This window comes from Mobula hypostoma, chromosome 27 (genome assembly GCF_963921235.1).
Source record: "Mobula hypostoma chromosome 27, sMobHyp1.1, whole genome shotgun sequence".
Classification (NCBI taxonomy): Eukaryota; Metazoa; Chordata; class Chondrichthyes; order Myliobatiformes; family Myliobatidae; genus Mobula; species Mobula hypostoma.
The window spans coordinates 20,902,975-20,975,063 of NC_086123.1; the positions used below are offsets into that span (position 1 = coordinate 20,902,975).

The following is a 72,089-nucleotide window of genomic DNA, read 5'->3' on the forward strand; positions in this document are numbered from 1 at the left end:
TACCAGTTACTAGGTTAATTGGTCTTTGTAAATTGTCCGATGATTAGGTGAGGACCAATCTGAAGGTTGCTGGGCAGTATGGCTCGAAGGGCTGGAAGGGCCTATTCCATGATGTATCGCAACAAACAAACAAACTATTTTTAATTTTTAATATTTTTATTATTTAATATTTGTAATCCAGGGAGTGGGAAGTGCAGAATCAAATATCGCTGTGATGATTGTACGTTCTAGTATCAATTGTTCGGCGACAATAACGTATAAAGTATAAATAAATAGATAGACAGCTGGATAAACAAATAGATGAATGAATGAATAAATAGATAAATGGATGAATAAATGAACAGATAGATGGATAGATAAAAGAATGAATAAATAAATAGATGAATGAATGAAGCACCACCTGTGTAAGATAATCTATCATTAAATTTTCATGCGACAGGAACCTTCCATGTCACAAATGTCACTTATCAAATCAATCTTCAGTCCTGCGGTAGATAAAACCAGTGGAAGAAGTCACTTTGTCTCAAGAAAGCTTTTCACTGCTCTTCTCATGAAAACACAAGTCAAAATGCACATCACGGTTACTGAGCAATAAGCTTCCCAGGAGGGCTGGGTTTCTTTTGGTGGTGTAACATACAACTATCATATTCACAAGTAAGAAAGAAGTCTTTTGTTGCTTTAACGCCCAGTTTGTATCAATCCAGTAATGGACTGCTGGAGTTCAGTATTAATGTTGCAGTTTTGTACCTGTAGATCACTTTGAATCAGAAGGTCCATATCCAGAGATTTGGGACAGCACCTAAGGAAACAACTTAAGAAAAGGTACACTCAGAAGTGCTGTCCTTCAGATGGGATTTTAGCAGAAGCTGCTAGTGCACATTCAGGTGAATGTGAAAACTATGGTCGGGATCCCACAAGTCAGGTCGGCAAATGTTGTGAACAAAGGCCAGTGAGGACGATGGCTGCCCACAACCCCCTCCCAGGTCAGCGAGTCCCTCATGGGGTCACTGAGATTGGAGACATGAGGGCCAGTGACCCCAGTGAGTCGTTGAATCCAGAGTTCAAAACCTGGAGTTTGGGGGCCCTGTCATTGGGGAGTGCAGAATTTGAGGCCTGGAGTTCAAGGTGTAGTCATCAGCGAGTCCAGAGTTCGAGGCCTGAAGCTCGGGATCCAAGTACATGGTTCGTATTCTGCATGGGGGACGGTGACCAGTGGTGTTCTGCCAGGATCTATTCTGGGACCCCTCCTCTTTGTGACTTTTATAAGTGATCTGGGTGGGGAAGTAGAAGGATGGGTTGTAAGTTTGCTGATGACCCAAAAGTTGGGGGTGTTGTGGATAGTCTGGAGGGTTGTCAGAGGTTACAGCGGGGCATCGATAGGATGCAGAACTGGGCTGAGAAGTGGCAGATGGAGTTCAACCCAGAGAAGTCCAGAGTAGTTAGTGGAGAGGTTGTGGGGGCGGATATTGGTAAGGCCTCAGACAAAGTTAGGAATCAAAAGGTTGAACATAGTGTCCTGAGCTGTCTATATTTCAATGCAATAAGTATCATAGGAAAGACGGATAATAGTGCTGGAAATGAGGTAGTTGGTTTACAAACAGAGGCAATATATAGTGAGGAGAGGCTGTTGATGGGGCAAAATTCCAGTCAACAGGATGAGTTGCAATGTAAAAGGTGGACAAAATCAAAAAGGGTGAATACAGGACTGAAGGTGTTATATTTTAATGCGCACAGTAAGTGGAATAAGGCAAATGAACTTGCAGCACAGTTGCAGGTTGGCAGGTATGATGTAGACATCACTGAATCGTGGCTGAAAGAAGATTAGAGCTGGGAGCTTAATGTCCAAGGATACACATTGTATCGAAAGGACAGGCAGGGAGGCAGAGGGAGACATTTCTCCGTTGCTAAAAACAAAATCAAATCATGAGAAAGAGGTGACATAGGGTCAGAAGGCATGGAATCATTGTGGATAGAGCTAAGGAACTGCAAGGGTAAAAAGACCCTGATAGGAGTTATATACAGACCCCCAAACAGTAGTAAGGATGTGGCCTACAAATTACAACGGGAGACAGAAAATGCAGACAAAAGAGCATTGTTACAATAGTGATGGACTTTAATATGCAGGTAGATTGGGTAAATCAGGTTGATGCTTGATTCCAGGAGGGGTAATTTCTACTCTGCCTACGAGATGGCTTTTTAGAGTGGCTTGTGGTTGAGCCCACAGGGGATCAACTATTCTGGGTTGGGTGTTGTGCAATGAACCAGGAGCTTAAGGTGAAAGAACCCTCAGGGGAAAATGATTGTAATATGATCGAAGTCATCTGAAATTTGAGAAGGAGAAGCTAAAGTCAGGTGTATTGGTATTATAGTGGAGTAAAGGGAATTACAGAGGCATGAGAGAGGAGTTGGTCAGAATTGATTGGAAAAGAACACTGGCAGGGATGATGGCAGAGCAACAATGGCTGGAATTTCTGGAAGCAATTCAGAAGGTACAGGATACATACATCCCAAAGAGAAAGAGGTATTCTGAAGGAAAGATGACACAACCGTGGCTAACAAGAGAAGACAAAGCCAACATAAAAGCCAAAGAGAGAGAGCATACAATAGGGCAAAAATTAGTGGGAAATTAGAGGATTGAGAAGCTTTTACAAACCAACAGGAGGCAACTAAAAAAGTAATTGAGAAGGTAAAGATGGAATATGAAAGTAAGCTAGCCAATAATGTTGAAGAGGATACCAAAAGTTTCTTCAGATACATACACTGTAAAAGAGAGGCAAGAGCGGATATTGGACCACTCGAAAACTAATGCTGGAGAGGTAGTAATGGGGGACAACAAAGTAGTGGACAAGCTGAATAAGTGTTTTGCATCAGTCTTTACTGTGGAAGACACCAGCAGTATGGTGGAGGTTCCAGGTGTCGGGGGTCATGAAGTGTGTGAAGTTACCGTAACTAGAGAGAAGGGAAAATGAAAGGTCTGAAGGAAGGTAAGTCACCTGGACCAGATAGTGTACACCCCAGGTTTCTGAAAGAAGAGGCTGAAGAAATCGTGGAGGCATTAGTAATTATCTTTCAAGAAACACTAGATTTTGGAATGGTTTCGGAAGACTGAAAAATTGCAAATGTCATTCCACTCTTCAAGAAGGGAGAGAGGCAGAAGAAAGGAAACTATAGGCCTGTCCTCAGTGGTTGGGAAGATGTTGGAATTGATTATTAAGGATGAGATCTCAGGGTACTTGGAAGCACAAGATAAAATAGGCTATAGTCAGCATGGTTTCCTGAAGGAAAATTCTTGCCTGACAAATCTGTTGGAATTCTTTGAAGAAATAACCAGCAGGATAGACTACGGAGAATCAGTTTATGTTGTGTACTTTGATTTCCAGAAGGCTTTTGACAAGTTGCTTTAATAAGCTACAAGCTCATGATATTACAGGAAAGATTCTAGCATGGATAAAGTAGTGGCTGATTGGCAGAGATGAATAGTGGGAATAAAAGGAGACTTTTCTGGTTGGTGTTCCTCAGGAGTCCGTGTTGGGACTGATTCTTTTTACGTTACATATCAATGATTTGGATAATGGAATTGATGGCTTTGTTGCTAAGTTTGCAGACGATATGAAGATAGGTGGAGGAGCAGGTGGTTTTGAGGAAGTAGAGAGGCTACAGAAGGTCTTAGACAAATTAGGAGAATGGACAAAGAAATGGCAGATGGAATACAGTATCAGGAAGTGTATGGTCATGCACTTTGGCAGAAGACATGAAAGTGTTGACTATTTTCTAAATGGAGAGAAATACAATTGAAATGCAAATGGACTTGGGGTGCTTGAGTAGGATTCCCTAAAGGTTAATTTGCAGGTTGAGTCTGTGGTGGGGAAGGCAGATGCAATGTTAACATCTATTTCAAGAGGAGTAGAATATAAATGCAAGGATGCAATGTTGAGCCTTTATAAAGCACTGGTGAGGCCTCACTTGGAGTATTGTGATCAGTTTTGAGACCCTTATCTTAGAAAGGATGTGCTGAAATTGGAGAGGGTTCAAAGGAGGTTCACAAAAATGATTCCAGGATTAAATGGCTTGTCCTATGAAGAGCGTTTGATGGCTCTGGGCCAGTGTTCACTAGAATTCAGAAGAATGAGGGGTGATCTCATTGAAACCTATTGAAAGGCCTTGATAGAGTGGATGTGGAGAGGATGTTTCCTGTGGTGGGAAAGTCTAAGACCGGAGGACACAGCCTCAGAATAGAGGGGTGTTCTTTTAGAATGGAGATGAGGAGGAATTTCTTTAGCCAGAGAGTGGTGAATCTGTGGAATTCTTTGCCACAGGCAGCTCTGGAGGCCGTCTTTATGTTATTTTAAGGCAGAGGTTAATAGATTCTTGATTGGTCAGGGCATGAAGGGATATGGGGGGGGGGAAGGCAGGAGACTGAGGCTGAGAGGAAAATTGGATCAGCCATGATAAAATAGAGGAGCAACTTGATGGGCCAAATGGCTTTATTCTGCTCCTATATCTTATGGTCTTATATCACTGGGTTTCTTTGTGGACACACCCTGCTCCCTGAAAAGTCAGAAATTTCCATCAGCATGAGAGTAATCAAAGTTGTGACAGGAGGGCAGGAAGAATGTACATCTCTGCAGTTCTGGGAAGGATCTAATAAATACTGCGAAAGGCCAGTACATGCAAAAAGAGAGAGGCAGCAATTACAGTAAAACGGGGCTAACAGAAAAATAGAATTGTGAGTCACCTTAAAAAGCAGCAAAAAAAGATGTCTAGGTTTCTTTGGACGCCATGTTAGAGTCCAGTGATTAATTACATCATATTCCCTTTCTTGTGCACATTTGTACTGCTGAACTCTTAACCGGTCATGGACTTTCAACTAATTTCTTATTTCCTATTTCACAACTGTGATTACTCTTCTGATGTACTTCAATTGGCTGTCAACAGCTCTGAGACGTTCCGACCAAGAAATAAATGTTGGCATACAAATGCAGGTCTTTCCTTCCTCACTGCTTCTTTCTCTGCAGCATCATTATGAAGTTCAAAGAGAAGGCACACAGTGCATGCACTTCTTAGAAGTAAAAATGTGATGTGGTGCAATGTAATTTCCAAGTATGTTGTCAGAATTTTTGCCAAAGTCCATGACTTGTAAACTCTCTTTAAAAGTAACTATTTGCAGCTTGCAGTAAAATTTAATTTGTCCAGTCATAAAACTGTTATTTAGAGATACAGCATAGTAACAGGCCCTTCTGCCCAACAGGCCAGTGCTGTCCAATTACACCCATGTGACCAATTAACAAACTAACCCAGTGATTCCCAACGAGGGGGCCGGTTACGTGCCCTATGGGGGCATTAGAGGAAATAGAAGTCGTCGGGGAGTGGTAAGCGGCAACCTAACTTGACGCACGAGACCTGACTGACCGTTAGTAGAGCAGGTGCTTCCAAAGAAAAAGGATAAGGCACTGGAGCACAAGAAGAACCATAGCTCTGCAGGCAGTGAGCATCCGTTGTCACAACGCATCTGAAACTCAGCAATCTCATCCGACCTTACCGACCAAACAGACATTATTGGGGATGCAACCAGGGTGCCCAACAGCTCTCCCTGACTCACAGCATGGAACAAGTTCATGCAATTTAACAGTTGGTAAGTTAAGTACAACCTCTCAGCTTTCTCTACAAATCTACGGAAAACAGGTCGCGCAGCGATACAGCACTGGCCAGAACCAAATGGTGACATAGTGAACCTGCCAACCCTGAGGATTCCTGAGGTGATCAAAGCGACCTCGGCTTCATATGTGCAGTCAAGAACTATCTTTGGAGGTTATGAGACCTTACGTGTCAACGGGGCATTGCTAACGGCATATGCATGGTTTATGAAAAATGGAAAAGTTTATGAAGAGATTCTCTTTTGTAAAAAGTTAAAAACAACTATCAATGGAGAATCAATCTATGACGAGCTCATAATGTATATTGAGGAAAAAAAATTCTAATTCAAAACATGATTTATTGTGCATTGGCCGCTGCTTAAAACGTCTCTCTGATCTTTTTGACATCTTTGATCTTGTGGATGAATTTTTACTCAAAGTCAACAAGAGCTTGGGAAACAAGATTAAATTTCTATGTGGAGATGTGGCATACCTAGCCGTTCTGTATGACAAAATTAACATTCTAAATATGAAACTGCAGAGTGAGAATTTCAATTTAATCCAGGCAAAAAGTGAAGTGTCTACTTTTATCCAAAAATTGAAAACATATAAGCAAAGCATTGGGAGAAGAAGTTTCCCTGCATGGAAAGTATGGCACTCTCTTTCACAGTGATTTGCAAGAGTACTGCTTATACCTGCAGCCACTAAAGAATAATTTTCAGAATCGATTCAAGGATTTGAACAACCTGGAAATTCTGGACTGGGTAATTAAGCCATTTCTTTGCAAGGTGGAAGAACAGGAAGAGAGCTTGCGAGTAGAAATTAATTTAGAATGATGAAGAAGCAAAAATGCTTTTCAAAAATGTCATCTTTTGTGGTATGTGGCTACACTGTCATATGAAGATTGCTGGTCTTTGGAGAAGAGCCAAATTGCTCTTCATTGCATTTCCATCCTCCTACCTTGTTGAAAGGGGCTTCAGTGCTATGAATCACATACTCACAAAAAACAGAAACCACTTGGACATTGTTACATATGGGGACTTAAGGCTTTTGCTGTCACAACTTGAACCAGACATTTCAACTCTTGCTAAAAACTATAAAGCTCAAAGATCACATTGATATCAAAACTGCTGTATACTGCACATGTACTGTGAAAGCTGGGATTAAGGGCAAATAAAAATTTAAAGCAGTATCATTTTTCTCATGTTAGCAAATGGTAGACATGTCTTTACACTATGGGGGTGCCGGGAAGTATATTGTTGATGAGTGAAAAAAGTTGCATTTACACAACAGCATCTATGACATCGCAGAGCAACTCGTAGAATCAACGAAATGCAATCATTGTTATCAGAGGATGCACAGAGGTGGGAGCGTTCCCTACTGATCCCCAGCTGGCACTATCAAAATATTAAGCTAAAATAACTAGTCTGGCCACCACAAGGTAGGATTTGTCCGACAACAGATCAGATATGTTAAAGTGATGGTGCTGGGTGGGCTGCAGTGGCAAAATTCTGTCATGCACAGAGCCCAATGATCATGCCTGATAGTTGTGCCTTGTACCTTTTTGTATTTGGACGTTGCATGTGTCAGGGCATATTCTGGAGTTATGGTAAAATACGAATATTACTTTCAACAGCAATCAGTCTTCAGATCTGAATATGGATTGTAGATTGTGTTTAAAATGCAGCTCAGAACTATGGTGTTCTTGGAGTTGAAGGCTGGGATTGATGGCAAACCAAGAAACACTCATTGACCTGAAATGTCTGCATATGCATGAATGCAGCTCAGAGACAGTGGTGATTAGCATTCATTTTAGGTGTCTGGAGCATCGGTGTGAAGATGTAGATGTTTGAAAACTATATGAAATTCAAGGGAAGCATTGTAGATACATTGTAACTATAGAATTGTCTTGCCATTGCCTTTGATCTTTAGCATATAAAAATGTCATGTAGTATTGGGTCAGGGAGCTTCGTCTTCCAAGAAGTCTGCACGTGTGTACATGATGCAGATGGAGATCCAGAACACACTCTGGAAGCACCCAGTATTCAGGTACTCACTGTGTCTTTAGCTCACAGCTGCATGTGGGGACTATATTCAATCCTAATTGAATAGCAAATAAAATTGTGGCCATAAACCGTAGAATTTCAAGGCCTACATTTATTTCCAACTTGCTCATTAGAAGTTTTCCAAATGCTTTATAAATACAACTTTATTTTGCAGAATTCCTGTTGTTTGCGTTTTTTATTTTCTTTTGCTATTTTAGAAGTTCATTGATTATATGGTTTTTCAGTGAAATTTTATTCCTGTCTTTAATTGCACAAATTACAATGTTTTGTCACAAAATTCCTCTCAAACCTGAACAAATATAAAGGTTGAGATATTGCATTTCAAGTAGTGATGACAATAGGATTTTTTTTATGAGTGTGCTTATAAAGTGAATGGTTAAGTATGATTTTTACTTAAATTCCCTGGCGGAGGAACAGGCTGCTTTTTCAACCATCTAACTTTTCAACCATATTTGAAGATAATCTCAGTTCTTCCGATTTCTGTGTCTTGGATTTTCTACGTTTTCTACGTGTGCTTTCAAAAGACATAAGAAGGCATGAAGTATAACAAAGAGGCTGTTTATTCAAAGAGAAAAGAAAACAAGAAAGGTGTAGAAGAACATGACAAAGACAAAGGAAGTTTCTTTATTCCTGGTCTTTCTCTTCTCCATGGGTAATGATATGTACCAGGTTCTTGTAGTCCAGGTTACCAGATGCATCCGGTGGAAAAGCTGCAAACATCTGATCAATCTGAAAAAGGATATCACGTTTACTGAAGTATAAAGATTATGTGAGCAAAATATCTCAAAGCTTATTTGACTCTCATTACTTCAGATGCATAACTGTTGAAGTACCTCACTCAGGCATCTCTGTACTTGAAGAGGAGAAAATTCCTCAAGGAAATTTCTTCAAGTAAGGATTTTGAGAAAATGGATTAATTGGGAGAAGCGGGTACTTAGGACATGATTAATGTGCTTTATATTTCAGTGACTGTGGAAGAGCTCTCAGCCAAAGTGTGTTCCCCCTCTGTTTGAAACCACAAGATGTATTAAGGGAGTATGTAGCTAGTATGTATATACTTTAGTAACTTGCTCATCCCTGGAGAAATTACCTCTGAGTTAGAAAATCAAAATGTTAACTTCTATGAGAGGGCAGAACTAAAAAGGCTGGACTTCTAATAGTTATTTTAGATCGCTAGTGCGTGGACTGAGTGCTATGTAGTAGAGTCACTTGGGATATTGCAGAGGCCTACGGAACTGCTCCTTTCACATGAGTAATGGAAGTCGATTGTGGGGAGAACAGAATGAAATTTAATGAAGAAACATGATCTGAAAATGGCCAATTTCTGCCGAAGCATTTATTTACTTATATGCTAAGGAAAAGTCAATACTATAACTTGAGTAAGGACCTGCAATTTTTCTTCCAGGTTAATTCAGTGGTTGCAAGAACATACCTCATCCTGAGAGAATCGTTCAGCCTGAGTCATCAACATTTCCTGAATGCTGTAAAAATGGGTAAAAATGTTTAAATAAAAGCAAAATACTGTAAGATCTTTTTAAAAATGTTTAGATGTCAGACACAAACAATAGGGCCATAAATTGACAAATATGCACTTACTAATCTTTCCTTAAAATGCCTTTGCCTTCAGGATCAAATATTTTGAATGCATTTAAGATCGACTCCTCTGGATCTGTACCTGTAATTATGCAAACAGAGACATTTTCTTACTCTGGTTTGACGACATAGGCTTACAAAACTGCAGACAGATTACAACATAATTGTGTTGTGGTGAAGAATATTAGTATTCGATTTGATTTAATTTGCTCTGCCTTGTAATAACACTGGAAAGATCAGAAAGGTGCATTCAAACTCTTGCTAAATATTCACTCTTCCCCCTTCCTTCTCAGTCCTGAAGAAGGGCCTCGGCCTGAATCGTCGACTGTTCATTCGTTTCCATAGATGCTGCGTTCCTCCAGCACTTTGAGTGTGGTGCTATGGATTTCCATCATCTGCAGAGTTTCAGTGCTTATGGCTTGCAGTGACAATGCAGGATAGTTTCATAGTCACCAGCAGCTATATTTCTTCAGATCTGAATATGGATTGTAGATTGGGTTTAAAATGCAGCATACGCAGGCTTCCCCGTGTTTATGATTCACTAGTAGATGCTTGGTCATTGTTCCCACTATTTTAAGACCATAAGACATAGGAGCAGACGTAGGCCATTCAGCCCATTGAGTTTGCCCTGCCATCCCACATTGGCTTTTGCTTCCTTATTTTGGGTTGAGTCAATCACAGTGAAGGTTCTCAGTCTAGAGGAGTTGGCCAGTACTGATCAGGTTGACCACTGTCTTCCATTCAGGAAGCAGATGAGTCAACTTATTCCTGAACTTCCTTTTCATAAATTGCTTGTTCAGGGGATATGGCATTGCTGGAAAGGTCAGAATTTGCTGCCCCTCTCGAAATGTCTCAAAGAAGCTGATGTGGTTAGTAAAACTCCTGAATAGTGTTTGTAGTTGGTTTGGGAGTTCCAGGATTTTGACCAAAAAATGATGGGCAGGATGTTTCCAAATCATGTCTGGTGCATCCTATCGAGCTGCTATATGCTGGTCACCCTTACATGCTTTGCAAGGCTTCACAATATTGGGAGCTTCAACAGGAACTGAAATACAATGCAATCATCTGTGAAACTCTCCACTCCTGATGAAGAGAAGGTCACTGATAAAACACCTGAAAGTGATTGGGCCTAGGTTGCTACCCCGAAGGACTCCTGCAGCATTCTCCTGGGGTTTAGATTATTGATCTGCCAGGCTCAATCACGTTGCCTCCATGTGATGAGAATCAGTGGAGAGCTTTGTCAAACATAACTCCCAACTGACTTGGAAGGATGCAATTTACAAAATTGGATCCGTTTTTCCTTTTATGGGTAGGACACAGTCAGACCATTTTCCATATATTTGCCAAAGCTGAACTTCACGAATATGTAAATATTCATAGATCCTACTTAACCGATCACTTGTCTCGTTTGTTCACTATTATTCCTGGCCAGCTCTGGTTAAACTGAAGAGCTGTGATGTGGTCAATAGGTTCAAAGTTCAAAAGTTCAAAGTGTTATTATCAAAGTGCAGATGAGGGGTGATTGATAAGTTCGTGGCCTTAGGTAGAAGGAGTCAATTTTAGAAAACCTAGCACATTTATTTTTCAACATATTTCCCTCCTACATTTACACACTTAGTCCAGTGGTCGTGGAGCATACGGATCTTGGACCTTCAGAAAGTGCCCAAAGCAGGGGTGATTGATAAGTTTGTGGCCTAAGGTAGAAGGAGATGAGTTATACAGCTCTCGTTACATGCACGTGCAGTTCAACTCTTTGAGTGAAAATGCAGACAGTTTGAAGTTAATAACTCATCAGTGGTGATTGATAAGTTCATGGCCTAGGGCAGAAGGAGATGAATTATTAACTTCAAACTTTCTGCATTTTCACTCAAAGAGTTGAACTGCACGTGCATGTAACGAGAGCTGTGTAACTCATCTCCTTCTACCTTAGGTCACGAACTTATCAGTCACCCCTCATATATGTTACCATATACAACCCTGCAATTCATTTCCTGTAGGCATACTCAGCAGATCTATAGAATAGTAACTATAACAGGATCGATGGAAGATCAACCAGAGTGCAGAAGGCAACGAACTGGGCAAATGCAAATATAAATAAATAGCAATAAATAATGAGAACTTGAGATTAATGAGATAAAGAGTCCTTAAAGTGAGATCATTGGTTGTGGGAACAACTCAATAGATGAACAAGTGAGTGTAGTTATCCCCTTTCATTAAAGAGCCCAATGGTTGTGGCGTAGTAACAGTTCTTGAACCTGGTGGTGTGAGTCCTGAGGCTCTTGTCCCTTCTACCTGATGGCAGTGGTGAGAAGAGAGCACGGCCTGGGTGGTGGTGGTCCCTGATGCAGTCTGCTGCTTTCCTATGACAGGGTTTCATGTAGATGTGCTCAATGGTTGGGAGGGCTTTACCCGTGATGTACTGGGCCAAATACACTACCTTCTGTAGGATATTCTGTTCAAAGGCATCGGTGTTCCCATACCGGGCCATGATGCAGCCAGTCAATATACTCTCCACCACACATCTATAGAAGTTTGTCAAAGTTTCAGGCGTCATTTTGAATCTCCACAGACTCCTGAGGAAGTAGAGGCACTGCCACGTTTTAACTTTGACTGTGGTGTTGACCCACCATTTGTCATGACCCCAAGGCTGAGAGCTCATTTTTATGTATTTCAAATGCCACCCCAGCTTCAATTGTTTAATGTAACAAACAATAATGTAACAAGAGGACCACAGCCTTGTCGTTCGGTTTGGAGGCTTGCGTGCCTCAAAGACCCGGAGAGCTATGTTGGCTGGAGTCCAAGGCATTATGCTTTGGCTCTTGGTCAAAGAGTAGAGGCCAGAATAAGACTGAGATTTCAGCTCAGTGCTAACAACCCTGACTGGTGAAACAAAATCATTATGGAAACAGCAATGAATAATCCTTCTACATCTGAGTGTGACAGTATTCCTTAGTCTCTACCTGGGACTTGCATGGCTGACATTAGGGAAATCTGAGAGAAAGCTACTGACGTGATGAAGGAAGCCCTGAACACCAGTGGTGTAAGGGGCCGTAAGCAAAATGAAGACAAACTATCTGGTGGAGAAGCTCAACATGTTGAGCAGTAGTTGTGAGGGAAAAGAAATTGTTGGTGTTTTGGTTTGAAACATTTCAGTCATTTATGTCTCTCTCATCTGCTTGAACTCCTTAATGAACCAGAAACAGTGTCTTCATTTGACAGCAATGATAGATTGAGGGATATGTTGGACCAAGAGAATATTGGGTTAGTTCTGCTCTAAATATGTCCCACTCGCTGGGTGTTATATGAGAATATTCGAGTATGAAGGTGGACCCTCATCGCCACAAGGACTCTGTGGTGGTTGCAGCTGCATCTGGGACAGATAGATTGGCGAGGAAAAGATCATGTGGGCTTTTCGTTCATTTTAGTTTTCTCACCATCCACTACAGAATCAGCGTGGCAGCAGGACAAGTAATCCAGAGTATAATCCCTGTGCTGTGAGCCCTTTGGGCCTGTGGGGGGCTAACTGTAGAGCATTGGGGTCCGAGGTTTCTAGAAACCTGTATTTGTTAATTATTGTCTGAACTAGATTCATTAAGCCCTTGTGATCTCTGTTTAGTCTTGTCAAGCTTATTTTGATTGGCACGGGTTTTCTGTGTTCTATGATTACTCAAAGTGGATGCCCTATTAGCGCTTATCACGGGGTCCTTGTTTTGAGAATGAATCATCTCGCTGTGTCACTCAGTCGACGTTCCGTTGGAATGCCCAAGTATAAACCCTTGTTTCTGCCTCTACATGGGATTCTGTCATTCCTCCATACTTGGGTTCAATTGTCACCAGCAAACTGTGGTGCCATGTTTATCACGATGGACAGAGGCCACTTAACCCAGACCTAGACCAGGTCTTGGAACAACCCCATTCATCCTGTTCTTCCCTCCCACTTACTTGCCTCTCACACACCATCAACTCTTCCCTAGTTCTCCTGCCACCCCCACACACTGGGTAATTCACCTTCCATTCTGCACATCAGTGCCAAATGGTTTGCCTGGTTTTATTCTTCCTTGTGCCGTGTCTTAATCTGGTAAATCTGAACGGTTTGTAGGAACAAAAGTACATAGGAAACAGGATTCTTTTAGACCTGTTCCACTTTTTGTTAAGATCATCATCATCATTATGTGCCGTGTCGATGACATCATCATTCTGTGCCATGTTCCATGACGTAGCCGATCATGATCTCCATGACCATGATTGTTTTTGGCAAATATTTCTACAGAAGTGGTTTGCTATTGCCTTCTTCTGGGCAGTGTCTTTGCAAGCCAATATCAATGCTCTTCAGAGATAGTCTGCCTGGCGTCAGTGGTCTCGTAACCAGGACTTGTGATGTGCACCAGCTGCTCATACGACCATCCACCACCGGCTCCCATGGCTTCACATAATCCTGATCTGGAGGTGGGGGGGGGGTAAGCAGGTGCTACACCTTTCCCAAGGGTGACCTGCAGGCTAGTGGAGGGAAGGAGCACCTTGGACCTCCTTTGGTAGAGACGTATCTCCACCCCACCACCCCTTAAGATCCTGGCTGATCCAAAATTGGCCTGAGCACCACTCTCCTGGTCTTTCCCCACGGTCTTTCTAATCCCTTCAAGCTCTGTCTCTGCTGGCTTTCGTGTCCAGTCCATGGGAGATGTCAAGAACAGTGGCGAATCCTGCCCCAGCTTTTCTCAGGAGTCTGAGTGGAGGTCGGAGCTGTTCTGTACCGAAGGGAATGATAACCTACTTTTCCTTGGGTGACGAGCATTGGTGACAACACAACAGTGTGACGCAGACTGGAAAATGTGACGTAGATCAGTTACACCAACCTCTTGGACTAGTTAGGAGGATAACTTCAGGGTGAGAGGGACCTTCACCTCCCACAGACAGCAGTGTAGGCACCAGCAAATGGCCAAAGCTCTTCCTTGCAGAAAGTGACAGGGCGGCCTTCGGAAACCTCATGTGGGGAGGTCAGCGGTTGGGAAGCAAGTGTGAAACCGTGGATTCAGAGGTTCTGAACCAAGCTGCTAATATCATTAATAGCATCTATTTCACCATCTCCTTGTTGTGTAAATGTTCTACATTTATTTTAATTATTTAGTCAATGAAATAATCATGTATCATGCTCCCTTATTTCCCGTGAGACAGAATTCTTATTGCATAATCATATGATCCAATTTAAAATCAACAATAAGGGGAACGAGGAAGCACCTTTGTTTTGAAGGAACCTATCAATATCTGAATCCCTGCCTACAATTTTCTCATAATGGTTCAAATTCTCTAAATCTATCCACACCACGAACTAATTGCACAAATCAGCACCAACGCTGACTTTGTAACTGTTTGTTTCCCATTGTTAGTTAAAATGTTTCCAATAATCTGTAACTTGTTTTGACGAATAGTTCATTAATATCACTTTATTTCACTCACCCTTAAGCTTCTCACCAAACATGGTAAGAAAAACTGTGAAGTTAATTGGCCCAGAAGACTCTTTAATCATTTCTTCCAGCTCTTCGTTTTTTACATTTAGCCGGCCTGTAGAATAGATTACGAATCATTAATAACATTTTTTTTTCCACCTCAGCAGTAGAAATCCATTTGTAATCGTAAAACTAACCCAGAGCGGCAAATGTGTCCCTAAGGTCCTCCTTATCAATGAATCCATCCCTGTTCTGATCCATTATTGTGAAAGCCTGGTATCAAGGCAAAATCAATACAGTATTAAAAACTGGTATCTTTGATTATACCTTATGGTTCAGGTTCAGCAGAGACACATTTAATATAGTGCATCAGTGCCCTACGCCATACATCATTCCTTGTCTAACCGAGCAGGAGACAACAGTCTCCTTGTTTTCTTCGCCAGTGTTAATCATTAGCATTTAATTGAAGACCACAGTTCTGTAGCAGTGTCTAATTTAAGGTCTGCTCAGTGGTACCGTAGCCCGCTGCACCACAGAGTGATGGCAATTGGGTCTACGAGTGTAAATCTCCCCCCCCCCTTTGGGAAGTAACTCTCCCCCCAAATTGTAAGTACCGTAGCCCCCTGCATCGCAGTGTGAGAGTGAAATGGTCCACAAGTGTAACTCTCCCCCACGTTGTCAGTAACTCTCCCCTGTTTTGTCAGGAAAAGAAAGAATGGGGATAATGTTGAGTGTGCAAGTGCACCGGTAATTTATCTGCATCTCAGAATCCTGGTTGACTTCCCTCAATCTACGCGACATGAACTCGAAAGGTCCTCTGAAACTTCACTACTGTTGTATAACTTGTACCTCGTCCATCACCTTTCTACCCGCTTCTTTCCATTGGTGAAGCAATGCTTTGAATTTACACTTAGTCATAGTCATAGTCATACTTTATTGATCCCAGGGGAAATTGGTTTCTGCTACAGTTGCACCGTAAATAATTAAATAGTAATAAAACCATAAATAGTTAAATAGTGATATGTAAATTATGCCAGGAATAAGTCCAGGACCAGCCTATTGGCTCGGGGTGTCTGACCCTCCAAGGGAGGAGTTGTAAAGTTTGATGGCCACAGGCAGGAATGACTTCCTATGATGCTCTGTGTTTGCATCTCGGTGGAAAGAGTCTCTGGCTGAATGTACTCCTGTGCCCGACCAGTGCATTATGTAGTGGATGGAAGACATTGTCCAAGATGGCATGCAACTTGGACAGCATCCTCTTTTCAGACACCACAGTCAGTGAGTCCAGTTCCATCCCCACAACATCACTGGCCTTACGAATGAGTTTGTTGATTCTGTTTGCTGGCTTGAGATAGCTCATCCCCTCCTACTTCTGTGATCCCCTCCAGCCCCACAGCTCTCCCTAGCTGCCTGTGTTACCCAGACTCGGGTCTCGGAATGAGACTGGAGTGCCATTGCCCCCCCCCCCCAACACGTGGCCTTGCCTGGGTTCTGAATTCATTTTCACAAACAACCCCTCCCTCTCACCCACCCCATCACTTCTCCTCTCTCCTCTACTGAAGGCATTCCTCACAGCCGATCTCCTTAACCAAGCATTTGGTTGTTTTTCCTAGGAGCTTTTGTGTAGCTTGGCATCAGATCCTGTGCACTATCCGTGAATATCACCTTGGGACTTTTTAATTATATGAAAGATATAATGTAAGTAAAGGACAGAGGGAGAAGTTGCACTTGCAGATCCTTTTGCCATTACACTGTGCTACAATAACATTGAGTCACCCTTGAATAAGACACTGCTATGGGACTATGGTCTTCAATCATATGTTGAAGATTAACTATGTTAAAGAAATTTTATAAGAAAAAGTGGAGGATTAATTTGTTCAAAAGTTCATAGCTTAAGGCAAATTTATTATCCAAGTACATACTATATACGTCACCATATACAACCCTGAGATTCATTTTCTTGTGGGCATACTCCATGAATCTAATATCCATATTACGTTTGTAGAATCAATGAAACACTGCACCAACAGGGTGGACAAAGTGTATGCACAAGATAAAAAAGAAAAAGAAACAACAATAATAATAATAATAAACAAGAATAAATATTGAGAACATGAGATGAAGAGTCCGTGAAATTGAGTCTGTAGGCTGTGGGATCAGTTCAGTAATGGGGCAGGTGAAGTTGTGTGGTTATCCTCTCTGGTTCAAGAGCCTGGTGGTTAAGTGGCAGTAACTTATGCGGATCCTGAGGCTCCTGTACCTTCTACTTTATGGCAAGAGCAAGCAGGGAGCCTGATCTTGGTGGTGGAGGTCCCTGACGATGGCTACAGCTTTCCTGGGACAACGACCCGTGTAGATGTGCTCAAAGATAGGGAGGGCTTTACCCGTGACTTCTTGTAGGATTTTCCTTACAAGGGCATTGGTGTTTCCTTACCGTGATGATGTCATTCACACTTGTGCTTTTCCGTCAGATTATTGTGTACCACTCAAAGCAAGTGCTCCTCTTAATAGTGACTACCAGAGCCTAATTTTAGCACTTTTATTGCTCCCCAGATAACATCTGTCACCTCTTTACAGACTAGGGATCAACTTGAGACTTCTGCAGTGTCTCACAACTACCAGTTTAGATCTGATGGACATTTCGACTAGTTTCTGGGGTGGGGAGGGGGAGTGGAATGTTAAATCTGACGGAGAACGAGAAGCAACGTACCAAGGAGAGAAGGAATCTGTAATAAGCAATGACAAAGGTGGGAGCACTCAGATCAGACAGTACTTTGGAAGATTAATATTTCAGGTCAATGACCTTTCATTCCCTCTCTCTTTTACGCATTGTCAATTGACATTAAATTCTCTGAAGACAGCTGATCCTCTTTGGGAGCATGTTTGTCTGAATATAACCTTAGCAAACCTACCTCCTTGAATTCCTGAATCTGTGACTGATCAAACATTGAAAACACATTGGAGTTGGCTCCCTCGATCTTCTTCTTTGCCTTCTTGGGTGGCTGAAAGACAAAACGGCATCCCAATCAGCGGAGAAGATGTTCGGACGTGTAACAGCATGAACACCCGAGGTTCTGCAGACGCTGGACTCCTTGAGCAAACACACACAAAGTGATGGAGGGGCTCAGCAGGTCAGGCAGCATCTATGGAGGGAACTAGACGGTCAACGTTTCAGGCCGAGAGCCCTGACCCGCTGAGTTCCTCTAGCATTCTGCGTGTGTTGCTGATGTGAATGGACTTCATATGGTTGCCACTCAGTAGATACTGAGCGCTATGGCTTGATGCTCAACTTCTCAAATTACATTGAGGCCCCAGTCAAGGTTAAGTCCTTATTATCCTGTTGGACGGAAATGAATTGAAATAGTGACTTCAGTTCTATTATTCGGTCTATCTTCATTGCTTCTAAATCCAGGAACGTGCTATAATTCTCATATATCTTGTACATACTATTTCACTGTCTCGTCTACAGAAATCATCAAACCTAACTTACTGACCACCATTTACATCACTGGTGTTTAGGGCAGCAATAAAGGCCACCCCCCATCTCTGTCTGACCGTACAGTCACACACAAATAAACTTCATCGCTATTTCTGTAACAACTTTTTTTTGACCTGTCAGGAGTGTTAGCCCTGAGCTGAACCCCCAAACCTCTATTAGTTTGGCCTCTACCCTTTGACCTGTCTGGCAAGGGTGACCCTACTGGGAGCCAAAGCATAAGGACCAGACTCTAGACAGCATAGATCTCCGGGTCACTGAGACACTCAAGCCTTCAAACCCAATGGTTGTGGTCCTTTTGGAGGTCGAACCTAACCAGCAGACCAAAAATCGGAAGAAATCCCAATAAGAAGATTGAACATCTGGAATTTCTGCTTTGTTTATTTTTCCCCCCAAACTCATTACAGGTGTGACCCACTCTGTCCTATTCCACCACTAACCACTTTCTTAAAAGGAGGCGCAGGGATGATAGGATTCCTGTACTTGAAGACCATGTAGAAGCATTCCTAGAATATCGTGCATCAATCAGATACAGAAAGGTCATTCAAAACCTGACCTTGCCATAGGCTGAGCGAATCCGACCACTGTTCTAGGTACGACTTATGTCCAGAACGCTAGGTTCTGTTTTAGGATGAAACACTAGATATTGAACAAGAACCAAGGACACTAATAGTAAACAAGGGCAACTTGGCGAAGTGTGGCTTGACCCTAAACCAACAATGATCCAGTCCCCTGTGCGATGAGGTTTATAAGCCAAAAGAGATATAATTTATGGTCATGAATTCAATTGGGGTCTAAAAGACATCTTCATTGTGGGTTTAAACCTCATCACAGTGGAGCTACTTCCATTAAAAACTCCCTCCAACATCTGTCACAAAGGCTTATTTCAATAACTGACATAAATATTCCATAAAACTTCCAGGAAATGGATATAATGTGAAAATCATTCCTAGAGTTACACAGCAGCCCTGATTCCCTGGGTGGTTCCAATCTAAGCCCGAGTCCCAGTTTGTTACCTCATCTCAGATCATGACGTCTTATGCCCAGCTTAGGAAATGTGATCTGGTGTGTGCAAGTTATTCTTGGTTCTCTTTTCCTCCCCCAGTGTTTATTACCAAGCTGATAATCAATAATATTACCATTAACTCCTTGATAATGAATAAGAGAGCAGAGTGTTACTGAGTGTCTAGGAATGCACCTTGCTTCCAGAGTAGATGGGGATAAATCTTTATCACAATGAATCCTTTCCACAGGGCATTCATCTTAAAGTGGTGTAACAGAAATACCCCGCTCTTCAGGAAGAGGGATAGTGCTTGTTAAGGCATTGTTAGGGTTAGCACATATAGCAAATAACTTCAACAACTAAATTCTGCTCCTATATCTTATGGTCTTATGGTCTTATCTTTTACTGTCCATCTGAAAGAAGTCATCCTTGTGTTGAGCTATGTGTTCAATTCACATCCTTCTTAATCAGAACTGAACTTAATAGCAGAAAATGTTGGCTGAACCTTCAATACACCATAATATAACTTTTCCTTAACCATCCACCACTAAGAAACCAATTCAGCCACTAAATCTGAATATAGGCTGCAGATTAAAGATAAAATGTAGCTCTGAACAATGGGTCCCTAAGAGGCGTGAATCACAGTTAATAGGAGGACCAGACAATGCTGATTAAAATTCATTTAGGTGTTTGTGGTGTGGGCGTGAAGCGGGAGGCCGAAAGTTGGTGTGCAGTTCAAAGGAAGCATTGTGGATGCATTGTAAATATGGAATTGTCCTTTCATCTTTAGCATATAAGATGTCGTGCAGCGTTGGGTCAAGCAGGCTTCTTACTTCGAAAGGGGTCTTAGTATGGTGGCAGCTGTGTCTCATTTTGCTGAACAAAGAAACTCCTTCATAGCTAACAGTACTTCCCTCCGGTGACTTCATTTGCGCAACAACTGTGCTTTCACTTCTATTGGATCACTTCAGATAAATAATATGAAACAATTATTTTGTTATGGCCTGAGGGAGAAAACCCACAGGACGTGATAGCTCTATTATTGTATATTTCATTGAAGTCAGAAGCTTTATTTTGGCTACAACGAAATCAAAATCAATGACCTTGTTTATTCCAATAGGATATATTGTTACTAATGTAGAAACAACTTGCATTTATATATTGCCTTTTGTATCCTCAGGATATCCTAGATTGCTTTAGCCACTGTAGTAATGCAGGAAGCCATAGCAGCAAACTTGCAAACAGAAAAGAAGTACTGCACTAACAGAAAAGAAAGGAAGTAACCAGATAGTTTGTGTTTGGTAGTAATGGTGGTTGGTTAGATTGGAGGAAGACTTCCCTGCATCTTTGAAAAGTGCCTTTGAAATCATGGAGTCTATCTGAGTCAGTCAGGTGAGAACTTGCTTCAATATATTCTTTTCTTAGCCAGAGAGAGGTGGAATTTGTTGCCGCAGGCGGCCATGGAGGTCAAGTCTTTGGGTATATTTAAGGCAGAGGTTGGTAGATTCTTGATTAGTCAGGGCATGAAGGGATTCGGGGAGAAGGCAGGAGATTGGGGCTGAGAGGGAAGATGGATCAGTCATGGTGAAATGGCAGAGCAGACTTAATGGGCCAAATGACCTAATTCTGATCCTATATCTTATGGTCTTATGGTCTTATCTTAGATTGTCCATCCGACAGAAGCTGTCCTTGTATTGGGCTCTGTGTTCAATTCCCATCCTTCTTAATCAGAATTGAACTTAATACCAGTAAGTGTTGGTTGACCCTTCAATATACCATAATATAACTTCTCCTTAACCACCCACCACTCAGAAATCAATTCAGCAACCTCCCTGAGAGCGTACAGTATACGCAGAGAATGTAGAACCAACAGCAGTCTTTTTATACTGCTGTGGTCTTCTGCAAGGCACTCTCCACAACCTTACATGATTTATTGCTTATTTAATAGGAGCCTACTAAATTCTTTGTCAGAAATGGAAAATAGGATGGTTTAACTGTTTACCATGTAAAGTCTTATCAATCCTGCTGCAAACCCCCATTAAAACCAGCAGGTAACCTAGCTCACTTTCCACTCTTTTCTTTCCCAAGGATTCTCTCTTCAGCTGGTGGAAGGGTTGAAGCTTGTGGATGAACATATTTGTCTAAAGCAATCAAGACTTTTGCTGCTTGACCTGTGAACTTGAGCTGAGAATATCAGCAGCCTGATGCAGTTTGGCCAACGACCCACTGCTCCAGCAAGGCCCTTTTGAAATCACTGAACCAGAGCTGACTTCCTTCTTGAAGACTTCAACAAGCTGGTGCCATCTCTGTTCTGCACTAACTGAGCTGAAAGCCATTAAATTGGTATGGACTGTGGTTGAAATCTATATCTTGCCCTGTTGTAAACATCAATTTGTTTCTTCTTCAGTTCCAGATGAGTTGAGAAACTTGAATCATTTTATCATTTGCCTCAGGAAACTTGCCATGAACTAACAGTATAGCTGACTATGGAAGCTTTGTGATGAGCTATTAAATCCATCCATTCTATCTTCAACAATCACATACTTACAGACATGGACATCATTTGACTAACTTGTGCCTGAGGAAGCTAGCCGAGTTTACCACTGAAACATTGCAGCAGCAGGTATGTGACCGTTAAGGCCAAAAGAGAGAATGGATAGAACTATGAACAGGTTGCCATGTCCCAAAAAGTTAATTTCACAAATTAGTTAATGTCATAATAAATCTTGCTTCCAAATTAAAATAAAAGCTACAGAACATGAGCAAGTAGGTGGAAATGCAATATTAGAAGCATCAAAAACTCTTGCCTTTCTTGACTCCTTCTTAGTTCTTCTTTCCCATTGTGGTAGCTGCTTCTACTGTAATGCAATATGGCATTAACACAGATGCTTACCATTGCTGCAGCCTGTGTGATGTCGCTTCTAGGAGGAACACAATGCCTTAGACGACATACACTCTGCAATATATACTCTTCGTTAAGTGTAAAAATAAATGTATTCCTACTTTGGGCATTATCTAGTAGTCAGTTCCTCAACACCTCCCCTACCATTTTTGAGACTATTTAGTTTCAGACTGTGATCCCTGGTATGATGAGTCTGACTGTGTGATTGTATGCACTCAAGGTTAAAGAAATGTTATGCGTCAGAACTGATTCTACTTTTAAGATTTTGACCTTAGCCCTCTCTCACTCTTTGTCTTTTACCACGACATGTGCACTTGCTAAATTAGGAGAACAATGCAAGAATGCAAAGCATTGGAATTTCTCAGAAGCTCCAAAATCCCACCTCTGTTGTTTCAGATCCATCATCAAAATGCACCCTTGCCATTTCAATTGCTTATTAAAATAAAGGTCATGTTTATTTCTTTGGTAGCGCAATTTAGGAAGTAATTAAAAGAGATTGCATTTGCTTTCTGTTCATCATAAACATGCGTTGCAAAGTGGATATTACTTTTGAATTTGTTATCTTCAATATTAATTTTTACTTGTGAAATCTAAAGCTACTCTAACAGGATTATTAGATTATGGGAATTGATACCCGATGAGAAAACTGGATAAAATCATTAGTGGAATATCAGTTTGTGGAAAATAATCTGTCAACTGAGTCCTTGTCAAACAGCAGACTGCATTTACATGTTGTCCTGACAAGCAGAAATAGGTCTATCGGAACCTCAAAATAAAGAGGTAATTAATATGGTGAGGTTTCTTATGGTTGCATAGTCTGGGGAGGAGGTAGTGGAGATAAGATCTCACTACCTATTAAATGCTCCCATCTCAAATAGCCTCTGACAACTAAGTCCAGCTCCTGGCCCTCACGTGTGGCTTAGCTACCAAGCCTGGTGGAACTATTTCTACTGGCCTGAGCAGGGTCAAAGGCGGGGTTACTGTCACCTTAAAACCAGTCACTTTGGGCAGATGGGGCTCGTCAGCCGTGATTGGCAGCTCTTCCAGGAGAAGGAAACCTCTGATCGCACACCTCCGCCGCCTGCCGGCTGTACCTACTCGTGGGGAAGGCTTCAGGAGTGGACCCCCGAGTCAGGATGTGGGGCTGGAGTCACTGAGGCAGTCCTATGCTGAGTTCAGTGCTGACTGGCCGCCCCTGAGAAAACACTGGTGCCAAGCTGTATCCGTCTCCGCCGTTCCTTTGGATTCATCAGCTGCGTGGAGAGGGGGAGCCTGCCCCACGGGCATCAGCTCGCTCTCCATATCGTACTGCCCTGGCTTGCGTATCACTAGGATGCAACTTCCATGGTCAACCCCGAGCAGCGGAGGGCCTCAATATGGGGAAGTCTGAAAATGGAGAAGTCAACAGAAAAGCGTGAATGCAGTTACATTTACAGTTTGATTTTCACAATTATTGATAGTTTGGAGAAGGTTTTTGTACGCAGGGAGAGAGGTAGCTGGACAGGGAAGGAGCATATGCCTGTCCCTGCTGGATTCATCTGCTGCTCGCACACCTGCGTATACTTTATACAGTGCTGTGCAAAAGTCTTGCTCACCCTAGATTTCTTAATATGGTTTCAGATGATATGGCATCTGCAGAGCCCCAATCTCAACACTACTGAGGCTGTCTGGAGAGACAGAGGCAAGCGAGACAGCCAAAGTTCGCAGAAGAACTGTGGCATGTTCTCTGAGATGTTCTCTGAGAACAACCTACTAGCCGATTTTCTTATAAAACTGCATGACAGAGTACCTAAAAGAATTGATGTGGTTTTATAAAGCAAAGAGCGGTCACACCAAATATTGATTTGATTTAGTTTTTTACTGTTTACTGCTCTTTACAGAAAATTTAGAAACTTTTCACTTCATTATTTTTGAAAGCAACTTCACTTTACAGAATTTTTTTTTACATATACCTACGACTTTTGCACAGTACTGTATTTTAATCTCTCAAGTCTCTCTCAGTTCTTATGACAGGCTGAAAACTTTAACTGGTTTCTCTTTCCGCTGATGCTGCTTGACAGGCTGAGTTCTTCCAGCACTTCTATTTTTGCTTCAGCTTCCAGCATCTGCCGATTTATTTGTTGTCTGCCTACAAAAAAATCCACTCTAATGCCAAGCACCAAGAAGACAACATATTGCAGATGCTGGGACCTGAAACACAAAACAGAACGCTGGAAGAACCCAGTTGGTCAGACAGCATCTGTGGCGGCAAAAGGCATACATCAACATCATGCATTAGGACAGTCCTGATGTAAGCACTCAACCCAAAATGTAGAGGCGATATGATAGTGTAGTGGTTAGCACAACGCTTTACAGTACCAGCGACCCTCGTTCAGCTCCCACCACTGCCTATAAGAAGTTTGTACGTTCTCTCCCTGACTGTGTTTCAATGTACATGTGACAAATAAAGCTAATCTTTAATTTTAGTCTTTTCATTTATGCATGTAACAACAGAGTTGGATGATACATTGGCATAGATTTTGCAGATTTTCTGTTGCCAGAGCTAACGGCATTTGCTGTCGTAACATTATGAAACTTTCAACATTTTTTTGACTTTCACGAATGCTTAGTTTAACATTGAAGTGTCAAAACCAGCTGCCAAAGATTGAACTTCCTTCCACAGTCTATATAGTTTACAACCTCCTCCATCCAAATCAAGGTCAATCAATTGAAGTGATGAAGAATGGGGTTGGAAAAACGTTGATGTGTAAAAAAAAACAAAGGTGGCCCGATATTTGTGGGCAGATTTCTGTAAGTTAGCAGTGTGATCTGTCCTTTTGCAGCTGACTTCAGTGTGAACTAACAGAAAATTATGTGGTAATGTGCACATCCTGATTTCTTTGCTAAAAGTTTGCTTATCATTATCACACTATCTGATTTCATAAGCCAAGGTAGCCATTAGAGATTGATGGCTATTTAATTACACAGTTTTCCATCCTCCGTAAATTAAATAAACGTTTCTTGAATTTCCAATAAAGTGAATAATTAACGTTCATCCCACAAGAGTAAATTTTGTGCATATTTTACTGTTTTGACTGTTCTAAAGTTTATCTATTATAATGAAAAATGAATATAATGTAATTACACAATTCTCTCATTGGCTCTTCACTCAACCCTGGAACATCTGGACAGCAAAGATGCATTAATCAGGATGCCCTTTATCGACCACAGATTGGCATTCAATACCATCATCCCCTCAAAATGAATCAATAAGCTTCAAGACCTTGGCCTCAATACCTTCTTGTGCAATTGGATCCTCGATTTCCTCACTTGCAGACCCCAGTCAGATCGGATTGGCGGCAACATCTCCTCCACAATCTCCATCAGCACAGGTGCACCACAAGGCTGTGTGCTTAGCCCTCGGCTCTACTCACTTTACACTTATGACTGTGAGGCTAAGCACAGCTCCAATGTCATAGTCAAGTTTGCTGACGACACCGTTGTCGTAGACCAAATCAAAGGAGGTGACAAATCAGTATGTAGGAGGGAGATTGAGTGTCAGAATGACAACCTCTCCCTCAATGTCAGCAAGACTAAGCAGCTGGTTGTTGACTTCAGGGAAAAGAAACCCAAGGTCCATGAGCCACTCCTCATCGGAGGATCAGAGGTCGAGGGGGTCAGCAAATTTAAATTCTTCAGTGTTATTATTTCAGAAGATCGGCCCTGAGCCCCAGCACGTAAGTGCGATTACAAAGAACACATGGCAGCACCTGTATTTCCTTCAGAGTTTGTGAAGATTCGGCACGATGTATTAAATTTTGACCAACTTCTATAGATGTGTAGCAGAGAGCATATCGACTGGCTGCATCACAGCCTGGTATGGAAACAGCAATGCCCTCGAATGAAAAATCCTTCAAAACGTAGTGGACATGGCCCAGTCCATCACAGGCAAAGCCCTCCCCACCATTGAGCACATCTACAGGAAACATTGTCAAAGGGAAGCAACATCCATCATCAGAAAGACGACACATGAGCCTTAGGACTCACACCATCAGGTTCAGGAACAGTTATTACCCCTCAACATCAGGCTCTTGCTCCGAGGGGGATAACTTCACACAACTTCAGTTGCCCCATCATTAAGATGTTCTCACAACATGTGGACTCACTTTCAGGGACTCTTCATCTCATATTCTCGATATTTATTGCTTATTTATTTATTATTATTGTTTCTTTCTTTTTGTATTTGCACAGTTTGTTGTCTTTTGCACATTGGTTGAATGACCAAGTTGGGCAATCTTTCATTGATTGGTTATTATTCAATGGATTTATTGAGTATGCCCATAAAAAGATGAATCTCAGGATTGTAGATGGTGACACATATGTACTTCGATAATAAATTTCCTTTGACTTTGACCAAATGTGTGTCTACCGTTTGATGAATGTCCAACCATAACGTACGCCCAAGTCACAACAGGTGAAGTACCTGGTCCAAACTAGAAGTCTCTTTGTAACACAAGGATATACTGTATACAGAATAATTAATTCCCTTCAACTGAACGTTAAAGGTCCATCAACCTGGACAGAAAATCAATATTTAAAGCAAGGTCAGTGTTTTTAAATTGCTGTAAACTGATTCCATACATTTAGAGGCATTTTTTGTTAAAATGTCCCTCAGTGGCCACTTTATTAGGTACAGGAGGTATCTAATAAAATGGCCACTGAGTGTGTTTACGTATGTTCGTAGTCTTCTGCTGGTGTGGCCCCATCCACTTCAAGGCTCGACGTGTCGTGCATTCAGAGATGCTCTCCTGCACACAACTGTTGTTACGCGTGGTTATTTGAGTAACTGTTGCCTTCCAGTCAGCCTGAACTAGCCTGGTGTGATATACTGCGTCCGGTGCTCCCGGTGCGGCCTTCTATATATCTGCGAGACCTGACGCAGGCTGGGAGACCATTTCGCCGAACACCTACGCTTGTCCGCCAGAGAAAGCAGAATCTCCCAATGGCCACACATTTTAATTTCACGTTCCATTCCCATTCTGATATGTCTATCCACGGCCTCCTCTACTGTCAAGATGAAGCCATACTCAGATTGGAGAAACATCACCTTATATTCCATCTGGGTAGCCTCCAACCTGATGGCATGAACATTGACTTCTCTAACTTCTGTTAATGGCCCTTCTCCCCTTTGTACCCCATCTGTTATTTATCTATTTATTTATTTAATTTCTCTCTTTCTCTCTCTCTCTCTCTCTCTCTCTCTCTCTCTCTCTCCTTTTTCTCCCTCTGTCCCTCTCACTATACTCCTTGTCCATCCTCTGGGCTCCCCCCACCCTTCCTTCTCCCTGGGCCTCCTGTCCCATGATCCTCTCATACCCCTTTTGCCTATCACCTGTCCAGCTCTTGGCTCCATCCCTCCCCCTCCTGTCTTCTCCTATCATTTCGGATCTCCCCCTCCCCCTCCAACTTCCAAATCTCTTACTAGCTCTTCCTTCAGTTAGTCCTGACGAAGGGTCTCGGCCCGAAACATCAACTGTACCTCTTCCTAGAGATGCTGCCTGGCCTGCTGCGTTCCACCAGCAACTTTGATGTGTGTTCCTGGCCATTCTCCTCTGACCTCTCTCATTGACAAGGCACTTTCTCCCACAGAACTGCCGCTCACTGGATGTATCCGTGGATGGGAGGAAAGGAAGGGGGCGGGGAAGTGAAATGGAGTGAAGACAGACACGTAAAACTGTATTCTGGTTGAACAGCCCAGACCAGCTATGTTCATGGATTCAGAGCAGTATTCGGATTACAAATTAAAAATTGCTTCAGTGGTGGTTGCCCAGAAAGAAAAAGTGTTCAACTACAGATTAAAGATGAATATCAGGAGAGTGAAAGGCCAAAGAGTTCCGGTGATCAGAAGGCAACAGTGATGTAGGAGAAGTAAACTAGCAGACACAAATAAAACAGCAGGAATTCTGCAGATGCTGGACAAAAATTAACATGGATTATTGGGGCGGCACGGTAGCGTAGTGGTTAACACAACGCTTTACAGTACCAGCAACCCGGGCTCAATCCCCACCGCTGCTTTTAACGAGTTTGCCCTTTCACCCCTTGACCGCGTGGGTTTCCTCCGGGTGCTCTGGTTTCCTCCCACAGTCCAAAAGATGTACCAGTTGGCAGGTTAATTGGTCAGTGTAAATTATCCTGTGATTAGGCTAGGATTAATTCCGGGGATTGTTGGGTAGCACAGCTCAAAGGGCTGGAAGGGCCTATTGTGCTCTGCATCTCAGTAAATAAATAATTCTTTTGATGAGAGCAAAATTTGCAGATTCAATCTAGAAAAGAGCAGATTTCATGAAGCTAATGGACCAAAGTTGTTGCTAGGAGTGAAACACCCTGTGCTTTCCATGGAACATCCTTGTTTTCTGTAGACCCACTGTGGTTAGCTTGGCCTGAATCTCCGTGCTGAGGCCCTTACATGGAGGCTTAACACTGACTATAGGAGGGGAGGGAGGGGAGTGGTGGGTAGGGGCAAGAGGCCGAACAGGTTCTGTGTCTGAAGCAGCTGAAAGAATCTTTGACAGCTGCTCCATTTGCTTTCAAACTACAGTTGGTTTCTATTATTTACCAGCCTCGTAAAAGCGCGGATTGATCCGGAGATAAAAATTTCAGACTAATATTGGCCCTGGGTCAATGGTAGCATTGTTGCTTAGGTGAAAAATTGTGGGTTTGCACCCCACTCCAGATGACTGCCGGTGAATGTAAAAGCCCGCGTGGGACCTTCTTTAAAAATTAATTCTCCTTTGTGTCCTAAACATACTTAACTTTCTTTGCAGTTGTAGAATCCCCTGTGGTCCAGGGCATCATTGATTATAGTTGTGTACCCCTACAGCAGGAGCTCCCACCTTGGGGTCCACAGACACCATGCTTAGTGGTATCAGGCTGCACTACCATAAATGTTATGATACATCAGGATTTCTTCTTCACCAAAATGCAAGGCAATCAACCTGAGACCATAGAAATGAATACACATTTCCTGCTGTTTCACTCTAATTCAGTTCCTACTTACAGTATTCATTATTGTATTACTTCATCCATAAACAAGCACTTTAAGGTTGCTTCAAGGTTAACCTCTTTAGGCATTGGTAATTACATACCTAACAAGATAATGATTGACAACAGATTGGAGATACAAGGAGATTCATGCAAGTTCTATCCAGTGGACTCACAGAGCAGTGTTTGCATTAACCTGAGGGTATACTTAAACGCATTATAACAAGGTAAGCTAAATCACTGTTACATTTGCTCCACAACTTTATCATCCAAAAATATTCATAACCAGGGCGCAGTTGGGGACAGACGATAAGCATGAATGAAGATGATGATCACAGAAAGGTTTGCATGAGAATGACATTACAATCAGTTAGAACATGAGTCTTTGCTCTCAGTAAATAAATCTTCAACCAGTGAACAAGGAAAAATGCTCTGATCGTAGTACCAGTAATTATCATTTCTATGATGATGAAATAAGAGTTGGCGCGTGGCCAGGTGGTTAAGGTGTTCGTCTAGTGATTTGAAGGTTGCTAGTTCGAGCCTTGGCTGAGGCAGCGTGTGTGTTCTTGAGCAAGGCACTTAACCACACATTGCTCTGCGACGACACCGGTGCCAAGCTGTATCGGTCCTAATGCCCTTCCCTTGGACAACATCGGTGGCGTAGAAAGGGGAGACTTGCAGTATGAGCAACTGCCAGTCTTCCATACAACCTTGCCCAGGCCTGCACCCTGGAAACCTTCCAAGGCGCAAATCCATGGTCCAGAGTAGTAAGACACCAGTTCAAATTCACAAGATAACCTGCCAAGTGAGGCTCATTGCTTTGGAGGAATGTTAACAAGCGATAGAAGAAATGATATACAGTATTGTGCAGAAGTCTCAGGTATATGTATATTTCATGACCCACATGTGAGTGACGATAAACCTGATTCTGATATGGGTCTCTATTGTGGACTGAGAGTGGGAAGGGGGCAGGGAGAGGGGCATCATGGTTGGGAAAAGGGGAAGAGAGAGGGAGGGAGTCGGATTCACCAGCGAGACATTCTATAATGATCAATAAACCAACTGCTTGGAATCCAGTGACCTTGGCTGGTGTCTCAGGTCCGGGTGTGCCTGCACCCCCGCCTCTCAGCACTCCTATCTGCCAGCAATCCCACAGGCCCCCACAGCACTCCACCCTCGCCACCCCCAACATCCCTTGCTCCCACCAGGTTTACAGATTTACTCTCCTCTCCACGTTGACAAGTTCTGTGCAAAAGTCTTAGGGACCCTAGCTATATACATGTACCTAAGGCTTTGGTGCAGTGCTGTAAAATCAGAAGGGAATTATTCCAGGAACATTGTCAAGAGACTTCTATTTCCAGCCTTTATTATTACAGTTTTGCCTCAATCCCAGGGCGCCTTCTCCTACCTCCCATTGTTGGTAATTTTCACAGCATCCCTTAACCTGCGACAGTATCACAATAACAGCCAAATACAGCCAGAGGCAGGCCAACACTGCTGGCAACTAAACCAAGGAGAGATAAAGGTAAAAAAGACAAAATCAATTCCCTTTTCAAAAAAAAAAGTGAGATGGGATGATCGTTATCATTAAAGAAATGAGTGCCCTAATTAATGTTTCTCAATCTAATTTGACGATACCTTCTCAGTATTTGCTAGAAACCATTATAAGGAGGAGGACACATTTCCATAATTGAAAGCAAACTCTGCTGGTCATTTTCAGAGTAACCTTGGAGGCCCTATTTGAAATTCGCATGCAGATGTTACTATAAATTTTAAGCCATCTGCTCGAACAGGGGGGCCACCAAAATAGATAAAGTACTTGAGCAGAGACTACGTGCTCCTGGCACTGATACAAAGAAATTTAAGGCGCATTGATGTGGTATGCACAGCTCCTGTTTTATCCTGCAAAAATTTGCACTGCTGTTAATAGTCGCCCTATAGGCATTTCGAGCTGACAATGAAATACCTGCTCGAGATAAAGTTTCTGTTGGCGCTGTTATTGGACTGGAACAACTGCACAACAGAATTTGCTTTTGTCTGTAAAGGATACTCTATCGTCAGTGACTGACCTTTCAAATGGCTCACCGACCTTTAACTTTAAATTAACTGTTTGTTCACAGAAAACCTTTTTCTTAAAAAACAATCTGCTTTCAAATACATACCATGCAAATCCTCTTAATTAAAAACTCTCCAAAAATATCAATTACGTCAGTTTTCAAAGGTGACCTTCCTACCCAGAAGGAAGGGTGTAATGAGGCACTTCTCCCCTTAGTTAACACACAGTGAGTCACCAGTCCAGGGAAGGTGTCAGGGAGGGACCGAAAGGTGGCAATAAAAATTGGTTTATTATTGTCACATGTCCTGAGATACAGTGAAAGATTTGTCTTGAGTGCCGTCTGTACAAATCAGTTAATTACAATAGCGCACTGAGGAAACTACGGTCCAAGGGAAAACTATGACAGTTCTGAGCAAAGTGTTACAGTTCAGAGGGAGTGCAGTGTCTAGAGAATGGAGCATGGTGGAAAGACGGAGCAGATTCACTCAGTGGCCACTTTCATATTTACAAGAGGTAATTGATATGGTGGTTATGGAGACTATTTCTGTAAGTCTTTTGGTCTTCCGCTTCTGTAGTCCACCCATTTCAAGGTTCAATGGTTCAACTTAATATCAGAGAATGTGTACAGTATACAACCTGAAATTCTTACTCTTCACAGACATCCTCAAAACAGAGAGAAAAATCCCAAAGAAAGAATGACAGAAAACGTTAGAACTCCAAAGACCCCCCTCACCCCTCCCATGCACAAGGAGCAGCAAAGCATCAACAATCCCCCCCCTGCCCCTCACCCTCGTTCCGGCAGGAAACATCGACCACCCCCACCATGCAAGCAACAGCAAAGCCCCCATAGTCCATCAAGATCTATCGTCCATCCCAACACTTTGACATCTCAGACAGGTTCTCTCTTTCTCTCTCTTACCAGCAAGGGACAGAGAGGTAGCAGCTCCTGCAACAGGTGAGAGGGAGACCACTGGGTCGCTGTTTCGATGTTACAGTCTGCAGGGTCACTTATTCAAGCTCCCTCGACTGGAGGAAATTCGGCATTTCGACAACGGTATACTCTGCTGCCTCGATGCGTCAATCTTCCATGAAGCTTCAGTCAGTGACACTGGAGAGGTGTTGGGTCATCCACAGGGCCACACCACAAAGACACGCGTCTTCCAGGCCACGCCAGGAGGTATTGAAAATGCCACAGTTTTCCCTTGGACCGTAGTTTTGAGAGCGAGAGCCCACTGCCTTGAAGAACCACAGTTTGATTGCATCTGTAGATCACGGACTCTGACAGGACCCCAGCCACCCCAGGTTCAACACGTTGTGTGTTCAGAGATGCTCTTCTGCGCACCACTGTTGTAACACGTGGTTATTTGAGTTTCTGTTGCCTTCCTGTCAGCTTGAACCAGTCTGGTAATTCTCCTCTGACCTTTCTCATTAACAAGGCATTTTCTCCCACAGAACTGCGACTCATTGGATCTTCTTTGCTTTTTGCATCTATCTCTGTAAATTCTAGACCAGGGGTTCCCAAACTTTTTTTACGCCAAGGACCCCTACATTAACTGAAGAGTCTATGGACCCCAAATTGGGAAGCCCTTGTTCTAGAGACTGTTGTGTGTGAAAATCCCAGGAGATCAGCAGTTTCAGAGATATGCAAACCACCCCATCTGGCACCAACACTTATTTCACGGTCCACATTTCCTTCCCTCATTCTGATGTTTGGTCTGGGACCTCTTGACCATGTCTGCATGCTTTTGTGCATTGAGTTGCTGCCACATGATTGGCTGATAAGTTTTTTTTTTGCATTAACGAGCAGGTGTACAGATGTACACAATAAAGTGACCAAATGTGTATAAAACTGTTTTCAGCTGTCATTCACAGCGTTCAGCTCTTTTCTGCAGCTGAGTGACAGGAAATTTGTGGCTGATTTTTTTCTCTTTTAAAAGCAGAACAGATAATAAAACTGGGAAAGGAATATTGCAAAGTTACTTAAGGCAATAGCAAATAAACTGCACAAACCAGGAAGGCAACACACACAAAATGCTGGAGGAACTAATGTCCTGATGTCCTGATGAAGGGTCTCGGCTGGAACATCGACTGTACTCTTTTCTATAGATGCTGCCTGACCTGCTGAGTTCCTCCAGCATTCAGCGTGTGTTGCTTGGATTTCCAGCATCTGCAGATTTTGTTTATGATTAAACCAGGGAGAATTTTGCTTTGAGGTTGGTGACAGCTTTTGAGCTGCACAAAAATGTAGACACATAGAATCTTGATGCTTTTATTTATTTATTGGGATACAGCACGGAATAAGCCTTTCAAGCTTTTGATTTAATTCCAGCTTGATCATGGGACAATTTACACTGACCAATTAACCTACCAGCAGAGAAGGTTCCAGGAGACGAGGGGCCTCGAAGCCAAGAAGCTTAGAGTCCATGATCAACTCCATTTCTCGATGACCTAAGTGCCAATGAAGTTTGAAAGCATGAAGCTGAGTGCAGAAGGCGAGCGAGTGTTCAACGCTGTCTACCTACCTCTCGTTCGCTACTGCCGGAGAAAGGTGTCTCCGTGAGATGGTCCCTCTCTCTCTCTCTCTCTCACTCGCTGCCCCCGAGAGAAGACTTCTGCCCTCGAAAGACCTCTCTCGCCCTCGATGTTGTCAGAGGATGGTGGTGGAGCAAGCTTTAATCGACTTGATCGGTGGATTGGACTGCAGTTCACATTATGATGTGTTTTCTGGTTTCCGGTTGCTTCTTTTCCTGTTGCTTTTTTGGGGCAACTTTGAATCGAGGTGGCCTGTAGATAATGAACACTGAACTAAACTGAATGTGGACTCTTCGATTTTGTGCTTTATATTCTGCGTTTTCACATGTTCCTTCTTGTTGCCGTTTGCATGACTTGTTTTTTACGAGGGGGTTTTGACGTTCTTGTTGCTGTTTGCACAATTTGTTTTTTTTTGTGCATAGGGGAGGTTGGTGTTCTTTCTTTGAGCAGTTTCCATGGTTTTCTTTGTTTCGTGGCTGTCTGTGAAGAAGACGAATCTCAGGCTTGTACACTGCAAACATACTTTGACAATGAATGTACTTTAAATCCTTTGAACTGGTACGTCTTTGGACTGTGGGAGGAAACCAGAAGACCCGTAGGAAACCCACATGGTCACGGAGAGAACATACAATCTCCTTACAGGTAGTGGAGGGAATTGAACCCGGGTCGCCTGTACTGTAAAACGTTGTGCTAACCACTATTACCATGCCACCCTAATCTGAATATATCTGAAGGTGATTTTTTAAAAAATTATTCATGTTTTTCACCATCACTGGTAAAGTGAACATTTATTTTCCAACCCAAGCTACTCTTGAGAAGGATGAGAACAAGCTATCTTCTGGAGAAAGTACCCCCCATGTGTTGGTTGGTATGGAGTTCCATCACTTAGACCTAGTGACGTTGATACATTTCCAAGACTTGGAGGAGAGTTTGCAGATCACAACACCGATGAGGCGGATTATATAGGATCAGGGAGTGGTCTGATTCTCTTCCTTATGCCCCAGTGCCAAAGGCTGTGATTGAAACTGGCCAGCAGGAGTTTCTGTAGACAAAGTGCGACCTGTGAGCATGAGGTCGGAGGTGAACATGTGACCAGGTGACTGTAACATCCCCTGCAAACAACCACATCAGGTACTATGCAATGGGTATCAGTACGTTGAGACAACATGAGATTGGGAGGACCCGAGGTTTAATTTATTTAGAAATACAGTGTGGGACAGGCCCTTTTGGCCCAACAAGTCATGTTGCTCAGCAACCCACCTCAGCCTAATCACAGGGCAATTTACAATGACCGATTAAATTACTAACTGGTACATCTTTGGGCTATGGGAGGAAACTGGAGCACCCGGAGGAAACCTACATAGTCGCGGGGCGAACTCACAAACTCCACACAGACAGTGCTGAAACTGAACTCTGATCTCTGACGCCCCAACGTGTAGTAGCTTCAGACGAACCGCTACGCGACCGTGACGTTGGCGAAGCAGCTGAAAATGGTTGGGCCCGGGACTTCGAGGAGGTCTGCGCTGTGACATCCACAGGATCCCCTACTGTGCAAGATTCGGCTCCAGTCGTTCGATTTCAGTTTTGCTGGGCTCCTTGACCCAAACTTTGGCCGAATTCGTTCAATCTCACCTCACTTGCTAATGCTATGGAATTGTTGTTCCTTGTGGCACACCGGGCACCAACCTTGCCATTTCTTTTTAGCATTTTTGTCTGTTTTGTTTTATGAGGCCGAGTTGCCAGCTGGACGCTCAACCCAGCATGGACGGAAAGCATGCAAAGAGCCAGTGGGATTCGAACCCGGGACCACTCACTTATGAGACCGATGCGGATGCCGTTACACCACCGGCTGGCAGAAAGCTCTAGAACGGGAGGCGATCACACTCTCATTGAGTTCTAATAAACCATCACAGGCCGAAAGCTCTGTTAGTTTTTTTCTTTCCACAAATTCTGCTTGACTTGCTGAGTTTTCTTCATCAGGTCATGCCAAGTGGGGGATGGAATATTTTGTTATCTACTGAATGGAGAATTTAACAGAACGCTCATAGATATCGGGGAGCAACTTATGTGGTCCTTTTACAGGAAGTGTACAAGCCATCCAGGACACTGGACTGAGAGAAACTTTTATAGCAATTCATAAGCACAAGAGATTCTGCAGATGCTGGAAATCCAGAGCAATGCACACATTGCTGGGGACCCCAGCAGGCCAGGTGATTTCTTTGGAGAGGAATAAGCAGTTGGTTTTGCCAGCTGAGACCTTTCATCTGGTCTGGAAAGGAGGGGAGAAGAAGCCAGAATAAGAAGGTGGGTGGAGAGGATGGAGTACAAGCTGGGAGGTGATAGGTGGAGCCAGGTAAGGGGGAGTGGGGATGTAGAAGGAAGCTGGGTGGTGATTGGTGGAGACAGGTAAGGAGGAGTGGGGATGTAGTGAGAAGCTGGGTGGTGATAGGTGGAGACAGGTAAGGGGGGTGAGGATGTAGTGGGAAGCTGGGTGGTGATAGGTGGAGATAGGTAAGGGGAAGTGGGCATGTAGTGAGAAGCTGGGTGGTGATAGGTGGAGACAGGTAAGGGGGAGTGAGGATGTAGTGAGAAGCTGGGTGGTGATAGGTGGAGACAGGTAAGGGGACGTGGAGATGCAGTGAGAAGCTGGGAGGTGATAGGTGGAGATAGGTAAGGGTGAGTGGGCATGTAGTGAGAAGCTGGGTGGTGATAGGTGGAGACAGGTAAGGGGGAGTGAGGATGTAGTGAGAAGCTGGGTGGTGATAGGTGGAGACAGGTAAGGGGACGTGGAGATGCAGTGAGAAGCTGGGAGGTGATAGGTGGAGATAGGTAAGGGTGAGTGGGCATGTAGTGAGAAGCTGGGTGGTGATAGGTGGAGACAGGTAAGGGGGAGCGGGCATGTAGTGAGAAGCTGGGTGGTGATAGGTGGAGACAGGTAAGGGGGAGCGGGGATGTAGTGGGAAGCTGGGTGGTGATAGGTGGAGACAGGTAAGGGGGGTGAGGATGTAGTGGGAAGCTGGGTGGTGATAGGTGGAGACAGGTAAGGGGGCGTGGAGATGCAGTGAGAAGCTGGGAGGTGATAGGTGGAGATAGGTAAGTGGGAGTGGGCATGTAGTGAGAAGCTGGGAGGTGATAGGTGGAAAAAGTAAAGGGCTGGAATAGAAGGAGAGCAGAGTGAGCCATGGGAGAAAGGGAAGGAGGAGAACCAGAGGGAGGTGATAGGCAGGTGAGAAGAAGAGAAGTAAGAAGGGAGCCAGTTCTGGGGTTGAGGTAATCAGTCTCCAACGCACACAAGTTTGTTTCTTTGAGTCAGATGTTATGACAGCTGCAGCTACAGAAGAGCAGCTCCATGATCTCCACTAGCTTCAGGCCACTGTCTGGATCAGGGCTGTCATAAGGTCCAAGGCTAAATAGTTCTGGACAACAGTGAGTTAGCTGAGAGCCAGCAAGCAGATTACCACTGGCTTAAATTACAGTGGTGCTTACAGGCTTGTTCATCACTTTCCTGGTACTTGGGAGGAGGCTGACAGAGGGCTCAGACAATTACTATTTTTAATAGAGTTCATCATTGAGTATCTAGATAATAAGCAAAGGTGGATTACAGTTACTTTAAAGAAAGGATTTGAGCTGGTCCTTTCTGAAAGTGTGGCAAGCCTTGTTCTAACTGGTGCAAATGATCCTGCTTTAAGCATTCAACTCAGATGGACACTCAGCCCATCAGCATCATGCCAGCTCCCAGCATATCAATCCCAGCAGCCCTAATCCCTCTCTCCTGGTTTCGTAGCCCTGAAACTAATCTCTTTATTTATTGCGATACAGCGCGGACTAGATCCTTGCAGCCCTTCAAGCCGTGCTGCCCAGCAATCCCGCGATCTAACCCCAGCCTAATCACGGGGCAAATTACAATGACCAATTAACCTATCAGCCGATGCGCCTTTGGACTGTGGGTGGAAACCCACGCGGTCAGGGGGAGAACGTACAAACCCCTTACAGACAGTGCACGCAGAACACGGGGGAAATCAGCAGGTCAGGCAGCATCTATGGAAAAGGGTAAACAGTTCATGATCCGGGCCAAGACCCTTCTTCAGGACTGACTGTGGTGGGAGTTGAACCCGGGTCGCTGATACTGTAAAGCGTTGTGCTAACCACTATACTATCACTACACTACTGCGAACCCTCTCTCACAGCTCATCAGGCTAAACTTGACTTTTTTCTTGTCGTATAAGAGCTGAGTTACCAGCACATCTCTGGGATGCAGGAAAAAACCCCGGAAACCCACCTGGTTACAGGGAGATCACGCGGACTCTACACCGACAGCAACCAAGGTCCGGATCGAGCCCACGTCTCTGGAGCTTGGAGGCGGCAGCACTAATCACTGTGCCACCTTTTAGAGAACTAAGAGTGAGCTTCAAAGACTGACTTTGATAAGATCCTGAGACCCAGAAGATTATAGATTTCAAACCTTGGTTGATGATGACTTCTAAAGCGTTCACCTGAAACGAGTTAGAGAGGAGAAGAGCAGAGACATGTCTGATCATTGTAAAGTGACTCCTGATAGGAAGACTTATGATTGGAAATTTAGTTGGGGCTAGGGTGCTTTGTGATGTTCTCTTTCTCTCCCCTTGTCACAACCAAAGTTTTCAGTAAGTACGTGGGTTGTTTTGTCTTGGGTACGCAATGTTCCTTGGATTGTTTACCTTCTCTTTATTTTTCAGTCTTCTTATTAATATCAAAATGTTAAACATAACATAGTATAAATACAAAGCTATTGGGATTAAAGGCAGCTGTTAGTCTTGTGAGACCATGGATCTTCACCTGGAAAGTCTTCACTCTCCAGGGCACAGGCCTGGGCAAGGTTGTATGGAAGACCAGCAGTTGCCCATGCTGCAAGTCTCCCCTCCCCATGACACCAATGTTGTCCAAGGGAAGGGCATTAGGACCCATACAGCTTGGCACCAGTGTTGTTGCAGAGCAATGTGTGATTAAGTGCTTTGCTCAAGGACACAACACATTTCCTTGGCTGGGGCTCGAACTCACGGCCTTCAGGTCACTAGTCCAATACCTTAACCACTTGGCCACGTGCCCACACTTATTGGGATTACATTGTTAATAATTAACATATATAAATATAAACTCAGTTGGCACACAGGTATTAAAACCTCCCAAAATTGTACAAAATACGAATATAATATACGAAGAAAAACAGAAATAGCATGAAAAAGGGAAAAAAAATACCCCCCAAAAAACCTCATCTAACAATGCTAACCAACTAAACTAGGGAAAAGAAAAAGACATGGGCTGTTGTGTAACGTCAAAAAGAACCATTAGTGTCGTTGACTCTGCTCCTCTCTGCATATATTTAAAAAAATAGAATAGGTTTGGAAAAGGTCAAATTACATCATATGGAAGTGTTGAATAAATGGCCTCCAAGTCTTTTCGAATTTAATAGAAGGATCATAAATGACACTTCTGATTTTTTCTAAATTTAAACGCAACATAGTTTGAGAGAGCTAATGAAATGTGGTGGGGGGATTGATCTCTTTCCAATTCAGCAAAGTGGATCTTCTAGCCATTAATGTAAGAAATGCAACCATCTGACGAGCTGAAGATTGTTTACCTTTTATGCTTAATTGTTTGTCTTTGGACTAGCTCTGGGTTTTCACTTTGTTTTGCAAGTGTCTCCTTTGGGATCATGGGGATTGTTAAACTCCCTTGTATTTATCACTTTTGTTCAATTTGGAATCATTTAATTAACATGGGATTTTCAATGTCTTGCGTTGTAGTTGTAGTCTTTGGGGTTATTGCTTCGTCTGAATGGACACTGGGGCTGTCTAATTGGTCCCGAATTCCTATGTGTTTCAGGGTGTATTTCGGGAAGGGGGGGGGTCTTGCCAATCCTTTTTTGCTTGTTGTAGATCCTTATCTGGTGAAACTCTTAACTAGTTCTTCTGTGTACTGTGAGTGATTTCAGTTCTTCAAGATGCTGTATAGTTCGCCTACGTTCTCGTTAGTCTTGCTGGTCAATTGCCGTGAGAAATCTCATGTTTTGTTTAAATTGCCGAAGCCTCTGGAATTCCCGCACTTGAGTTTGCTAGTGACCCTGACACCACCCCACACCTCAGCCCATGGATGAGTAGCCTACAGGTACTCACATATTAGCACCATGTGGAGAATGGCTAGTGAATATATGCATCAGATGGCCGCCATGAACTCAGCCGAAGTTTGAAAAACAGAAAATCTCCTTCAGGTTTTTATCCCACAATTTTCTGTTTGCTCTTTGTGGGTGTATTATAACACTATCGCCACTAGATGGCGCTGGGAACAAGATTTTCGGTCATCCCTCAAAGCCGGGGAAATAAGATCAGGTTTAGTTAGTACCACAGGTAAAAATTTTGCCTCACGTTTTCTTCAGAAGCTGCAATTTATTATCGAGCGCTTACCCTGCAATAAGCCAATCAATGGTGTTAACAATCACTCTTCATTGTCCTATTTAATTAAGGTCCACAGCAATACCTTCCCAGCATTGTAGGAATGAAAATGATAGTGGTCACTTTGTTATATCTGCCACAATGATGCTCGCAACCAAAAACAATTTGACATCTAGTCTCTTTATTTTTTTTTCCAGAACAAAAGTATATTCCATGCATTCCTGTCCCTCAGCTCCATTGTGGAAGTTGCAAGGGGGTGAACGTATTTCTGTGGTACTGCTGTAAGCTCCTGTGTTTAGACCTGATGATGCTGAAGGGGTATGGCAATGTTCCCCAGTGGTAAGTATGTGACAGCTGATGTCCTGGTCCTTCTGCATGGTAGTGGTCGGTGTTGGTGAAGGGGGTATGGCAAGCTGTCGGACTGGGTCTTGCAGATCGCCTGCGTGGCAGTTTGGTGTTCCACTGAAGAAGGGGGAGAATGTTTCAGAATGGGGTTTAACATCACCGACGTACGTCGTGAAGTTTGTTAACTTTGGCCGCAGCAGTGCAATGAAAGACGTGATAATAGAGAGAAAACCTGTTTGCATCATACGCCAGGGTGCTCTCTTCGGTTACCTGATGGAGCAGCCGTAGCTTTCGGCCAGGGCGGATGCCATCAACCTTCGTAGAACGTTTCGACCCGTAACCGCTACACTCTCCAGTTGGCAGGTCAGCCGTGGTGAAATAAAATAGTTAAATTAAATAAGTAGCGCAAAAAATAGAAATAAAAGAGGTAGTGAGGTTGTGCTATAACGAACAAAAAATCTGCAGGTGCTGGAAATCCAAAGCAACAAAATGCTGGAGGAACTCAGCAGGCCAGGCGGCACCTATGGAAAAGAGTAGACGGTCGATGTTTTGTAGTGTTCACGGGTTCAATGTCCAGTCAGAAATCGGATGGCAGAGGGGGAAAGGCTGAATCGCTGAGGGTGTGCCTTCAGGCTTCTGTACCTCCTTCCCGGCGGTGGCAATGAGAGGGCACGTCCTGGGTGGTGGGGGTCCTTCATGATGGACGCTGCTTTTCTGCGACAATGCTCCTTTAAGGTGTCCTGGATGCTACGGAGGCTAGTGCCCGTGATGGAGCTAAGTTCGCAACTCTCCGCAGCGTATTTCAACCCTGTGCAGTGTCCCCCCACCCATACCAGACAGTGATGCAGCCAGTTAGAATGCTCTCTACAGTAACCCTGTAGAAATTTCTTAGTGTTTTTTGTGACATACCAAAAAATTCCCCTCAAACTCCTAATGAAGTATAGCCTCTGTCTTGCCTTCTTTACAGCTGCAGCGATACGCTGGGTCCAGGTGAAATCCTCCGGGATATTGGCTCCAAGTGACAATCCACCTTTGTTTAAGTGAACACAAACACAAGGAAATCTGCAGATGCTGGAATTTAAAGCAACACACATCAAAGTCACTGGTGAACGCAGCAGGCCAGGCAGCATCTCTAGGAAGAGGTACAGTCGACGTTTCGGGCCGAGACCCTTCGTCAGGACTAACTGAAAGAAGAGCTAGTGAGAGATTTGAAAGTTGGAGGGGGAGGGAGATCCAAAATGATAGGAGAAGACAGGAGGGGGAGGGATGGAGCCAAGAGCTGGACAGGTGATTGGCAAAGGGGATATGAGAGGATCATGGGACAGGAGGCCCAGGGAGAAGGAAAAGGGGGAGGGAGGGAAAAACCCAGAGGATGGGCAAGGGGTATAGTGAGAGGGACAGAGGGAGAAAAAGGAGAGAGAGAAAAAGAATGTGTATATATAAATAAATAACGGATGGGGTACGAGGGGGAGTTGGGGCATTAGCAGAAGTTGGAGAAGTCAATGTTCATGGCATCAGGTTGGAGGCTACCCAGACGGAATATAAGGTGTTGTTCCTCCAACCTGAATGTGGCTTCATCTTGACAGTAGAGGAGGCCGTGGATAGACATGTCAGAATGGGAATGGGATGTGGAATTAAAATGTGTGGCCACTGGGAGATCCTGCTTTCTCTGGCGGACAGAGTGTAGGTGTTCAGCGAAATAATCTCCCAGCCTGCGTCGAGTCTCGCCAATATATAGAAGGCCACATCGGGAGCACCGGACGCAGTATATCACCCCAGCCGACTCTCAGGTGAAGTGTTGCTTCACCTGGAAGGACTGTTTGGGGCCCTGAATGGTGGTAAGGGAGGAAGTGTAAGGGCATGTGTAGCACTTGTTCCGCTTACACGGATAAGTGCCAGGAGGGAGATCGGTGGGAGGGGATGCGGGGGGGGGGGGTCGAATGGACAAGGGAGTCGCGTAGGGAGTGATCCCTGCGGAAAGCAGAAAAGCGGGGAGGGAAAGATGTGCTTAGTGATGGGAATGGGACACCGGATGCTGCTGTCTTGCCTTCTTTACAGCTGCATCGATACGCTGGGTCCAGGTTAAATCCTCAGGGATATTGGCTCCAAGTGACAATCCACCTTTGTTAAGTGATGATGGTTTATTGCATGAGTACACTATTGCAGAACAGTTGTCCTTTCTAAGTGACACAATTGTGCAAATGAATGACTGCAAGAGTTCAAAAGTTCTTGTGTGTCTATGTCAATTCTGGTAAACAGTCAGTTTATACTTCTGGTTAACTGAAAAACAATCTGACCAAATAAGGACATTTGAGATGTTCCTCTTTGGCCAGTATCTGCAGTGTCCTACTCCAAATCTGCGACAGTGGCAACTAACCTGGAATCTGACTTTGCTCTGAAGTGCAGTATTGCCTAAAAATTCAGATTCCGTTGTTGGACAACTGGACACAATGCAGTCTGAGGAGAACACAGAGGTCAGGGCTTGATGCAGTGAGTTTGGTAAGTATACAATCTCCTTTCATCTATCTTTGTAGCTGAACAATGAAGAGTGTAGGCCTGGCTGTTCGTATCCATGGAAAATGGGATTAGCTACGGATTAGAGACATCAAAAAAAAACCTGACATAATTAATGGGTACTACAGACTACAAACATTTTCAATACATCTGTAATAGCCCACTCAGATAGGAAGCAAGTTTTTCTCAAGGCGGTGGTAACATTCCCGGCTCTGACCCAGAAGTTGACAGCTCTGAACCCTGCTCCAAATAGATCCGAAGTTCAAAGTTGAAAGAAAAGTTATTATTAAAGTATGTACATGTCACTATATACCACCCTGAGATTCATCTTTCTGCAGGCATTCACAGTAGAACAAAGAAATACAACAGAATCAAAGAAAAACTCCACAGAAAGACTGACAAGCAACCAATGTGCAGAGGAGATTTACAAGGATGTTGCCTGGTTTGGAAGAGGGTGCCTTATGAGAATAGGTTGAGTGAGCTTGGCCTTTTTTCCTTGGAAGCGACGGAGGATGAGAGGTGACCTGATAGAGGGGGATATGATGATGAGAGGCATTGATCGTGTGGATAGCCAGAGGCTTTTTCCCCGGGCTGAAATGGCTAACAAGAGGGGGCGTAGTTTTAAGGTGCTTGGAAATGGGTACCGAGGGGATGTCAGGGGTAGGTTTTTCCACACACACAGTGGTGGGTGCGTTGAATGCACTGCCAGCAACGGTAGTGGAGGTGGATACAATAGGGTCTTTTAAGAGACTCTTAGGCACGTGGAGCTTAGAAAAATAGAGGGCTATGTGGTAAGGAAATTCTAGGCAGTCTCTCGAGTAGGTTACGTGGTCGGCACAACATTGTGGGCCGAAGGGCCTGTAATGTTCCGTAGATTTCTGTGTTTCTATGGGCGAAGGAGGAGAAATTGTACAAACACACATAAATAATACTGAGAACGCGAGTTGTGGGATGCTTGAAAGAGAGTAAGTGGAGATGAGAATTGTGCCTCTCAATCTGTTTAGTGTCTTCCATCTTCCAGAATACCCTTGCCAGGAATATTTGCCCAGCCCTGTCTACTTGTTCTTGTTTGTTTATTTATTTACTGAGCACAGAACAGGCCCTTCCGGCCCTGATTTAACCCTTGGCTAATCATGGGGCAATTCACAATGACCAATTAACCTACCGACTGTGACATCTTTGGACTGTGGGAGGAAACTGGAGCACCTGGTGGAAACCCACACATTCCACGGGGAGGACTACGACGCCATTGGAGCCCCTTGCCACTTTGAGATCGTCGTCGTGGCTGCTGATATGGAGCTGGTAATTGCCACAGAACGAGTGTTCTGGTCTCTGACGGTCAGGCTAATTAATCCAGCTTCCCATGCTTTGTGCCATCCTATAGGGAAAGAGAATAACAATAGGAAAATATTGTCCCAATAAAGAGAGGCGAGTGCTTCCCCTGCTTTGTCTAGGGTAATCCGATAATCTATGTTCCCTTTGCATCTGTCGCTGCCAATCAAATCCAGGGGTACTTCGTGGACCAAGTATTTCCTCCTTCCTTAGCACTTTGGAGAGATAGGGAGATGAAAAACCTCCTTTCCTTTGGATTTTCAAGACTCAAAGTACATTTATTATCAAAGTATGTATGCAGTATACAACCCTGAGATTTGTCTTCTCCATGGACAGTCACAAAACCATGAAATTGCTCGAATTTCTATTCTTGTCATCCAAAATTCTTTGTTTACCACTATCACAGGGTTGCGTGGTTTTCTGGCCTGATTGGCAATCTTTGGGAAATCACAAGACCCTGACCTCATCCTGAAATTTTGGAAGCTCAACTTGCTGCAAAGTGGACAAAGGATTTTCTGAGTATGTAAATGGGGAGGACCATTAACTATGCCATGGACTGTCCCAAGCCCGGCTGTGAAAGGAGGGGAGGGTTGGGCATGGGGGCTAGCAACCCCATCCCATAATAACCCAGTGCTACGGAAACTCCAAGGACCTCATCCCTGGAAAGGAAGGATTTTCGATGGGCTACACCTTGAAAGACTGGCGTAGGATAGAGAACTCTGGTGACCTGCTGTCAGCGTCCTATGCCCCACTAGGAGAGATGGGATTAAGAAGAAGAAGTTAGGGCCATTACTACATTTTATTATCATTTGACATAGAATTCTGACGTCTGACACTGGCGCACTTTCATTCCCTTTCCTGTGGAATAAAGTGGTGAGATACTGAAGCTGGTATCTGGACCATCCACCCAATATAGTTTATTGCAAAAGTTGGTTTCTGCATAGTTTGGATTAGAAAGGAATGCAGCCAGAGGACTTGGGGGCGGGGGGTAAAAATTCAATTCTTGTCTGTGACATGAGTAACCTTGGCTGATGAGAAACGAGGCAAGAATAGGCTTTCCTTCAGGCTTTGTGCCAAGTGCCTATCTTCATGATATACCTAGTCCCTGGAGTGAGCTCATCCTCTTCTAGGTCGAAGAAAAATCGTTGCCAATGAAGCCAAACTGACCCCATGATAATAAAACCAGGAAATGCAGTAAATACTCAGCAGGTCAGGCACTATCTGTGAAGGGAGCAACAGTTAACAATTCAGGTCAATGACCCTTTGTCTGAAGTGCGATGTTCACAGACCCGCTGAGTATTTATAACGTTTTCTATTTTTATTTCAGCGTTCTAACGTCCACTATATTTAACTTTTGTGACAATGTTGTCTATTTTCTTAGCCATTATTGCTATGCTTTAAATACTTTCAATAAACAACGACACGCTTGTGCTGTGTGTGCCATCTTTTATGATAACACACGCACAAAATGCTGGAGGAACGCAACAGGTCAGGCAGCATCTCTGGAGAGGAATAGAGAGTCCCCATTTCAGACTGAGACCTTTCATCGGGACCGGAAAGGAAGGGGGAGGAAGCTGGGAGGTCCGCTGTTCTCTCCTATCAGATTGATGCCTGACTTGCTGAGTTCTCCCAGCACTTAAGTGTGTTGCTCAAGATTTCCAGCGTCCGCATCTCCTGTGATTGTGATCTTTCATGACATGTATTGGCTGAGTAAATGCAGTCAGTTCCACATTTCTGACTTTAATATTGTAAGCCAGTAACAACAGTTTCCGAAGGTGAGGACCAGCGCTGGTGAGGCAACAGAGTGCTTGTGTTGTCCCTTGACCACCTCCTTACTCTTGGCTTCTTGGGAACAAAAACCAGGCAAGCCACTGAAATTAATTTTATTATCAAAGTACATATATGTCACCATATACAACCCTGAGATTAAAATGCAGGCGCACTCAATAATGATAACCGTAATAGATTCAATGAAAGACTGCACCAGCTTGAGCGTTCTACCAGAGTGCAAAAGACAACAAACTGTGAAATACAAAAAGAAAAATAATTATAATAATAAATAGATAACATGAGATGAATCCACCATTTTACACCTTTACAGGAGTAACTTTCACTCTTTTCAATCTGACTGTGCTGTGGTTGTGTGTCCTTGCCCTCTAACTGTGGCTCCTTGGCCATGATTTTCCACGTCAAGCTGAATTCAAGCATTGTGTTCATGCGAAATTTGACATTTTATAATGACTCATTATAACCAGGCTGAATGTGGACTGCTATAGGGAGGGGAACAGCTCTTCTATCCAACAAATGTATTTCTTGTAAATGTGTCCAAGAAAATGAAGTTAAGATGGTGACATATGCATACTTTGATAATAAATTTACTTTTAACTGTTTTATAATTTTCAAAAGTCACTACCTTAATCATATTTCAGGCAATTAATTGAATTGAATTGGACTAATTATATAAATGATTATTTTGCACTAAAGAGAACACTGGGAACATTTAATGTTTCAATTTTAATTTGAAACCTGGAGTATTCTTACTCACAACTTCAAGCCATCAGTAATCATACGCAAAATGGCAGATGGAATACAGTGTTGGGAAGTGTATACTCATGCACTTTGGTAGAAGAAATGAAAGGGAGACTATTTTCTAAATGGAGAGAAAATACAAAAAACTGAGGTGCAAAGGGACTTGGGAGTGCTTGTGCCTTATTCCCGAAAGGTTAATTTGCAGGTTGATACTGTGGTGAGGAAGGCAAGTTCATTTCAAGAGGACTAGAATATAAAGGCAGGGATGTAATGTTGATACTTTATAGAGCACTGGTGAGGCCTCAGTTGGAGCATTGCAAATAGTTTTGGGCCCCTTTTCTTAGAAAGGATGTGCTGAAGCTGGAGAGGGTTCAAAGGAGATTCATGAAGATGATTCCAGGATTGAATAGCTTGTCGTTTAAAGAGCATTTGATGACTCTGGGCCTGTTTTCACTAGAATTCAGAAGAATGAGGGGTGACCTAATTGGAACCTATTGAATGGTGAAAGCTCTCGACAGAGTGGATGTGGAGAGGATGTGTTCAATGGTGGTAGAGTCTAAGACCAGAGTACACAGTCTCAGAACAGAGAGGCATTCTTCTAGAATGGAGATGAGGAGGAATTCCTTTAGCCAGAGAGTGGTGAATCTGCAGAATTCATTGCCACTGGCAGCTATAGAAAAAAATCTTTATGTATATTTAAGGCAGAGGCTGATAGGTTCTTGTTTGGTCAGCGTATGAAGGGATAGGGGGAGAAGGCAGGAGACTGGGTCTGAGAGGGAAATGGATCAGCCATGAAGAAATGGCGGAGCAGACTCGATGGGCCAAATGGCCTATTTCTGCTCCCATGTCTTATGCTTAAAACAAGTAAGTGTAAGCTCTCCTTTTATGTTCAGGCTTCCAGAGATTTTTGTTCTGACTTGTGACTGCTCTATTGATCTTAAAATGGGAATATTTTATTTTTGTTTTTTATTGTTATTTTGTTCTTTCTTTCCCTTTTCTGAGCTGTGCATTGTGTTATCCTGAGGATATTGCATCTATATTTGATGCTTTGTTCAGTGGCAGACTGATTAATGTAATAAACTGTCTACAATAAAAAGAATGTTCATTCTAATGGGCTGTGCGCAGCCTGTAGATGCATCTCCTAGGAAAATCTGTAGCCAACAGGCAGCTTTTATAATGGAAACTGGAGCCAAGGTTTGCATGTTGGTCAAAGTTCAAACTGAAATGCAAGTGCCCTGATTTTTTTTTTAATCTCTTCTATCATTAGTACCTCAACATCTCATCTACCTTCTCTCAGGAGGGGTAAAGTTTGTGGCCGCATTTGCTTGTCAGTTAGGTATATTCCTTCAAATGGCCATTTTTTCCCCAGTTCCAAAAATGCGTAACATGTGCCACCAGGTGAAAACTATTCTGAATCATGAGGAAGGAAAAATGTAAGGCAAGATTACCCACCCTCCTTAAATAGTCCTTACCACTGGTGATCAGAGCCTGGTGTCATCAGCTGTCAAGAAAATTATAAAGCCTGACCTTGGTATTAGGGTGTTGTTTGGGTTTAGCACATGTAGCAACCAACTTCAGCCACCACACTTCAGATCTGAATATGGACTGTAGATTAAATTTAAAATGCAGCTCTGGACAATGGGTCCCTAAGAGCCATGAACAACAGTTAATCGGAAGACCAGAAAATGCTGATTTAGAATTCATTTCTAGTGTGGGTGCAAAGAGGGAGGTGCGAAGGCGATGTGTAGTTCAAATAAAGCATTGTGGATGCATTGTAAATATGGAAATGTCCTTTGATCTTTAGCATATAAAATGTCGTGTAGTATTGGATCAAGAAGACCTCTTCCTGCAAAAGGGTCTCAACATGATGCCAGCTATGTCTCATTTGACAAATCAAGAAACTGCTTCATTACTACCAGCTGTGTCTCTCTGACTTTTGTTCAAGCCACCACACTTGGGTTAACATATTTTCTCAGCTAGGGAAATACTTGTGAATCTGAAATATCTACAAAATGAGTTTGGGAATTATGTCAGAGTTTAAGTTAACCTGAAAGACTTTTCTCCACGGTGGGTGCTGTAGGTAATCCATCCTATGAAGCATCAGTCATCAACTCAGAGTTCTTGGCTTGGAAAGTTGAATTTACTTTGTGTGCTTATTTAACTTTGACGGCAGCAAAAGGGGTTGCTACTTAAAGTTGTGGGATAAGGAGTAGGCAGATACATATATACATAGAGAGAGAGACACACACACACACACACATTTATTTATATAAAATATATAAACCAAATCTACTCGACAGGCAGTCCCTAATGAAGTGGCCACAGTTATTTGGAATTTGCTGTCTTGCATTGGTCGGGCTGTGATATGCAACCAAAAAAAAGCAGCAACGTTCAACAATTTTAAAGAGTTATATAAAAAAAAATAAAGTTAGAGGTTTAAAGTTTACCGCTATGGAATAAAATTTGCATAAATACATACAGTCAATACCAGCATGTATTTACAATGTTATCTTTCATTATAAAAAGTGACTCGCTATTTACAGTGCAGTGAATGGGACAATAGATAGAGGGGAATGGGTGGGGGGGGGGGTTGCTAATTAACTGCCTGGGGGAAGGAAGTTTTGTGACATCTTTGTTTTAGTAGCCCAAAAGCACTTTCCAGAGGAAGCTTTTGGGAAAAAGATGGGTGGCATCCTTTGGGGTGAGGCAACTCTTCACCTGTGAATCTGCTGGAGTTGTCTATTGTGATCGTAAATTCATTGAGTGCCTCCACTCCATCCACCAGAAGTGGAACTTTCCCACGGCAAACCATTAATTCCCCTTCCCCTTCCCATTCCCATTCCAACATGTCAGTCCGTGGCCTCCTCTTATGCAAAGACAAGGCCACCCTCAGGGTGGAGGAGCAACACCTTATATTCCGTCTGGGTAGCCTGCAGCCTGATGGCATGAACATCGATTTCTCCTTTCAGTAATCTTTCCCCCTCCCTCCCCTCTTCTATTCCCTACTCTGGCCTTCTACCTCTTCTCACCTGCCTATCACCTCCCACTGGGTCCCCTCCTCCTTCTCTTTCTCCCATGGTCCACTCTCCTCCCCTATCAGATTCCTTCTTCCCCCTTTACCTTTCCCACCCACCTGACTTCACCTATCACCTCCCTGCTAGCCTCCTCCTTCCTCTCCCCCACCTTTTTATTCTGGCGCCTCCCCTCTTCCTTTCCAGTGCTGAAGAAAGGTCTCGGCTTGAAACGTCGACTGCTCATTCATTTCCATAGATGCTTGCCTGACCTGCTGAGTTCCTCCAGCATTTTAGGTGTGTTGCTAATGATTTCACCGCCTGCTGCTTTGTTCTGGACGTATCCAAAAATTAACCAGTTTGATAAGAGAGGTATTACCACTGTCCCTGAACAAAAAAAAAGAGGAGCATCGGTCAGCAATTTTACCTCGACAAAGTAGGTTGAAGAGGAACATTTGGCGAGCTATGTTTCTTTATGCTAGAAAAACTCGGAGGATTGCGAGCAGTGTTAGACGCCTTATCTTGGAAAAGATGTGCAGAGTCCAGAGGAGGAACAGGAGAACGATCAGGAGTGAAAGGGTTAATGGATGAGGAGCGTTTGATGGCTCTGGGCCTGTACTCATTGGAGTTTAGAAGAATGAGGGGGATCTCACGGAAACCTATCGAATATTGCAAGGCCTAGATAGAGTGGATGTGGGGAAGATGTTTCCAATAATGGGAAGAGTCTAGGATCAAAAGGCACAGCCCCAGAATAGAGGGACATCCCTTTAGACCACAGATGAGGAGGGATTTCTTTAGCCAGAGGTGGTGAGTCTGTAGGATTCATTGCCAAGGATGGCTGTGGATGCCAAGTCATTGGGCATCTTTAAAGTGAAGGCTGATAAGTTCTTGATTACTCAGGGAGTCAAAGGTTACAGGGAGAACGGGGATAAGAGGGATAATAAATCAGTTATGATGAAACGGGCAGCAGACTCGATGGGCCGAATGGCCTGATTCTGCTGCTAAGTTTTATGGTTTTATGGTCTAAACTACCTGGCTAGCACACTGAAACAGAGACAGGGCAAAGATTGAGGAGTCCAGAGCTGCAGGAATCTGTGGAATCTATGAAAATGAACCATGCCTCTTTCAAAACAGAAACGAAGGAAAACAAAATAGGCTTAAGAGAAACCTAAAATAATTTAGAATCTGTCACTGGAGCTGCAGATGTCAGTTTTATTTGAGGTAGCACTGTGCCATTAAATTATTAAAAGGAATGGATGTTGCCTTAAGCATAAATTCCCAGCCTTCAACTTGTATTAGCGGAAACAATCGTTCATGGTGCACCAAATCAGCTGCTGAGTTTGGTTGTTTGCTGGAATGTGCAGGGTGGGAACTGTGACTGATCTATTCACTTACCACTGCGTCATTTCACAGAGGTAATATTTACAACATCTAATATATATATCTTTTTAAAAGCTCATTAAACCTTTTTTAACTGGTTGCTTTCTTTAAATGTGTAACAATCTCAAAGCAGAGCAGTACATAAGGCTGTCTGAAAAGTGGTGGTGACTGCAGGTAATGGATAATATCCCTCCTTTTATATTGACCCCCTTTGAATGTTAAAGGAAGCGCACGAAAGGCATGTTGGTCATGTATAATTCATACTGCAAGGCTAAAGGGAAATAAAAAAAAGAATAATGCAAGTTCTTTGGACAGATGGGAGAGAATACAAGGCACAAATTCAGCAATGCACACAAACCTCGCCTGTAATTGAGATATAGTATCACCCCAAATTTCATAGTGCACCAGCATCACATATGAACATTTTTTTCATATCAGAAAATGTGCCAAAGACTCGCTTCTGTAAATATCTTCTTGACCTTAAAAATATCAGGAGTCTTGTGCAGGCACAGAGCCTTGGAGCACTAATATATTGTAGGAGGAGGTAATTGTACAGCTAGCTTCGGTTCAGGGAGATTTCTGGTGGTTGCTATTTTTTAGTGACTTATCGGCATGGAAAGGAGATTGTGCGTGTAAGTACTTACCTCAAGATCATAGAGTGGGAATGACTCACTACCGAGGACATTTATGGATAAGAAATACCATCTTTGTTTGGAATGATGCCTCCAGTGAGGGAAGGGGGAAAGATAATACCAGAAAAGGATGGAAGGGGAAGAGATGGTAAGTAAAATCAAAGGGACTTATTTCAATGACACTCTTGAGGTATAAAAGAGAGGCATGCCGGATGACTTTGGAAAAGTGTTGTGGAATAATGTGGCAAAACGGAACCGGAAAACCGGAGGGTAGCTGGAGGGTCCATTGTTCAAAAAGGGCAGAGGGATGAGGCTGGAATGGAAGTGCCATGTCCAAGAGCCAGGAGGTTGTTGGACACGATTCTGAGGAACTGGAGTTATGTTCTTTTGGAAAGGCAGGAGGCAACATGGTTTGTGGAGGGGAGATCATGTCCCACAAATCTAATTGAATTTTTGAGGAAATTGTGAGTAAGTTTAACAGTAGACGAGATGGACTGTATTTTAGTGAGGCTTTTGACAAGGTCCTACATGGCCGACTGGTCTTAGGGCCCCAGGAATCCGAGGGGCGTTGCCAAACTGGATCCAAAACTGGCTGGGTGATCGGAAGCAGAGGGTACTATTGGATGAGTATTTTTCTGACTGGAAATCTGTAATAACTGTTGTTCTGCAGTGTTTGGCGCTGGATCTTTATTGGTTGTAATATATATATATATAAATGACTTAGATCAGAATGTTAGGGGTAAAATCTGCATATCTACAGACCACACCAAAAATGGTGGACTAATGTAGATAGCTAAGAAGGTTGTCTAAGGATACAGCAGGATATACATTAGCTGGGCAAAGCAGTGGTAGGAGGAATTTAATTCAGACAAAGTGAGGTAATGCATTTTGGGAGGTCAAAATAAGAACATAGAAAGTTTACAGCACATTACAGGCCCTTCGGCCCACAATGTTGTGCCGACCATGTAACCTACTCTAGAAGCTGCCCAGAATTTCCCTACCTCATAGCCCTCTACTTTACTGAGCTCCATGTACCTATCTAAGTGTCTCTTAAAAGATCCTATTGTATCTGCCTCTAATAGAGATATAGAGAACATTTACAGAAGATGGCAAGGACCTTAGGAAAAATAATATACCTGAAGATTTTTGGGTGCAAGCCAACATCTCTCTGAAAGTGTTCACGCAAGTGGAGAGAGTAGTAAAAAAAAAGTCATTTAGTATGTTTGCTTCTATAGGCTGACACATTGAGAACAAGAGCTGAAAGGTCAGGTTGTAGTTGTAGAAAACATTAGTTAGACCTCACTTAGAGTCTTATGTACAGCTATGGATGAGGCAGCAGAGACTCACCAGGGCAATGGAGGGCTGTCGTTAAAAGGAGAGATTGAATAGTTTGGGTGCATTCTCATTGGTGAGTATCTGGAACAAGCTGCTAGTGGAGGTGGTGGAGGCAGATACAATTACACTTAAAAGGCAACTGGACCATGAACTTGGATAGGAATGGCATAGGAGGATCCCGGCTCAATATGGGCAAATGGGAATAGTGTAGAAAGGCATTATGGTCGGCCTGGACAAAGTAGGCTAAGTGCATGTTCTATGCTATATGTTTCTATACTTACTGCCTGTTCTATGCTATATGTTTCTATACTTACTGCCTGTTACACCACTGGCAATTGGGGAAGTCATGAAGGTTCTCCATTTCTGGTGGTGTTCAGAGCTTCCTTCTTCATGTCCGTAGGTTCTTCTCGGTTTTCGCTGCTGTCAGTCATACAACTCCCGGGTGGAGACTCAGGAATACCATCGCACTCAGATGGAGAAGGATTCTTCATTGCTGTTTCCGTAACAATTTTGTTTTACCCTGAGCTGAACCCCCGAACCTGGAGGACCGGTGGACCACTCTTAGTCTGGTCTCTACCCTTTGACCAGTTTGGCATGGGTGACGTGAACAAGAGCCAAAGCTCTCTGGGTCACTGAGGCATGTAAGCCTCCAAACCCTATGACAAAGTTGTGGTCCTCTTCGAAGAGGTGTTCCTATAATTCTCTGGTAAAGTTAGTCTTCTCAGAGAGGGAGAGTGGTGGATGCAAAGCAATTTTAAATCAGACGGCCAAGATTTTCTGACCGCTCGATTCATAGAGCTGGAAAATTTGTTGCAACAAACAGACTGAAACAAGGAAGGTTTTGAACTTAATAGGCTGGAGCATGGATAGGTTTAACAGGTTTCACAGGAATTTCACAAGGTAACTCATAATGGGAATGTATGACAAGCAGACTTCTGATTGATTCCAATTCACGAATGCTAAAGAGAGGAAATTAGTGGCCAGTGTAGAGAACATATGACAACTTAATCCATGATGACTAAACATAATTAAATTAGGAGAAGGAATCTAACTGGATGTAGCTCATTTTAGAAAGAAACAATCTCCGGGGACTTCAGTGTTTACAATCTCCCTTAGGCTTCTTTTTCCTCATTGTCCCCTACCTCCCTGTGCTTTCTGACAACATTTTCTGGGACTTAATATGTACAAAGAAACTTCTCATGAGGAAAGGAACAAGATGGTACTTGGAACACACAAAAGTTGCTAGTGAACGCAGCAGGCCAGGCAGCATCTCTGGGAAGACTGGGAGATCGTTTCGCTGAACACTTACGCTCCGTCCGCCAGAGAAAGCAGGATCTCCCAGAGGCCACACATTTTAATTCCACATCCCATTCCCATTCTGATATGTCTATCCACGGCCTCCTCTACTGTAAAGATGAAGCCACACTCAGGTTGGAGGACCAACACCGTATATTCCGTCTGGGTAGCCTCCAACCTGATGGCATGAACATTGACTTTTCTGACTTCTGCTAATGCCCCACCTCCCCTTCGTACCCCATCCGTTATTTATATACACACATTCTTTTTCTCTCTCTTTTTTCTCCCTCTGTCCCTCTCACTATACCCCGTGCCCATCCTCTGTGCTTCCCCCCCTTCCCCTTTTCTTTCTCCCTGGACCTCTTGTCCCATGATCCTCTCATATCCCTTTTGCCAATCACCTGTCCAGCTCTTGGCTCCATCCCTCCCCCTCCTGTCTTCTCCTATTATTTTGGATCTCCCCCTCCCCCTCCCACTTTCAAATCTCTTACTCACTCTTCCTTCAGTTAGTCCTGACGAAGGGTCTCGGCCTGAAACATCGACTGTACCTCTTCCTAGAGATGCTGCCTGGCCTGCTGTGTTCAGCTACAACTTTTATGTGTGTTGCTTGAAATTCCAGCATCTGCAGATTTCCTCGTGTTTGCGTTAAGATGGTACTTGGTATACTTTAAGTTTGAAAAGATTTAGAACAACATTTCTCAGTCAACTCAAAGAGACTCGGGTGTCTTGGAATAAACACATTCTGCTCATCCAAAGGAAGACCAGTACAATGGTGGATGGTGGCATGAAACTTTACCATGGTCTGTTGATGTTGGATTTCAATATTGAATCTATTTCTGGCTTCCAGGAGACAAGAGCAGAACTTCATCATTGGGTAAGTGGAATGCTGGCATCATTGGCAAGGCCACCAGTTATTATCCGATTGTCCTTGGTGATGAGCCACTGCCTCGAATCACTGACGTACTTGCAATGGAAATGCTTAGACAACGCTGTCAGGTTGAGGCTTTCAGTTAGCATAGAGTCAAAAACGACAGCAGATAATTTTGTAACACACAGACAAGCAACACATCATTTTGGACAATGTCGGGAAGTCTTTCAGAAGGAAAGTAACCAATATGTGGGATAAACACTATTAACAAGCAGGAGCAGATTTTGGTTAAACAAGTGGATGCTACACAGCACACAAGACTGAATCTCTTTGAATGGATTAATTAGAATGGGACTAAATGGCCTCTTTCTTCTGTAATTATCCTGCAATTCTTTACGAATTTGTGATACACTTCTTGCTTGGTACAAGTTAGTGTAGCTCCACCAATGAGAATCAATTTGCTGTACTAATTAATCTTGGAACCTTAGAAGTGACCAAAGAAGTTTCGTAATCTCAGGCTTTCCTTAGACAAACTTTGAGCAGCAGCATTGTTTTCCTGGACTGGTGTCAAGAGATATGTAGTACTTGTGCCACAAAATGTTGTCAGCTTTGATACAAAAACTTAATTGAAAGACAGTGAATGGGATCCCACCAGACAGATACAGACAGTGAATGGGATCCCACCAGACAGATACAGACAGACAGAGAATGGGATCCCACCACACGGATACAGACAGTGAATGGGATCCCACCAGACAGATACAGACGGTGAATGGGATCCCACCACACAGATACAGACAGTGAATGGGATCCCACCACACAGATACAGACAGTGAATGGGATCCCACCATAGAGATACAGACAGACAGTGAATGGGATCCCACCATACAGATACAGACAGTGAATGGGATCGCACCATACAGATACAGACAGACAGAGAATGGGATCCCACCACACGGATACAGACAGTGAATGGGATCCCACCAGACAGATACAGACAGTGAATGGGATCCCACCATAGAGATACAGACAGACAGTGAATGGGATCCCACCATACAGATACAGACAGTGAATGGGATCACACCATACAGATACAGACAGACAGAGAATGGGATCCCACCACACGGATACAGACAGTGAATGGGATCCCACCAGACAGATACAGACAGTGAATGGGATCCCACCATAGAGATACAGACAGACAGTGAATGGGATCCCACCATACAGATACAGACAGTGAATGTGATCCCACCATACAGATACAGACAGACAGTGAATAGGATCCCACCATACAGATACAGACAGACAGAGAATGGGATCCCACCATAGAGATACAGACAGACAGAGAATGGGATCCCACCATACAGATACAGATAGTGAATGGGGATCCCACCATACAGATACAGATAGTGAATGGGATCCCATCCTACAGATACAGACAGTGAATGGGGATCCCATCCTACAGATACAGACAGTGAATGGGGATCCCACCATAGAGATACAGACAGTGAATGGGGATCCCACCATACAGATACAGACAGACAGAGAATGGAAACCCACCACACAGATACAGACAGTGAATGGGGATCCCACCATACAGATACAGACAGTGAATGGGGATCCCACCATACAGATACAGACAGTGAATGGGGATCCCACCACACAGATACAGACAGACAGTGAATGGGGATCCCACCATACAGATACAGACAGTGAATGGGATCCCACCATACAGATACAGACAGTGAATGGGGATCCCACCATACAGATACAGACAGTGAATGGGGATCCCACCATACAGATACAGACAGACAGTGAATGGGGATCCCACCATACAGATACAGACAGTGAATGGGATCCCACCATAGAGATACAGACAGACAGTGAATGAAAACCCACCACACAGATACAGATACAGACAGTGAATGGGGATCCTACCATACAGATACAGACAGTGAATGGGATCCCACCATACAGATACAGACAGACAGTGAATGGGATCCCACCGGACAGATACAGATAGTGAATGGGGATCCCACCATACAGATACAGATACAGACAGACAGTGAATGGGGATCCCATCCTACAGATACAGACAGTGAATGGGGATTCCACCACACAGATACAGACAGTGAATGGGATCCCACCATACAGATAATATTTCTTTTATTGGATCACTTGCCTTCATGGGGCATTGAGACAGATGTCCCATTCCCAGCTGGTCCATCATTTCTCCTTTGATTCCCTTGCCTTCCAAATGTCTTCAGTTCCACTTTTCAGTCTTTTAAAGAAAGTGCGCTGAAAATCATTTCAAGGAACTTATGAGAGGAATTTGACCCAATATTTCATACAAGATGTAATTTGCAGAATTAGTAATGGTAGATGCAGAAAACAATGACCTCTTTTATCCTTACTTGCCTCGTACATGCTGGTGCTGAGTAATCACACTGCAGACTCAAAATCTCTCTTTTTCAAAACCGCACCTTCATCCCTTACCCGTTCCTTTCATAAAGCAGCTTTTCAAACAATGGTTCTAGGGCTTGGCTGACTGCCATGTCAGAAAGCTTGTTGAGTAAAACTCTGATAATCCGCCACCACTGAGGCTTTGATGTTGCTGGACAGGCAGACTTTCTGAACTCTTGGATATCAGTCGCAAATTTCCACAGACATACCGTGGAAGGCGTTCTGACTGGCTGCATCACCATTTGGTTGTGGGGTGGGGGATGTCACTGCACAGGATTGAAACAAGCTGCAGAGAGTTGTAAACTCAGTCAGCTCCATCAGGGGCACCAGCCTCCCCAGTATCCTGGACATCTTCAAAACAGGGCATATCCATCACTGAGGACCTCTCCCACTCAGGACCTGCCCTCTTCTCAATGCTACCATCCTGGAGGAAGTACAGGAGCCTGAAGGCACACACTCAACGATTCAGGAACAGTTTCTTCCCTCTTCCATCAGACTTCTGAATGGACATTGAACCCATGAACACTATCTCTATTTTTTTTTAACACTCGATAAGGCATCCGTTAGTCTTGCAAGACCATGGATCTGCGCCCGGAAAGTCTTCACTCTCCAGGGCGCAGGCCTGGGCAAGGTTGTATGGAAAACCAGCAGCTGCCCATGCTGCAAGTCTCCTGTCTCCACGACACCAATGTTGTCCAAGGGAAGGGCATTAGGACCCATACAGCTTGGCACCAGTGTCGTTGCAGAGCAATGTGTGATTAAGTGCCTTGCTCAAGGACACAACACGCTGCCTCAGCTGGGGCTCGAACTCACGACCTTCAGGTCGCTAGTCCAATGCCTTAACCACTTGGCCACGTGCCCACTTTTTTTACACTACCTATTTTATATATATTATATTATTACCTATATAGTTTTTATTATGTATTGCATTGTACTGCTGCTGCATAACAACAAATTTCGCAACATATGCCGGTGATATTAAACCTAATTCTGATTTTAACTTCTATTAATATCTAACACACTTTAAAACCTATTTTTGTTTTAGATGTGACAGAGCAGTACAATACATTTTATAGCAAACTGGGTGGGTTGGAAGAGAGTTGGAGAAGAGCTCCTGTGAGTTTGAAAGAACCATGGGAATGGGACCCCAAAGAGTTTAAAAGCAGCATAACAAGGCCCCGGTGAGTATAAAAGGAACATGGCTATGGGGCCCTGGTGAGTTTAATTGGAGCATGAGAACGGTGCTGTGGTGAATTTGAAATTGCATGGTTCGATGCAACACGAGAAAAAGCACAGTAAGATAAAGAACGTTGTCATCTTCATTATGTGCTGTGACGTATGATGTGGGTGATCATGGCCTTACCGTGACCAGTTAAGAGTTTAAAAATACACATGGACTAAGATATTAACTGTCCTATGCTTTCACCAGTGGGATCATCAGTTGATCTGCCACCTGTCTTTAGGAGTTTCGGCCCACTTATGATCAAGACTCCCTAGAGGTGGTGGGCCAGCAGTGCTAAAGCACCACCTCCCACTGGTGAGCTTAAAAACTTGGCATCTGCCTCTATCAGAGTTGTTGGTCACTTCCATCCAACAGATAGTCTGCTCTTCAGGTGTCTATGCAACTACTGAAGGGTTTGCAAGATATGTATACACTGTCTGACTATCTGCCCATCCGGACATATTTGGTCCACACCCATGCTGATCCTTTCTCTGCTGCCTCAGCTGCAGCCCTGCTGGTTGATTTGATCTCTCTTCTAGTGAAGCCAAGGTCACGCAGCCACTTCTGGAAAGTGAACTTAATAAACCCACGGCAGCCTACTTCGAATGGATAGCGTGAGACCTTCCACCCTCTGTCTCTGCACTCTGAACTTAATTCTGTATATTTGGTTAACTTGCGCTCATGGGCTTCATCGATGTTGTCTTCCCAGGGGACTGTGAGTTCACCAATAACCACTTCTCTACTGGTGTCAGACCATACGATTATATCTGGACATAATGTGGTGAAAGCTATTTGCTCCGGGAAACTGCCTTTCCTGTCCAGGTCGGCCTTGACGCACCAATCATTGGCTGAAGAAAGTGGTGACGGGTGACCCCAGCCATTATCAATACTCTTCCGGAGATTGTCTTCCTGGCCTCAGTGGTCGCGTAGCCAGGACTTGTGATCTGCACCGGCTGCTCATACGACCATCCGCCATGGCTTCACATGACCTTGAATGGGGCGGGGGGCTAAGCCGGTGCTTGCATAATAAATATAAATACATAAGATAGAAACACAATAAATATAAATACATAAGATAGCTTACGTACGTTGATTGTGTGTCCATAAAGGAACACTAGGCACAGGAGTGTCTGTACATAAAGGTGACAGACAAACAATGAGAAAGTAGCAGTGGAGGGGTGGGTTAGTGGGTGGAGGTGTTGATCAGCCTTATTGCTTGGGGAAAGTTACTGGTTTTGAGTCTGGTGGACCTGGTGTGGACACTATGTAGCCTGCTCCCAATGGGAGTAGGTGAAAACAAATGCATGTACCAGGGTCCTGGTGAGTTTAAATGACGAAGAGGAAAGAGCCCCTGTTAGTGTGGAGGAAGTGTGGGAATGGGGTCCTGGGGAGGGCAGGAAACAAAACCAGGTGTCAGACACCAAACCACTGGGATTTCCAAAAAATAAGATTGTAATAGTGTACCTGCCCCCCAGAGGGCCACACGAGTGGCAACAATCCTCTTGATTTTAAGAAATGTAACTGAACACTAGGATGCTGGTGAATATTCATAGCTCAGGTTGAAGCATTTGATGTTGCTGTATTTGCAGAGTTTGGCAATCAGCTTGTAGCAGAACACTACTTAACTCTTAGTCTATGACTGGAAGAATAAAATTCATTGCATGGTTTATTCTTGTAAATATATATTTTTAATTATGAATACTATTTACTTTGATATCATAAAAAATAAGATGGCAGGTTATCTGTCATAAATGGTTTCTTCTGCAAATATTAGAATGGAAGGCAATGCTCACGACCTTGTGAAAACAGCAGTAAGTCTGTGGGTGGAGGAGTTTGTAAAATCCAGCAAAGAGCTGAGCAAGAAGTTTTTAAACAGGAAGGATGAGAGATCAGATCAATCTGTTAAGAAGCATAAGAGCAGTTTGGAATAGCTTCTATTAGTGAAAAGAAAGAGCATATGAATAGTTGAGGTGGAGATCGAAAAAGGTGTATGGGTGGTGGGGTGGAGATACGTCTCCACCGATGGAGGAGTAAGGTGTTCCTTCCCTCCGCTAACCTGCAGATCACCCTAGAGTAAGGTGTAGACCCCAATCAGGCTCACGTGAAGCCATGGGGGGTGGGGCAGATGGTGCAGATCACAAGTCCTGGTTATGTGACCACTGACGCCAGGCAGACAGTCTCTGAGGTGACTGGGGCCACCCGTCTCGTAAAGACACTGCCCAGAAGAAGGCAAGGGCAAACCACTTCTGTGGAACAATTTGCCAAGAACAATCATGATCGCCCACGTCATACGACACGGCGCATAACGAATGAAAGACTGTGAGTAAAATGTAGCTAAAGGAAACGTATGGAAAGAAAATGTATCAGCCTTCACTGAAGAGAGGGAACAAAAGTAAAGTCACTGATAGTAGAACAATGAACTTAAAGTAATGACAATTAGTATAAAGAGTTCAGAAGAAAGTAATTGGACTAAAGGCTAACAAATCCCCTAAACTTAATTATGGGGGTTGAGGAGATGACCACAGGGACCGCGGGTGGATGGGTTATGATCTTATACAATTTCCTCATTTCTGCAGTTATAATTCAGCAAATGATGATTAAGAAAGGAGAGAGAGATTAAACAGGGAATGATATCTTCTTAGTAGCCAAGTAGGTGCTGGAATCTATTATTAGAGAGTGTGATAACAGGGTACACAGAACTCACGATTATGATTGAGTGCGATTTATAGAAGGGAAATTGTGTTAGTTTTTAGAATATGTAACAAGCAGGGTAGATAATACTTGTATTCTTCAGAAGATTGTAATTTGCAATGTGCCTATTGCCACAATAGGTCAATGGCAGACACAATCTCAATGGCTCTTCACATGACCTTAGACCACCTGGACAATACAAATATCTATGTCAGGATGCAGTTCATCGACTATAGCTCAGCATTTAACACCATCATTCCCACAATCCTGATTAAGAAGTTACAGAACCTCAGCCTCTGTACCTCCCTCTGCAATTGGAAGACCACGATCTGTGTAGATTGGTGATAACATCTCCTCGCTGATGATCAACACTGGTGCACCTCAGGGGTGTGTGCTTAGCCCACTGCTCTACTCTCACTATACCCATGACTGTGAGGCTAGGCATAGCTGAAATACCATCTATAAATTTGCTAATGATGCAACTATTGTTGATAGAATCTCAGATGGAGATAAGCAGGGTACAGGAGTGAGATATGCCAACTAGTGGAGTGGTGTTGCAGCAACAACCTGGCACTCAACGCCAGTAAGACGAAAGAGCTGACTGTGGACTTCAGGAAGGATAAGACGAAGGAACACATACCAATCCTCATAGAGGGATCAGAAGTGGAGAGAGTGAGCAGCTTCAAGTTCCTGGGTGTCAAGATCTCTGAGGACCTCACCTGGTCCCAACATATCGATACAGTTATAAAGAAGGCAAGACAGCAACTATACTTCATTAGGAGTTTGAAGAGATTTGGCATGTCAACAAATACAGTCAAAAACTTCTATAGATGTACCGTGGAGAGCATTCTGACAGGCTGCATCACTGTCTGGTGTGGGGGGGGCGGTGCGGGGAGGCTACTGCACAGGATTGAAAGAAGCTGCAGAATGTTGTAAATCTAGTCAGTTCCATCTTGGGTACTAGCCTACAAAGTGCCCAGGACATCTTCAAGGAGCAGTGTCTCAGAAAGGCAGTGTCCATGATTAAGGACCTCCGGCACCCAGGGCATGTCCTTTTCTCACTGTTACCATCAGGTAGGAGGTACAGAAGCCTGAAGGCACACACTCAGTGATTCAGGAACAGCTTCTTCCCATCTGCCATCTGATTCCTAAATGGACATTGAACCTGTGAACACAACCTCACTTTTTAAATATATATTATTTCTGTTTTTTTGCATGATTTTTAATCTATTCGATATACGTATACCGTAATCGATTTATTTATTTATTTATTATTATTGTTATTATTTTTCATCTTCTATATTATGTATTGCATTGAACTGCTGCGCTGTTAACAAATTTCACGACACATGCCAATGATAATAAACCTGATTCTGAAATGGGACAAAAATAGAAATAAAATGTGATTTAAGGGTCTTTTGAGAGAGTGTGTGAGTGTGTGCACAAACACATGCTTTGGAGTTGTGGGGCTGAGGGAGTTACATTTTGTCCTGGATTAATGAACAGAAAACAGGTCATTTTTTTTTAGGCTAGGCAGCTATAAAGTGAGCAAAGATCGATACATGGGCCACAGCTATTTACAATCTATATCATCGACTTAGACGTCGGCACTAGGTGTAAAATATCCAAGTTTGCAGATGAAACAAATCTCAGTGGGAAAGTGGGTGCAAAGGGATAGAGGTGGGTTAGATGAGCTGGAAGGGAGGTGGCACATGGAATGTGACATGGGAACGGTAAAATGATCCAACATGGAATGATGAAAGGAAAAGCAGCGACAGAGGTACAGGGATGTAACATCCAATTATGGAAGTCTTTTGGTGAAAACACACCAGGAGAACTGTGCATGAGTTTGGTCTCCATATTTAAGGAAGGCTGTACTTAGCTGGTGAGATCCATCAAATGGATTCCTGTTGTGAAGATTATCCACCTGAGCACAGATTTGAGGGGAATGAGACATATTCTGAAGAGGTTACAGGAATGAATTGTGATCTTGGACAAAGACATGGAATTCTTAAGAGATACAAATGGGAAGAAGGAGGAGGCTGTTTTTTGGATAGTGAGTCATGAACCGGGTCTTTGGATAAGGTGTTTGCCTCTCTGCATAGAAATTAAGAGTGAATCTGTGAAATTAATTATGAATAAAGGTCATAGATACTCCAATGTCGAGTATCTTTAGGGCTAGGATGAATACAAATTTGGACGATCATATTATTAAGAAACGTGGGTATGTTTCAGGACAATAAAGCTAAGGAAGAGGGGCCATTTTCTTACCAGGATAAGTTGTCCTGGCTGTGGCTGGAGCCTATGTTAGGAATTGCGGGTGCTAAACCATTTAAGCCAGTCAGTCATTGATCCACGTGAAGTGCAGAGCTGGAGCTTGGTCTTGCTGGAAAATCCCCAGCGACATTCGGATTCAGGCTGCCTTTTTGTGAGATTCCAGACCCCATTGATTTCAAAGGGAATTCCAGTCAAGTATATAAGATTAGGCATGGTTTTTCTTTGCTTTGAAAAGTAATTTTAAAACATTCAAGATTATCTTTATTTGTCACATGTACATTGAAGCATACAGTGAAATGGGTCAACGTGCATCAAATCAAATCAGCAAGGATTGTGCTAGGCAGCCTGCAAGTGTCGCCATGCTTCTGGTACCAAAATAGTATGCCTACAACTCAAAAACCCTAACTGTACGTCTTTGGAACGTGGGAGGAAACCGGAGCACCCAGAGGAAAACCGTGTGGGAACGGGGAGAGTGTACAAACTCCTTACGGGCAGCAGTGGCTATTGAACCCCGCTCAGTGATTGTTGGTATTGTAAAATGATGCACTGAGCACCACAACAGCATGCCACACCATCCACCTACTGTGCTGCCCTACGTAGAGGGCAGGATGCAAGCTCAGGAATGAGGCTGAAGTTCAAGTTCATTGTCATTCAACTGCACACGTGTATGCCACCAAATGAGACAACTTTCTTCTAGACTAAGGTGAACCGCACAGTAACTTGCACACAATACATAAAGTAATATTAGATTATGAGGACACTCAGTCCTCATTTATTGTCATTTAGAAATGCATGCATTAAAAAATGATACAACGTTCCTCCAGAATGATATCACAAGAAAACACAGGACAAACCAAGACTAAAACTCACAAAACCACATAATTATAACATATAGTTACAACCGTGCAAAGCAATACCATAATTTGATAAAGAGCAGACCATAGGCACGGTAAAAAAAAAGTCTCAAAGTCCCAACAGACTCATCATCTCACACAGACGGTAGAAGGGAGGAACTCTCCCTGCCATGAACCTCCAAGTGTCGCCAACTTGCCGATGCAGCACCATTGGAAGCACCCGACCACAGCCGACTCTGAGTCCGTCCGAAAACTGAGCCTCCGCCCAGCCTCTCCGAGCACCATCCTCTGCCGAGCGCTTTGACCCCGTCCCGGCCGCCGAGCAACAAGCAAAGCCAAGGATTCGGGGTCTTTTCCTCCGGAGATTGTGGACCACACAGTAGCAGCAGCTGCGAAGCAGGCATTTCAGAAGTTTCACCAGATGTTCCTCTGTTCTCTCACGTCCGTCTCCATCAAATCAGGATTGTGCATGGCACCCTACTTGACAAATAACAGACATCACCACCGGAGTGGCCACTGCAAGCTGCAAATTACCACAAATAAGTTAGCAAACAATAAGATGCACGTACAATACAAGTTTAAAAAGTGAACAGTATAATGCTACTGGTGCTTCATAAGTGATGAGACCTGGGTGTGGCAGGGAGTTCAGTAGTCTTATGGCCTGGGGGAAGAAGCTGTTTCCCATCCCAACAGTTCTTGTCCTAATGCTACAGTACCTCCTGCCTGATGGTAAGGGGTCAAAGAGATTGTTGGACGAATGGGAGGTTTTTAGTAGCATTATGTATGGAGACATACTTCACAGACAGGGCAAGGAACCTGGGGCAAAACGAGTCACCCCCATACTCATCATATGTGGCAAAGCTGGAGCAAACTGCACAGGCTCAGGACTGCACCTCGACCAGCACAGCAAATCAAAATCAGAACCGGGTTTCATATCACCGGCATATGTCGTGAAATTTGTAGTCTTTGGCGGCAGCCCCATGCGATATATAGTAATGGAGGGGGAAACATCAATTACTGTATGTATACAAATACTTTAAATACTTTATACTTTATTGTCGCCAAACAATTAGTACTAGAATGTACAACCATCACAGTGATATTTGAATCTGCGCTTCACACTCCCTGGATTACAAATATTAAATATTAAAAACAGTTAAAATTGGTAAATATTAAAAATTTAAATTATAAATCATAAATAGAAAATAGAAAAATGGGAAGTAAGGTAGTGCAAAAAAACCGAGAGGCAGGTCCGGATATTTGGAGGGTATGGCCCAGATCCGGTGTAAATTGGGTTGTGCAGTCCACTACTCCTTCAGAAGTCAACAACCAATTCCTTCATCTTGCTGACATTGAGGGATAGGTTATTGTCTTCGCACCATGCCACCAGGTTCTTAATTTCCTCTCTGTACTCAAACTCATCATTACCCGAGATATGACCTACAATTGTTGTGTCATCAGCAAACTTATATATTGAGTTTGATGGAAACTTGGCTACACAATCATGGGTGTACAGTGAGTACAGCAGGGGGCTGAGTACACAGCCTTGTGGGGCACCGGTGCTCAGAGTGATTGTAGAGGAGAGCTTGTCCCCTATTTTTACAGCCTGGGTCCTGTCTGTGAGGAATTAAATTAAATAAGTAGTGCAAAAATAGAAATAAAAATGTAGTGAGGTAGCATTCATGGGTTCAATGTCCATTCAGAAATCAGATGGCAGAGGGGAAGGAGCTGCGCCTGAATTGTTCAGTGGATGGCTTCAGGCTTCTGTACCTCCTTCCTGATGGTAGCAATGAGAAGAGGACATGTCCCGGGTGTTGGGGGTCCTTAATGATGGACGCCATCTTCTTGAGGCATCATTCCCTGAAGATGTCCTGGACACGAAGGAGGCCGGTGCCCAGGATGGATCTGACTGCTGCTGGGACTGCCAGAGTGAGGGAGACTGAAGCATTCAAATGAAGGTGGGGGGGGGGGGAAATTCCCATCACGTCCGACAGGAGGGATTTGAAGCAGGTGCCGACAGTGCCCAGGGTGACCCCACGCTCACCGTGTCAGACAGCACGCTGCCCTGAGCCCCATACTCACTAGCACAGGGCAGGGATTTGCCCCCAGGTTCCTGGTATCCAGATATATAACGTACAGCATTCAGATAACAATAACTCTGCAGAGTAGTGTAAAGAAGATGCATGAATATAACATCAAATCAAGTTTAATTATTATTCAGACCATACAGTCGAACAGGACAGCGTTCCTCTGGGGCCAGGTGCATAAGATACATTCAAAATAGAGAGGGGGAGAGGAAAAAAAAACACACACATCATTACGCAAGAAAACACTTGTATAGTCCAAATCTCTGAGCGACATGCAAGTTGATGGTACAGCTCCCAGCAATCCAGCCTGTCCTTCCACCAGTTGAACACTGGAGGGCAGCACTGATGGGAGAGGCCAGCTCCCTACCGAATGCAGGCTCCATGCTACACCCGTCTCCTGCATCGTCTCGCCTGGGCTGCAGCAGCAGGCAAGCCCACAGCTTGAGACCTCGTCCTCGCTACAGCAGAGACCATGCTGCTGCCTTGTCGCCTGTCTCCCCACCGAACAAGGGAAACAGGCCTACTGCATCTCACATTACCAATGTCCACTAAGGTCTTGCAATCGTGAGAGAAGTGACCGAGACAGTCAATCACGGTTACAATGCATGCTGCTTTCGCGCAAAACTCTGATGTCTTCGAGTAGCAGGCAACAGCACAGTCTGCACCCGGGCCAGCTCCTCCAACCCAAACCGGCCAGGTTCTCTGGCAGAATGTTTTGACTTTGAACTTCAAATATTGGAAATAGAGAACAACCAAGTGAGTCCATATCATGACAGAAATGGAAGTTCACATGAAAATATTTCATCGCTTTATTTGCCTGACATTGCCAAAATTTAACTGCTGCTTGGAGTATGGATTTTACAAAGTAGTGATGGTACCGAGGGGATACTATAATAATGATAAAGATCATGTACATAATAAGAAATCACTAGTTTCTATCACAGTTAGAAATGAGCACAACGTTTGTTTCATAAACGCAGATTATTCATGAAAGCTTTCTTTTTCATTTGAAACAGAATACTGAGCATAGCTTAGATTCCAGTTCCTATTGTGTTTATCAAAAAATGCCAACAGTGGGCCCTGTAGTCTCTTGTTTTCTCCCCACATTCCAAGGCACATGATTCAATATTTTTACGCTGCAAGGATCAAAGGCTATATGAATTCTGGTGACATCTAAACCCAAAACCTCCTGGGCTTGAGTTCGCTGTTCGCTGAAGGATTCAGTCTATTTTAGATTTGAGCTTTAATTATTCAGATGAGATGTTTGGTTTTAGGACGATGAGATTTTCTCCTTTACTGTTTAATCTATTTGTATAAGGCATTTGTCAGAGAGTCGGCTGATGGCATCGGTACCGGACTTTGAGGTGAATGGTCCCGAGTTCGAATCCAGCCAGCTCCTTCCTTGCTGGAATGAGCAGCGAGCTAGCAACCTGGCCTCATAAAAAAATAGTCAAATGCTACAGAAACCAGAAAAAAATGCCACCCGGTGCGCCATAAGGCACGAAAAGGAACAGCACTGGAGTATCGTGGGCAGTTTTGGGCCCCTTATCAAAGAAAAGATGTGAAGGCATCTTCAGAGAAAGTTCATGAGAATTATTCTGGGAATGAAATGGTTAACAGTCGTGGAGTGTTTGCTGGCGGTTGGGGGGTAATCTCATTGAAGCCTATTGAATATTGAAAGGCCTAGATAGTGGATGCAGAGAGGATGTGTCCTATAGTGGGAGAGTACAGGACCAGAGAGCACAGCCTCAGAATAGAGGGACAGCTATTTTGAACGGAGATGAGAAGGAATATGTTTAGCCAGAGTGGGGTGACTCTGTGGAATTCATTGCCTAGGACAGCTGTGGAGGGCAAGTCACTGAGTATATTTAAAGCGGAGGTTGATAGGTTCTGAATTAGTAAGGAATTCAAAGGTTACCAGGAGAAGGTGGGAGAATGGGGTTGTGAGGGATAATAAATAATTCATGATGGAGCAGACTCAATGGGCCAAATAGTCTAAACAAGAGAAAATCTGCAGATGCTGGAAATCCAAGCAACATGCACAAAATGCTGCAGGAACTCAGCAGGCCAGGCAGCATCTATGGAGAAGAGTATAGTCGATGTTTTTGGCCGAGACCCTTCATCAGGACTGGAGAAAAAGATGAAGAGTCAGATTAAGAAAGCGGGGGGAGGGGAAGAAGAACCACAAGGTGATAGGTGACACGTGGAGGGGGTGAGGGGTGAAGTAAAGAGTTGCCAAATTGATTGGTGAAAGAGGTACAGGGCTGGAAAGGGGGAATCTGATAGAAGACAGGAAGCCATGGAAGAAAGAGAAGTGGGAGGAAGCACCAGGAGGGAGGTGATCGGCTGGCAAGGAGATGAGGTGAGAGAGAAATGGGAATGGGGAATGGTGAAGGGGGGCATTTTGTGTGTGGTCTAATTATGTACTATATCTTCTTTGGAAATTATCTTTTAAGATTCATATACAACAGCTCCTGTTTGTACCTTGGTGACAGATTAGTTTTTAAATTAAAGCTCTCATTAGGTTGGATATATTTCCTTTAAGCTAATCTAACAGAAAAGGGGAGTTTTCAGGGGAAAAGACGATGTGCTACACCTTACTAAACTTTACACCAGGACTGAGCTAGCACAGGTGTAAGTATGAGGAATTATGCTGTGGGGAGAATCATTTTATTGCTTACTAATTGACAACAGTGAGCTATAGTCAACCATTAATGATGCTGACAGGTAATAGACCAGTGATTCAATGGCCAATGATGTCATTGCAACATAACAGGAGAGAGATAAAAATGTATGCTCCTATCAATCAGTGTTTCCAAATAACATAACAACCATAAGTATAATCTGGATATTCTGCAAGTTACTTCATATGTACTTGTCTTTATATTTCCTTTTCCAATATGCCAAGCTCTCTCCAACCAGTACTATTCTGAACGTAGCTAATAGAAATTGCAAGGAATTCATTGGTGAGTTTCTTGTTTTTAGTTTCTTCCACTATGCTAGAGGCACATGCTTTCTGTACTTTATCCACTTCTGTCAGCATTGGTGAATCTTGCTGGGAGAAGAATTATTGACACAAGCCTGCATCCTTCCTACCTTCTGGAGTTCCACTACACTGCACCATGTTGCAATGTACTGCCCCTCCACTGAGGTGAAATCTAACCCTTCCCCATGTATTAATTAATTAATTGTTTCCTTCCCTTTATATTCAAACACTATGACTTCACACCTCAATATTTCAGATTTGTAGCTACTTTTTTATTTTTCACTTTAACTTTGCAGATTGTATATCAGACCATAAGCTATAGGAGCATAGTTCTGCTCCGCCATTTACTGGTCCATTTCCCTCTCAGTTCCAATCTCCTACCTTCTTCCCGTATCCCTTCATGCCCTGACCAATCAGGAATCTATCAAACTTAAGTGAAACGTATTTGATATTTACACTAAATGGCCACTTTATTAGGTACACCTGCTCATTAATGCAAATATCTAATCAGCCAATCGTGTGACAGCAACTCGATGCACAAAAGCATGCAGACATAGTCAAGAGGTTCAACTGTTGTTCAGACCAAACATCAGAATGGGGAGGAAATGTGATCCGAGTGATTTTGATTGTTGGTGCCAGATAGGGAGGATTGAGTATCTCAGAAACTGCTGATCCCTTGGGATTTTCACACACTACAGTCTCTAGAGTTTACAGAGAATGGTGTGAGGAACAAAAAAAAATCCAGTGAGAGGCAGTTCTGTGGGTGAGAAGACTTGTTAAGGAAAAAGGTCAGAGGAGAATGGCCAGATTGGTTCAAGCTGACAGGAAGGCGACAGTAACCCAAATTACCAGGCGATTCAACAGTGGTGTGCAGAAGAGCATCTCTAAATGCACAACGTGTCGAACCTTGAAGTGGATGGATTCTAGCAGCGGATGACCACACCGGGTTCCACTCCTGTACCTATAAAGTGGCCTTGATTGTTTTGTGATTACACTGGGTGCAATGACAAAATAATCGCGTGCAAGCTTTTTGACTAATTAATATGTTTCATTCACAAAACAATTCTTATTTGGAATGCTGCCTTTTCTAAACATCATATCTTGCACGAGCAGCTTATTCCCTTGTATAACCTTGAGAAAGGTTACTAAGATCCTACTCGTGAGAGACAGAGAGCTCATTGACTTGCACATATCCAAGTAGAAAAGAGTTTTCTCACTCTGAATACCCTTGTCACTTCTTACTGACGACCTGATTAAGACAGGGAAATGCTACACAGGCATCCATACAGATCTGGAAACGGTACAAATTATATGTCAAAATTCAGACAACTGCAAGTTGTATGAGTACAGTGAATCTTGCAATTACCTCCATCCACTTATAGACTTTGTTAATGATTGTCACTTCCTGGGAAAACCCAGATATAATTCTGTTTGTTAAAAGAACATCTGTCATCTTTGTATTAACAGAAAATTAAACCAATAACTTTTAGACCAGCCAGCAATGACGCAAATAAATTATATTCATTCTGCTGTCCTGGTGCTACAGATACAACCAGTAACATGTCTTGTAGAATTGATTTGGTTAATGCAGAAGTCACCAAAACAAAAGATTTGAACCAGTTTGTCAGTTTTATACTTTTTGTTGCAAATGCGAGGATAGAGAGAGCCCCTTTGGTCACTGGTGTATAGGACAGCAATGAAGGTCCTTCATCGCTGTCTGTCCTTGGCCACCAAAACCAGTTTTGGTCTTGACGGTGTTCTGGGCTTTCTTCATTGTGCCAGTGGCTTCCTCTCAGTTTTCACCACTGTCAGTCATGCAAGTCCCGGGTGGAGACTCAGGAATACCGTCACACTCGGATGTAGAAGGATTCTCCATTGCAGCTTCTGTAGCAATTCTGTTTTACCAGTCAGGGTTGTTAGCCCCTGGACCTGGAGGACTGGTGAGCTCTATGTTTGACCTGTTAGGCGTGGGTGACCCTACCAAGAGGCAAAGCACAAGGCCTTGACTTCAACCAACATAGCCCTCCGGGTCTTTGAGGCACACAAGACCCCAAACCCCCAAACCCAACAGCAAGGCTGTGGTCCTCTTGGCCA

At 43.5% G+C, this 72,089-nt stretch overlaps 1 protein-coding gene across 1 annotated transcript; it reads right to left on the bottom strand.

The window, feature by feature from the left end:
* Window positions 1–8,241: 8,241 nt before the first annotated feature.
* On the bottom strand, window positions 8,242–22,193 carry LOC134338574 (myosin regulatory light chain 2, ventricular/cardiac muscle isoform). Its single transcript, XM_063034503.1, has 7 exons — window positions 22,129–22,193; window positions 17,649–17,738; window positions 14,934–15,009; window positions 14,747–14,851; window positions 9,296–9,374; window positions 9,132–9,180; window positions 8,242–8,428 (listed from the first exon to the last, which is right to left on the bottom strand). Exons 1-7 carry the CDS (start codon window positions 22,129–22,131, stop codon window positions 8,324–8,326), a joined length of 507 nt encoding a protein of 168 aa, XP_062890573.1. The 5' UTR covers window positions 22,132–22,193; the 3' UTR covers window positions 8,242–8,323.
* Window positions 22,194–72,089: the final 49,896 nt, after the last annotated feature.

What these genes read in the sequence shown, in the direction of transcription:
- LOC134338574 (XM_063034503.1), bottom strand. An exon ending in AGATTCAGGAATTCAAGGAG is followed by an intron (nt 15,010 to 17,648) that starts GTAGGTTTGCTA and finishes CCTTGATACCAG; the next exon opens with GCTTTCACAATAATGGATCA. An exon ending in GGACACATTTGCCGCTCTGG is followed by an intron (nt 14,852 to 14,933) that starts GTTAGTTTTACG and finishes TCTATTCTACAG; the next exon opens with GCCGGCTAAATGTAAAAAAC.